The following is a 72,089-nucleotide window of genomic DNA, read 5'->3' as shown; positions in this document are numbered from 1 at the left end:
GAACTAAACCAAAAAGAACAATGCAAAATTGTTCAACAACACCACTAGACTAAATAAAAAAAACTAAAAGGAAATAACAAGAGTCATGAAATCATCAAAAGATATGACAAACTACAACACCAATTTCTTCCCCTCAGTGATCATAATCAAGGAACAGTTTTCTCGAAGTGAGGTTTGTTCTGCATAGAATGTCTTGGTTGAGTTTTAGACGAAACAAGAGACAACTGGAATTTCTCCCCATTAATATAAGACTCCCCTTGAATATCAGGATTTGTGAACCAGCTATGTCTCCTTGAGGACAAAGCTCCCCCTCAACCGCAGTCACTTCAGAGACTATAGGGCTCTGAGAAAATGTTAGCAATATAAGCTCGCCCTTAAGAAAGTGTTTGGCACAATAAAAATAGAATAGCTAGACATGGCCCTTAATACATCAAAAATTTCAATGAACACGACCAAAAACAAAACAACCACATATAAGATTGTTTTCAAAATTTAAAAGTGGTTCAAACAAACAAGCTTTTAAAAATACATGTAACCACAGACGACCAACAAGTGATATTTCCCACAAAAATGCACACTAACCTCATGAGCACAATAGAGAAAATGAACATGAAGCTCTGTTCAAAAATAAAATCTACATCCAAAAGATGTAAGAGTATATGTTGTGATTCATAAAATCTGAAAATAAACTCTTAAAGAGTGAAAGTTTTACAAACAAACATCGACCATTTTTTTCAACAAGAGTTTTGAGGCTAAATTTACCATATGTGTGTGCATGTGGCCTCATGTGAGCCAAAGTTAAGGCTCACTCACTCCTGATTTTTTTATTCAACCAAACCTTACTGAAATGATATATGATGTCTATATGTTTAGTTCTTGAGTGATGTACATGATTTTTGAAATGTTAAAGGCACTTATGCTGTTACAATATAGTGTTAAACACTCTTGTGGATAGCCATAATCAGTTAACATCTCATTTTGCAAAGGCCCAATCAAGTCAACATGAAGCAATTATTGGAAGATTTGTTTCCTGTCAGAATTGAACACCCGTTAGATGAAACTAAACATTGAGTTTTAGTAAAACTTACAGTGAAGCTAGCATCGCACAGTTGATTGAGACTCAAAATATTTTCCTTTAGACCTTTGACATACAAGGCACCCGTGAGGGGTGGGAGCCCTGCAAGAACTAGGTCGCCTTTGCCCAAAATAACACCATTATTACCATCGCCAAATGTAACAAGTCCTTCTTGAGACTCCTTGAAATTTAACAAGAGAGATTTGTTGCCAGTCATATGTTCAGAGTGACCATTGTCTAAATACCAATGGTCATTCTTGAATGTTGAGAACGAGGTATGAGCAACTAGAGCACAATTGTCATTGGGTTTAGATTTAGGCCTCCACTGACCATGAGCAGACATTGTAGAGTTTGTAGAAGGTTTAAATAGGTTGTCACCCCTTTCAATCATCACTTTTAAGTAGGACTGAAGTTTGTAAAACCTTGGTCGTATATGGCCGTGCCTGTGGCAAAAATGTCGGAACGAATCTCTTGCTTTGAGGTGGTGGAACTAATGTGGGAGTTTCTCAGAGAAAATAACTTTGGGTGAAATGGTGGCCTCTTTGGAGCTGTTGATGACAACTTCAGATGAGCCAAATCCATCAGTAATTTTTCTTACACCAATAGATACAAATGGCAACTTTGGTGCTAATGAAGATGATAATGGCTCCTCTATTGTTAGATTTTTTCTCTTTTTATACAGTAGCTTGTAACCAAGAGCAGTTCTGTCACCATAAGGTTTTTGAATCTGAAGAGATTAATTAAGTGTCGCTGTACGAGATGGAATGAACTCAAGAGCTTGTTTGGCACAAACTAGATCAGCTTCCAACTTGTATATCAATTCATCTTTTTCTTCAAGTTTTGTAGTGAGGTCTTTGATAGTGCCCTCCAGCTGTGCATTTGTGTCAATCAATGCCTTGAACTTCTTAGCCATAAATGACCATTGGTCAAACATCTGCTCATATGCAACTTGCCTATCCACACTATAAGAATCTGAGTTAATAGAATCTGCATCCTCCTCAAATGTGTCCGAGCGGGTAATTTTTGCAAGGAACGCCACCATTTGCTTTTCTTGATCAGAATAATCACTGATGTCGTCATCTTTGTCCTCATCAGTATCACTCCAAGTTACTGCAAGAGCCTTTTTCTTATTTAGTGTGTTAGCACATTCAGATTGTATATGGCCAAATCCATCACATTCACGACATTGAATGCCCCGAGTCTTTTTGTCCAGTGACAGTGGTTGCTTGTTAGTGACAGACGTGAACTTTTTGAAGTAATTGTCATTCCCTCCATAGTGTTTCTTGTTAAAATTCTTTTTCAAGAACTTGGCATAATTCTTGGTCAAGAGAGCACATGTATCATCTATTAGGCTGTCAAACAGATCTGCAACTTTAGTCTGCTCTTCTTTGTGAACAAAAGCAAGATTAATGCTGGGCTTTGCATTCTCTTTTTCTAGCTGCTTCTTGCGCTTACACCATCTTTCCAAAGTCAGCTCATAATTTTGTAAGGATCCAATTAATTCATCAAGATCCAGATCTTCAATTTCATTCCTTAATTGATGTGACTTTGGCCTTGAACCTTCTTGGAAGAACACCCAAGAACTTTGCGAACTAGCTTGGGATTAGAGTAAGTCTCACCGAGGGCATAAGACTCATTGGATATGTCACACAATTTTGCACGGAATTCAGCTATTGATTCGTCCTCTTCCATTGTGAGATTTTCTAAGGCCTTATTAAAAGAGTGAAGTCTAGACTTCTTGACAGCATCAGTACCCTCATTCTTGACTTTGAGTTTTTCTCAAGCTTCTTTGGCAATCTCACAATTTGCAACGACCTTGAGCTGATTTGTGGAAACTGCATTAAAGGCCTTTGTGTTGCAAGGCCTTTGTGTTGAAGTTTGCCTTCTCAATTTCAGTAGATGTCCAGTCTTTCATTGCGTTGGCTTTTCGACATTACCTTCTTTGACAGTGGGAGGATTCCATCCATCGGCAACAGCCATCCACACACGCTCATCTACTGCCCTGAGAAATGCTCTCATTTTTGTCTTCCAATAGGGGTAATTGGCTCCTTCTAGCATAGGAGGTCTTGTGGTAGATCCACCTTCCCTAAACAATTGATCAACACAAACAAAAAAAATACTCCCAGAGATGGATCTTGGAGCGGGTTAGATGAAACAAGAAAGCAAGAAACCAGAAAACAAACAGGTGGAAAGCAAGAAACCAGAACACAAACACATGGAGATCAAGAACAAATTCAATAGACAATCTAACGCAAGTAACTGCAGAAATACCCTACGGATCTACAATTTTATACCGTACGGTTCTGATACCAATTTGAAAAGTCACTTTTTGAATCTATGAATTAAAGACTTGATTCAATCAAAAGAATAAAGAACAAGTGATGGAAAGTAAAGAATACTAGCAGACTTTTACAAGGTTCACTGATAAAAATCAGCTACTCCTTGGGTCACAATGACTAGGGTAAATCACTTCACTATAGTAAACTTTTGTTCTTTACAAATTACAAAACCAAAATGTCAATTTATTAAAGAACAATCTAATACGCACAACAAGATTTACAATTTACCCTAAGTTGAATTTCCCACTCAACTTTCTATACTTCTAACTCCCTTAGAAGAATGCCTCCAGCACAAAAACTATGAAATCCCTTCAGAAACACTGAGAACAGATCCCTTTGTTCTTCTCCTTAAAGAATCTGGAAAACAAAGAACTTCTAACCAAGAAACCTGCAACCAAAAATGTTAGAGAGAAAAATAACAAGAAGGAAGAAACTCTATGCAACAATGGAATCGTTAACTCAGCTCACAAGACCCAGAACCGTCCAGTATTTATAAGCAGGTAAAGAATCTAACAGAAATCTCTAATAACAAACTAAACAGACTTAGTTAAGGCCAAACTGAAAAACTAATCCCACGTAGCAAATGAAACCACAAAGATCTCCATATGCAACCAATACACACCTAGATGCATCTGGGATCATGATTTGCCAAATAATAACACCTGCACTAAAACATGGTTATTAGAAAATATTATTTACAGATGCATTTGTAGTAATCAAGATCCCTCCATCCATGAGAGGGTGCCACCGTTCCTCCTTTGATGAGCAACTTCCCTTTGCTTAGAGGAATGACAGTAAGTGTGGACAATAATTGTAGAAAGTATTGGCATAGGGTGAAAGGTCTAAGTAACATGGGTTCCTTCTCAAAACCAATTAGTGATGAGTGGAGTAACTCATGCTCTTATATATTGTTAAATGTGCCCACACACTTTCCATGTGGGACACACTAACACTAGCGACCCCATTGGAATACTTACTATTAAATTTGCATCATCCTAACTAAAAAATTAACAAATAAAATCACATCCCACTCCCCTTAGTGCAGTCTAAGATCCACCACCCTTAGACCATCAGGGGCAAATAAGGTTTATCAAAGAACCTAACCCCTCTTGGCCTCAGATCCATTGATCTTCTACGATTCTATCATCTCCCCTGATCCAACACGCCATCAATAACGCCCTTTTAAAATTATAGCTGTTCCCCATAACAAGCTTCTCCCAATAAAAGGGTTGAGATCCAATTTTTGCACCAAAAACATCAGTATTGGGATAATAACAGGCTTTGAGGACCCTAGCTACCAAAGACCTGGGATTACTTAGCAATCTCCAATCTTGTTTTTCCAGCAAAGCTTGATTAAACAACTCAAGATCTCTATCTCCTTGGGACAACATAATGTTTGCCACTTGTACCAATGGATCTTTCTCTTCTTCTCATTTGATCCCTGCCAAAATCTAGCAGTAATACTCTGAATAAGCTCATAGGTAAACAACTTTTTTGAGACTAGCTCCGGCACTGCACTCAAGGATAACACCTCACTTATTATTCTTATTTGGGACTTGTGTGAAGTGTTGTGCCCAACAAAATTAGCTTAATAACAATTATATTAGCATTAGTTAGAAAATACCACAAGAAATCACTTTGAGGCTGCTTGTTCGAACATTTAAATGAAGTTTTTTTATTAGAATTTTGCTTTAATTTGTAGTGTTATGAAACTAGCCTTTTTGAACATTGATATTGACACACACACATATATATATAGTACTGATTATTCTCTGTTAGTACGTAGTTCATGATGATGATGATCAGGAAATGAACTTTAAATTGTGATGCATTTGTTAACCAGGCGATGGTGACCAGATATTCATCTATATCAACTAGAAAGCTGTCAAACGCCCTAAAAATGCTCACTTCCGACAAGTGTATGGTTGCCATGAGCGACTACAATGATTTTCATAAGACGGTAAAACGACACATACTTGGTAATGTTTTGGGAGCCAATGCTCAGGTTGGTGTTTGATTAAATATTGCTGAAATTTGATTAAGTATTTTGAGCTTTACTGCTTATACTATTTGTGCTCATAATTATATATTCACTATTCTGTATTACTGCACTCAGAAACGACACCGTTGTCATCGAGACACTCTGGGAGAAAATATTTCTAGAAGATTTCATGCTCATGTGGAAGACTTTCCTGATGAAGCTGTGAATTTTAGGGAGATATTTGAGTCCGAACTCTTTGGAATAGCTTTGAAAGAGGTGAGTTCCTCATTATTATTATTGTTGGTCCAAAACCAATCCTAAAAAATATTTATATACATATATTTTAATGTCACTTGGTTTGCAGGCCCTGGGAAAAGACATAGAACAATTATATGTGGAGGAATTAAGTGTCCATTTGTCAAGGGAAGAAATATTTAAAGTTCTAGTGATTGATCAAATGGAGGGAGCCATTGAGGTCGATTGGAGAGATTTCTTCCCCTATCTGAAATGGGTTCCTAATAAGAATGTCGAAAATAAAATTCAAAGAATGATTTTCCGAAGAAAAGCAGTGATGAATGCCCTTGTCCAGGATCAGAAAAAGCGAATTGCATCAGGAGAGGTTTGTTTTTATTTTATTATAATTAATTAGAACGTAGTACTATATATATATATACATGTAACTTGGTAATGATCTGAAACTACAGGAATTGAACTGTTACCTAGATTATTTGCTTTCTGAAGCAAAAACGCTGACGGGGGAGCAAATCAGTATGTTATTGTGGGAAGTGATCATAGAGACATCAGACACTGCTTTGGTCGCAGCAGAATGGGCCATGTATGAACTTGCTAAAGATCCAAAACGACAGGTCGTTTCACTACTCTCTAAAACTTGGTCGTTTCATTACTCATTCTTATCATCCAATAATACTATTTATATATGCTCCAAACAGGATCGTCTCTACAGGGAAATCGTAGAGCTTTGTGGATCAGAAAAGTTAACAGAGGATCGTTTGTCCCAGCTGCCATACCTAATGGCTATTTTCCATGAAACTTTGAGGAAGCATTCTCCAGTTCCAATCATACCTCTACGTTATGCACATGAAGATACTCAATTAGGAGGCTACCATATTCCTGCTGGTACTGAGGTTAGTACTGCTGCTATAGTGCGTGTGCGTATATACATGTATCATCAATTGGTATTTTGAATATGTTATTATATAATCTCTGATTAACGCAGATTGCGATTAACATATATGGGTGTAACATGGACAAGAACAAGTGGGAAAATCCTGAAGAGTGGAACCCTGAGAGATTTCTGAGCAAGAAATACGATCCAATGGATTTGTATAAAACGATGACGTTTGGAGCTGGGAAGAGGGTGTGTGCTGGTTCGCTTCAAGCTATGCTGATAGTTTGCACTACAATTGGTAGGTTGGTTCAGGAGTTTCACTGGCGACTGAAAGATGGGGAAGCAGAAGATGTGGCTACGGTTGGTCTCACCACTCATAAACTCCACCCCATGCATGCCATTATCAACCCAAGGCTTTAATAATTATGAGCTCTGTACTTTGACGCAGTACTAGGATTTCCTGGTTGTGTTTATTTTGAAAAATAAAATAAAAAGATCAGTAGTAAGAAATAAAGAAATAAAGAAAGTTAAACAAAATGTTGGTTAACCGAGAAATTGGCAAGGGATAACACCCATCTATATATAAATAATATAATCATGCAACCATTCGAATAAAACAAGTCAATTATTGCTCTATATATAATCTAGACTAGAGGAAAGAAACATTTCACTATAATAATAAATTGAAAGAAATAAAGGAGAAACATGACCCCTGCTCCAAAAGTCCCCTCCCTATTATTTATTCCTCTGCGCCATGTGAGAAAACGCTACCTCACTTAAAATAGGTGTTAGTTCTATGCTTGAAAATTATGGTACCCTTTAATTTGATTTTGATTGGAATAATGTATCTTTTCACTATTATTTTAATGGCCGTGTGCAGCAGAGTTATTCTTATTTACGGTCGAGGAAAATTTATGAATGTAATTGGATTTTGATGCGGAAGATTTTTGTGGTCTTTGGTTCGCATTGCTTTATCCACCCACGCAAAGAACGAAGGAAATTTTTAGCATTTAATATGAAACGATTTTTGGAAATGTACGTAGGTGGATAAGTTTTAAATTCAATCATTTATTTATTTATCTAAATTCAATCATTTTAAAAGCAATGCGATCCTACTTATTAAATTATATGTAGGATCTCATTTTAAATTCAATCATTTATCTTTTGGTAAAATTATTAACCATTTAACTTTTTATTTTTATTTTTTGAAGCTGAATTTTAGTGAGAAAATAATGTGAATTCCAAATGCTTTTATTTATTTATTTAAATTTAAAAAATTTAAAATATTAGTTTTTTTTAAAATTGATAATTAAATTTAGTATAATTTTATAAAATTTAAACATCATAGATACATTAAAAAAATTAAATATTTCAAATATTTGTTCACAAACAAAATTTTAAAGATATTATCAATTTTAATGATGTCATTTTGAACAATGGACTGCTCCATTTCGATTAGTCAAATTATCCATATAATGATGATATTGTCATCGCTATGAGATATATTAGATATATAAATTTTTTTTTGAAGAGATTACATATATAAAATTTAACTAAGACTAATTTTCAGGTGCCAATTTTTTTGGCAGGTAGTTCCCATCATTTTTTTCATACCTCTTCAATGATGATAATGCCCTCGTTATTGAGTAATAAAAATTATTTAAAAAATTTTAAATTAAACCTATAACAACGACTTAATTGTCGTTATAGGCACTTTTTCCCCTACAAATTTTCAGACTTTTACAATAATAACAAATTTGTCACTATAGACTATTAAAAATAATTCAAATAAAAATAAAAATACACTATAGCGACAACAAATTTATCGTTATACGACAAGATATATGTTGTGGGGAGCTCACAAAGCGCGAGAACGTTCCCGCCAATTTATGTGACTAAAATGACAGCTAGTTGTCGTTATAGGTATTTAATTAAATAAAATATATATATTATTGTTTGTAATTCGTGGTTTTAAGATGCGCGACGACAACAATGTCATTACTAAAAGTATCATAGTTTTCTGTGACTCAGTGTCGTTGACTAAAACAAGGGTCAACAATTATTTTAATAAAAATAAAACTATTAATTAATTACATGACAATAATACTATAGATTATTAAAACTCGATAAATTAAAATATCATATTACATATGCTAAAATAAATATTACATTACTAAAGAAAAAACATTACATTAAATTAAATCTAAAATATAACACACACTTGAAAAGATAAATGAAATTATATTAATTCTCCGAGTTAGTATATTCGTCCCACATGTGTTCAATTATCTTACTTTTTTCAGATTTATGTTATTGTTTTCAGTTTGATGTTTGGTGTGTTTGATTTTAACTTTTAATGTATGTTTAAGTTTCTAATGTTTTGTTGTAATGTTTTAAGTTTGTAATAATGTTTTATTGTATTTTGTTATATGTTTCTTCAATTAATTTCAGTGTTAATTTTCATTTTCTTATAAGTATAAATATTAACTAAAAAGTTAAAAAACAATACAAAAATTTAATTGTAATTCAATTAAATTGTAGTTAAGAAAAAACTAATAACACTTCTATACACAATTTAACATACACAAAATAAACCAATTTCTAAACTTTATTAACATAAATAATAATAATAATAATAATATATAAATATAATAATAATTTAAAAAAAACATATATGTAGTGGTACTGGCACTGTAGCTACCACTGCATATATGCCAACATAATGTTGCTAGGTTGGAGAGAAATTTGGACAGCATCACCATATTTGGCGATGCGTTGGAGAAGGCCTAAGTAGTCTCAATCACAATTGAATTTCATTTAATAAGAATTTAGTGTTAATCAAGAATAAAAATATTGGGAAAATATCGAAATTGATAGGAAATTTTTTTTGGGCGTCAATAGTTAAATAATTGATCGATCATACCTACTCGAAGTAGTGAAGTTGGTTGTAGATAAGGATACGAAAAAAAACAAATATTATCATAGACAACATTATTTATTTTCACATTAAACATTTTTATTTATTTAAACTCTCACTAACCATTAATTTTCATCTCTAAAGTTAGAGAATATATTATACTCAATGGAAATGGAAAACCAAAATACAACTCTATGCAAAAAATACAATAGACAAAGTAATATTAATTAAAGAAATATTACAACTCAATTGCACAAAATATAAGTAAATAGAAAGATGTAGAAGAAGAAGATTACAAACTCAAAACAATGATAATACAAGTAAAATAAGAACAACAAAATCAAAAGAATGACCTTTGCCCAAAAGTTAATTTCCCCTTATTCTCTAAGAACTAAGGGATCTCTCAAGGAAATAGCTCTCTGGAATTATCAAGTCTCTATGATGTATTTTCCAGCCAAGTACTTTGTGGATAGAAAATTATGTGTCTTACAAGTGAGCAATAGGCTCCTATTTATAGAGTTTTGAGACACCTTTTGAATTTTAAATTCCACCAACCCTCATGCATGATATCAATGATTAATTATATATTTATGGAATTAAAAATGAGATTTGAGAGTTATTTGAGCTATTAGAGTCGTTCAAGAAAAATTAGAAAACCTGAAAAATTAGCAGCCAACTCTCCTAGCCGCAGCAAGGGCATTTCTTGTCGCGGTCGTGGCCCTCTGTAAGTGTGGTCGCAGCCACCAATGCCCTTGCCACGGCCACAAGCATTTTTCAGCACACAATTTTTGTGCATTTTTTTCCAAACGGTTTCAAACAACTCTCAATTGATTTTGTAACCCCCAAACACATTATTGGGGTTAAAATCAAGTCTCTAACAACCATTTCACTTATGGCTTTGAGAAATTCAAATCAAAATTGTGTAACAACAAATCTACACAATAATAGACAATATTTTGGAGTTACAAATTTGTAACTCCAAAATATGTCACATTTTGGCACAAACATGTGTCTAATTTTGTGACTCTCAATAATATGTTACAAAGCATAACAAATCACATTTTGTCAAATTATTTAATCTGACATTATATTATTTAAAATAATATAACATTTTCCCACTTAGAATAAATAATCATTTTTTGTAACACTTATTTATTCAACCAACCATTTTATTCAAAAATAATATTTCCCTACTTGATTAAATAATCACTCTATATAGAAACATTTGCATCAGTGCATAAAGTAAAATATCTTTCGACTTGAATTTTACATTAGTGTAATTATCACAAAGTTTGTTGAAAGTTTGGTTGCCGAAGCATTGAACCACTATCCATTGATAACAAATCGGTGATAACACACACCCCTTTGCTATGTTCACTTGAGACCTCAATGTCTCGCTTTTGCACCTTTAATGGCCATGTGCACATTTCATTCATAGACTTTTCTTGAGAATGACTCTCAATTCTCATGAGGGGCTGCACCATCCCTAGGTCTATATAGGTAGAACTCTTACAGTATTTTGTTACCCTAAAATACTTATCTTTTCTAAACTGAGTTCTATTAAAAAAAACCTTTCGGTTTTAACCCTCATTTTGGTAACACACTAGTACTCATATCTCAGATGGAACAACATTTGAGTACTACTACTATTCACTTGATTGATTTGTTATTACCTACTAAACCTAATACTAGTTTGGTTACTAATATTAAGATATGTTACCATCAACCGTGAATCTAGGGAGTCTAAGCCCCACCCCTTGAGATATAGAAATGATTCCATTTGAGTCATTTCTTTTCTCATGTATGCATACTCAAACACTCTCATTATTTTATTCAAACTTTGTTGCTAGCTATAGTTTGATTAAAATAGTTGCACCATTAAAATAGTGAGTTTGACTATAGTCAACACGCCCACTATTTTATACTTCAATATTCAAGATAAACATTTTTCTTGAATATTAATTCTAGAAACATCTTTGTTTCTAAAATTATACTTTATGTTTTAAATTGATTCGTTCTTGAATTAAAATATTACAAACAATAACTTTAGACACCAAGCATGTATAGATTTATCCATTCTATACACATATAGCCAAAGTGATTTAGAATGTGGAAATCCAAATCACTAATTTGATAGTGTTTACCGAGTTTTTCAGAAACTATAAATATATTAAAAGATAAGAGCTAAAAAGAAAGGCTAAGGAATAAATAATATCACAATTTTTACGTGGTTGGGGCATTAATGAGCCTTAGTCCATTAGTCAATAGTATTAGGCTTTAGAGAGTTTTGACAATGGAGGTTTTCTGCAAGTTCAGTAGCATTTTGCTTACAAGAGAAAACCTGGGATCCCCTCTACAGTGCACAACCGACCCTATTTATAGGCAATCATGTCACTTGGGCCGGACTAATTTGGGCCCACTAGGGATATAATTACAATTGCTCGCTAATAGAACCATAATACATAATTAAGGGTTGTTAATCAAGGCCCATTGGGCCGGCTTAGGCGTGGTGAAGCCTTACAAATGTCCTTTGTACATTAACACAGACTAATCCCCGTGGGCTATCGAGGTGATCATGGGGACAAGGTTTATCAGAGTAGTGTCAGTACTGTTTCCTATGAACAATGTATGTTTAGGGCGTACCATATTCTGCAGGTTAGTTAGGGAGACCAACTTCCAGATTTCTTGGGGACATGTCAGCGTCAGGGAAGACTAGGCCTGTACTATTCGGACGAATGCTCTGGGTTCATTTACCAATGTTCGGGTTCGTTTTCCAGGACCTAGGTTCATTTGTCAGGTGGACATCTCGATGGTGGAGACCTAACTGGATTCTTGATAGGATTCGTCTCCTGGAAACAATTAGTCTGCCACCATAATTTGCATCCCAGAGGATGTAGGTTGGGTGTGATTGGGAAGGTAATTTGGGCCTACATCTCAGTTTCGGTCCCTTTATAATGCTCATGCCATTCCCCCGTCATTGGGCCCAGTATGGTCTGGACTGTCAGGGTTTCCTCATTCCTTGTTCACTCGGCCCGGGTTGGGCCCGGGCCTCTTCTGAGGGCCCATGGACCCATTCGGCCATGCCACATGTCAAAGGTGGAAAATATGGATAACATTTACCCCCCAAGTCTTCATCCGTGTTCGCGCAGTGGAGACTTGCCTTCTTCCTCCCAGATCAATTACATATATCCCAGTTCGTTTACTTTAGTCCCGGTTCGTTTAGTTGTAACGCCCTACTACCTTAGAGCCATTACTAAGTGAGTTTAAAATGTGCAACTAACTCGCTCAGCGGGGTTTTTAAAACAAAAGTGTGATTAAACAAAAAGTCAAGGCTGTAATCTTTAAAAAGTACTCTATTTCATTAAAAGTTCAAGAGTTTAACACTCGGGATCCCAAAACGAGGTTTGTAAAATATTTACAACTCAAAGCAAGTTTATAAGTAATTAACCATCAAAACGAGGGTTTGTACAGCCACTTCTCAAAAAATATCCCCAACCAAAGCAGTCGGGCAGGCCAAACATGTACGCGCCGTCCTTACGCTCTCCGTACTCATGGCTGGTTGACTTTCTCTTTGCCCTTACCTGCAACACAGAGCACCCGTGAGCCGAAGCCCAGCAAGAAAACTCATACAGCACATAACATATGCATATCATACAACCACTATAGCAGATAACCCATATCTAACCAGACAATACATAAGATTTAAACACATATACGGCCATGCCGTCCCAGAAGCGTTACCAAAGCCTGGGAACTCGGTCTACACCGAAGGATATCCCATGTATCCATTGGGGTCTCACCCTAACCACAAGCACTCCATGTGCTAAGTGGTATCCCCGGCCCCACTACCGTTCTCGGCCCTTCGCCGTTCCCGGCCCCTTTGTCGTTCACCCTGCTATTACCACATTTAGCATTCTCAAATAACATATCAAATATATAATCATTCATTTAATGCTACATCCTAGCAATAATACAATCTAGGGTCGCGCCCTGCAACAAAACTATGGGCCCAAGCCCTGCTCTACGGGTGCTACAGTTTTCTTACTTGTATCCCGAGCTTTTCGATGCACCAGGGCCGCGAGCATGGTCCTCTAACCCGAGCCTCTCCAAAGACCTAGTCACAACACATATAATGTTAGAGAATATATATTTATTGCTCAATGGAAAAGTGGAAAAACCAATAATACAACTCTATGCAAAAATACAATGGACAAGATAATATTGATTAAATAAGTATTACAACTCAATTGCTCAAAATACAAGTAAATAAAAAGATGTAGAAGAGGAAGATTACAAACTCAATACTATAACAATACAAGTAAATAAGAAGAACAAGAAGAACAAAAGAATGAAAACACAAACAAACTCTCACACAACCAAAGTGTAGAGTATTGGGGATCACCAACTTGAACAATGTTCAAGACCTTTGTCCAAAAGCTTATTTCCCCCTATTCTCTAAGCACTAAGGGATCTCTCTAGGAAATAGCTCTCTGGAATTATCAAGCCTTTTGGTGTATTTTTCAGCCAAGTGCTTTGTGGATGAAAAATGGTGTGTCTTACAAGTGAGCATTAGGCTCCTATTTATAGAGTTTTGAGGCACCCTTTGAATTTCAAATTCCACCAACCCCCATGGCTGTTACCAATGATTAATTGGATGTTTTATGGAATTAAAATAGAGATTTTGGAGTTAATTGGCTGTTGGAAACGTTCAAAATTGGATAAAAACCAAAGTTGGAAAATGTTGTCAGCCGTTCAAGCCGCGGCCTGAAAAACACGAGCCGCGGCCTATGGTGTGTTTTAGCCTATTTTTGCCTCTTAGGTCGTGGCCTGAAAAACATAGGCTGTGGCCTAAGTCGTTTTTTCAGCAACCAATTTTCCAAATTTGCCAAAACGTTCCAAATTCATTCCCACTTGATTTTGTAACTTCCATACACATTATGGGAGTTAAAATCACATCTCTAACAGCCATATTTCACATATATATTTAAGAAATTCAAATCAAAATGTGTAATATCAAATCTACACATTATTGGGTAATATTTGGGAGTTACAAGTTTGTAACTCCAAAATATATCACATTTGGGCACATACATGTGTCCAATTTTGTGACTCTCAATAATATGTTACAAGGTGTGACAAATCACATTTGTGTGACAAATCACATTATGTCACATTATTTAATCTAACATTATATTATTTAAAATAATATAACATTCCCCCACTTAGATTAAATAATCACTTTTTGTAACACTTATTTAATCAATCAAAACATTATATTAAAATATAATATTCCCCCACTTGATTAAATAATGACTCTCTATAGAAACCTTTGCATTGGTGCATAAAATAAAATGTCTTTCGACTTGAATTTTACCTTAGTGTAATTATCACAAAGTTTGTTGAAATTTTGGTTGCCGAAGCATTGAACCACTATCCCTTGATAACAAGCCGGTGATAACACACACACCTTTGCTATGTTCACTTGAGACCTCAATGTCTCGCTTTTGCACTGTTAATGGCCATGTGCACATTCCATTCATAGACTTTTCTTGAGAATGATTCCCAATTCTCATGAGGGGCGGCACCACCCCTAGGTCTATATAGGTAGAACTCTTACAGTATTTTGTTACCTTAAAATACTTGTCTTTTCAAGACTGAGTTCTATTGAAAAACTTTTCGGTTTTAACCCTCATTTTGGTAACACACTAGTACTCATATCTCAGATGGGACAAAATTTGAGTACTACTATCTATTCACTTGATTGACTTGTTATTACCTATTGAACCTAATACTAGTTTGGTGACTAGTATTAAGATAGGTTACCATCAACCGTGAATCTCTTTAGGGAGTCTAAGTCCCACCTCTTGAGATGTAGAAATGATTCTATTTGAATCATTTCTTTTCTCATGTATGCATACTTAGACACTCTCATTATTTTATTCAAACTTTGTTGCTAGCCATAGTTTGATTTAAAATAGTTACCCCTTTAAAATGGTGATTTTGACCATAGTCAACACCCCCACTATTTTTATAGTTTTATATCCAAGATAAACATTTTCCTTGAATATTAATTCTAGAAACCTCTTTGTTTCTAAAATTCTCCTTTATGTTTAAATTGATTCCTTCTTGAATCAAAATATTACAAACAATGACTTTAGACACCAAACATGTCTAGATTTGTTCATTCTATACACATATAGCCAATGTGATTTAGAATGTGGAATTCCAAATCACCTATTTGATAGGATGACCAAATTAATCAATTGATTATCAACAAAATAAATTGATTAACTTTGGAGCATCACCCCCACATTTCTCACATAGTGATAATCAAATATCACTTTAAAATAGAAATCTCTTCATTTTTAATAAGTCATTTATCCTTCAAGATAAATCTATGCCTATGATTCTCAAAGTTTATTATGAGTCCTCTATGCCACATGATAAACTCGCAAGATAAAACCTCAATGTTTATCTTGATTTATTTACTTGCTAAAACAAGGCACACTTCTTTCAAAGCAACTTTTACTTTTAGTTGTCTAAATAATCTCAAAATCACTTAAACAACTTTTGTGTATTTTCTAAGAGTCTCTTTGAGATTCTTTTGAAAACATCAATTTGACATCCATTGATTTTCTCATCAAAATGAAAATGAAAATGTTAATTTTTAAACACTTTTAATCAAAGAAAATAAACCCTCATTGATTTATTTAAACACTTTGATTTCTTATGTTTTGTTTAAAATTATCTCCTCATTGAGATTAATTTAAACATATCACCATCTTTAACCAAAATGAATAAAGTTCTCTTTTATTCACCATTGGTGTAAATATTCAAAATTGCTTCTCCAATTTTGAAAATGTCTCCTCATTGAGATATTCAATATTTAAGAATTATTATCACTAAATAATTATCAAATATTTTCTCTATTCTTTAGACTATAAGTCTATTGAGTCAATATGTCATCCCATAATTTTTTTTTTTAATCCACTTTGATCCATTTTCTTGCAATGGCAAGACACGACCATTAAAAGATGTAACCCCCCTTGGTTTCATCTTTTCTTATCTCATAAAGTGAGATGGTAAACACTTAAATGAGAAATTTAATTTATCAAATAATTATCTTTATTTACCAAATAAATGGTAACTCATCATATTGCAATAAAATATGATAAAACATATTTATATTATTATCACCTTAATAATCATATTATATGGCACACCATAATAATCATGATAATTCTCATGTATATATCAATATACTTTTATATATTAACATAATTATGTCTCAAAGAAATTTCACATAATTTTTCAACATACATCCATCATATTAGCATGCATTTTGAATCTCATAATTATATTGTAAGTATATCACAAATATCATACAATAATTCACATATCCACATATTGATATATTCTATTGATTCACAAAATCAATATAAAGGCATGTCAAAAACTACCTAATTATCATGATTTATAAAATCTCAAAAAATAATTTTCATGTCAAATGTATGTCTTACTATCTCACATATAACATACACATAAGATTAAAAATCACTAGATTATGTAGAGCTTCTCAAAAGTTCACTTCTAAAGATTTAACTTTCACAAATAGATGTGTAACATATGTTACAATGTATCTCATAATAAGACAATTCTATAACATGCTTATCATATTACCCAATAATCTACTAGATTATTTACATATTAATCATATATAACAAAAAATCAAGATACTATATTATCTTCTAATCTAACCACTAAAAAACAAAGGAGATTAGAAAACAATGAATCTCATTTATAAACTTTTATTCTTCTCATTTCTATCACTATATGAAAACTATTAGATCTTCTAAGAAAACAAAGAAGAACATTACCTTATCTTACCATCTTTTCAAAGTTGGATCCTCATATGATCTCCATGGTTTCTCCTTCCATTGAAAAGGAAATTAAGCTTTTGATTGTTAGAGAATATATATTTATTGCTCAATGGAAAAGTGGAAAAACCAATAATACAACTCTATGCAAAAATACAATGGACAAGATAATATTGATTAAATAAGTATTACAACTCAATTGCTCAAAATACAAGTAAATAAAAAGATGTAGAAGAGGAAGATTGCAAACTCAATACTATAACAATACAAGTAAATAAGAAGAACAAGAAGAACAAAAGAATGAAAACACAAACAAACTCTCACACAATCAAAGTGTAGAGTATTGGGGATCACCAACTTGAACAAGGTTCAAGACCTTTGTCCAAAAGCTTATTTCCCCCTATTCTCTAAGCACTAAGGGATCTCTCTAGGAAATAGCTCTCTGGAATTATCAAGCCTTTTGGTGTATTTTTCAGCCAAGTGCTTTGTGGATGAAAAATGGTGTGTCTTACAAGTGAGCATTAGGCTCCTATTTATAGAGTTTTGAGACACCCTTTGAATTTCAAATTCCACCAACCACCATGGCTGTTACCAATGATTAATTGGATGTTTTATGGAATTAAAATAGAGATTTGGGAGTTACTTGGCTGTTGGAAACGTTCAAAATTGGATAAAAATCGAAGTTGGAAAATGTTGTCAGCCGTTCAGGCCGCGGCCTGAAAAACACGAGCCGCGGCCTATGGTGTGTTTTAGCCTATTTTTGCCTCTTAGGCCGCGGCCTGAAAAACATAGGCAGCGGCCTAAGTCGTTTTTTCAGCAACCAATTTTCCAAATTTGCCAAAACGTTCCAAATTCATTCCCACTTGATTTTGTAACTTCCATACACATTATGGGAGTTAAAATCACATCTCTAACAGCCATATTTCACATATATATTTAAGAAATTCAAATCAAAATGTGTAATATCAAATCTACACATTATTAGGTAATATTTGGGAGTTACAAGTTTGTAACTCCAAAATATGTCACATTTGGGCACATACATGTGTCCAATTTTGTGACTCTCAATAATATGTTACAAGGTGTGACAAATCACATTTGTGTGACAAATCACATTATGTCACATTATTTAATCTAACATTATATTATTTAAAATAATATAACATATAAAACACCCTTTAATGCTAACCAATCCAAAAGCACTTTCCAGGGCCAATCCCACACTCTCGGAATCCCCAAATTCCTCAAACAATACATCGGAAACATCTCCCGAACCCCCCGAGCAAAAGCTCAAAATTGCAAAATTTCCAAATTTTGAAAATAGCCTAGCGCCACGGCGCTGCCCTAGAGGGCCGCGGTGCCCAGCAAGTCAGAGAGCATTCCCCTGCCCAGAAGCAGCCTCGCGCCGCGGCGCCAAAGAACAGGGCCGCGACGCTCCTTCGTGAACCCAGAAATTTGGGTTTTCCCCGAGCCAAAACACTCCCAATTCACTCCCAACACATACCCAAACCCCAAAGTCAGTTTAAAACCCCAAACAAACCATTTAACAAACTATAAACCTCAACAACAAGCTCAATTACTCACTTACACTCAAAATCCATACTTGAGTTTAAGATTTCAGAAATTTAACATTAGCTCTCCAAACTCAAACCAGAATTTGAGTAGGATGTAAATCAGACCTCCAAATTCCTAAACCTTATTAGATATGAAAATTCAAACATATTTAAAATCCTTACCTCAATCAAGAGTTCAACTTTGAGCTGCTCTTACCAATCAAGTCCCAAGCTCAAACCACAACCTCTTGCTGAACCTAACCTCAACTTATCCCAAAAGTTCCAAGCAAAGCACATAACTCAGTTCCAATTCCATGATACTCTTAGCTAAATCCCACAACACATACACAGAATTTTACTTACCTCAATTCACTGAGTAATCCTCCAAGTTCCCTTAGCTTAAGTTCTCTTCTTGATCCCAAGAGGTTTGCCCTTAGTTTTCCCTTTCCTCCTCTAGGTTTCCTTTCAATTTCAGCAAGAACAAGATAATGGCTAAGTGTAAAACGTGGATGACCCTTTTCCCTCAGCTGAAGGTTCTTTACCTTGCCAAATTACTATCCTATCCTCCCATAGTTATCATCTCCTAACTAAACCTCAAGGGCACTCTTGTCCTTTCCCCTATATTACAATTCTACCATCTCTTCCACCTAAACTTGTTACTCCCAGCAGTTACCAATGGTTACCCAGGTTACTCAATCACCAATAACCATTAACCACAAATCCTCAACTCAACTCAAAAAATTCCCCAAAGTACCCCTAGACTCCTCCCGAGCCGAGTATAAAATCCCGTTGTGACTTTTGAGTTATCTAGCTCTCTATGACCGTCTCAGCACGTGCATCACATTAATAACACCACACTCACGTGGTACAAATCACATAATACCATTAACACATTTACGCCCTTAGCGGGCTAAGATTACCAATTTACTCCTAACATACAAACGTGGTCCACATGCATATTTATACCACCTAAACATGCATTCTAATCACATACTCATTCAAATTCATATGTGCTCAAGAACTTAGATTTCCTAACCAAAATAAGAATGAGGTTAGAAGACTGAGAAGAAGGCTATGAGAAAGAAAATAACATAAAACCAATGAACTAGAGTTTTGGGTTACCTTAAAGACTTGTAAGACCAATCTACACCACAAACCGAAATACTATAGAACCTTACTTCCCAAAGTGTTTGATAAGCTTATGATTTCCCCAAACCAGGTGTTTACACTCTCACACTCACTTAGCACTTGCAGCCTCTGAACTTAGAGCAAAAGATGAATAATGGCTGGGTACTAGATCCTATTTATAGAGTTTAGGAATGAAAGGATCTTAATTTCACTTGAATAAAAATAATAGCTTTTTAGGTGAAAATAATTTGAATAATCGTTCAGCAGAGGCTGAAGACTCGTTCAAAAAGATGCTGGACTTATCAAGAGGTTGAATGGCTGAATGGAAAAAGAATTCAAAAACTTTCAAAACATACTGAAGGAGGCGATATATCGCCCCCTGTAAGCGATATATCACCTGGGCCAGTATGCCCGAGGCTGTCGTGCATCGTCTCGTGTTTTCCGTATCTACGTGCTGCGATATATCGCCCCCTATAGCTGCGATATATCGGCACACGCTGATTAATTAAACACGAAATTACACATTTTTAGCTAAGTTTGAATGGAGTAAACAACCTTGACTAAGCCCTCAACGTATTCAAAGCTGCTGACTGACCCTATAGCATTCAAACTTTACTCCTTATTAAATTAAATCCTCAAAATACTTAATCCTTAATCACCCATTCATAACATGTGCTTAAAATCCTATTGATCCTTATCTAAACCTTATAGTATAATAAATATTATCCTTAATATCAGTCATATAATCAAACCTTAGGTTAACATTAATATTCTTAAACTATAGGTTAAACTTAGAAAATCTATAAGTACTACTATGAGTGTCCAAATAATTCCCGGTCTGAACCAAAAATCCACAGTTACAAAGATAATACTATACATACTATAATACTACTAAATAATTAGCTAAGTAAAGTTCTTGGACTCTACAAAAGGATTCAATCATCCTGGAGGAAAGGATGAAGATGGTGACCTACGCTTGGGACGAGGGGCGCGAGAAACAAGATGAGGTAGCCCAGGCCTTGTTCCTCCGCCGGAAGGTGGATTTTTCTGAACGCCCGGAGGCCTTCAATGCCCCTCAGTAGATTGTGGGTCAGCTGGAAGCCGAGATGGGTTTTCAGCCTAAGTTGGGGCAAGACACGACCCCGCTTGCTACGAACCTGCTGGCCCAGGTAGGGACTACAATGCCCACCCTTTAGCTTAAGCGATATGCCACTTTTGCGAGCAAAGAATTGATCTTCGTCTCCCAGGCCATCCGCGATCAAGTCACTGAGGTAAGCCATTTATCTGTTTTGTTTCTTTTATATTGTTGTCCTTTTTGTGTGTTTCTGACTTTGCTTTGTTCAAGGATGCCCTGCTGGCTCACAAGAATGCATAAAAAATGGAGTTGGAGGGGGCTGACAATCAACACGAAGCTACCAAGGAAGCCCCGCCAATGAGGCTGCTCGGGTTCAATCTGAGTATGAGGAAGCTCTATTCCGGGTTCGGGCTGAGCATAAGGAAGCTCTGTCCCGGAGAGATTCTGAACACAAGAAACTGGTCGAGAATCTGGAGGCAGAACTATCCCGTGTTCGTAGCTCATAAACTTCTACCAAGGCACTCTTGGAGGCAGCCGAGGCCCAACTTCACCAGGAGCGGGAAAACAAAATGTCTCTCGGGGCACAAAACCAAGCTTTGGAGGCCATGGCCCAACTAGAGATGAAGTAGAGCGAGGAGTTCTGTTCTGTCTAGCCGCTTTAGGGGATATGTTCCCATACACACTTCGTTTTGGATCTTGTAGGGTCCTTCCCAATTTGGTCCCAGAACCCCCACTCCTGGATCTTGAGATGCAAGGAAGACTCTTCATAGGACTAGGTCACCGATTCCAAACCTACGGCTCTTAACTTTCGAGTTAAAATGCCTTGTGATCTTTCACTAATACATCTTCAAATTCACTTGTAATTCTTCCCAAATCTCTTCTATGAGATCCAGGGATTCCTAGAGTAAGGCGTGGTTCTGGACGGGATTATACGTATCTCGTCTGTGAGATGAGACAAACATTTCTACTAGGATGACTGCTTTGCATCCGTACACCATTGAATAGGGAGTATGTCCGGTAGATGTTCTTTCTGTGGTCTGGTACGTCCATAGGACGTGGCGCAACTCTTCCGGTCACTTGCTCTTACAGGCTTGTAGTTTTTTCTTTAATGTCCCCTTCAAAATCTTGTTCATGGCCTCTGTTTGCCTGTTTGCTTGCGGCTGCGGAGAAGCTTTTTATGATGTCATGTCTTTCATAGAAGTCAATGAAGTGGACGCTATCAAATTGCTTCCTTTTATCGGACACGATTTTGTGAGGGAGGCCGTATCGGCACACAATGTTGTTGATGACGAAGTCTAGGGCATTTTTGGAGGTGATGGTGTTCATGTTAGGATTAATGCCCTAAAATCATGTAAATACATTTTATTGATTTTAAATAAAAGTACAATTTTATTATATTTGAATGTTAGAATTATTGTTTGAATTAATTATATAATAATATCAAGAAATTCCCTATTCATTCATGATAATATGATCTTGTATTAATACGAGAGAATTAAGATCATATATAATGAATAAAATAGACAGGAACATATTAAAGTAAGGAATCTTTAATGAATGGTTACTAGTACGGTTTGTTAAGCATGTGAGATGCAAGTTATCTATATTCGGATTATTGATGTGGATAGACATCTTAGTAAAGGTGTTGAATATAATAGAGATTTAATTCTTATCATAATTTTTTACCCAAAAAAATATTTGCTTGATGACGTGGCATGATCGAGACGCATATGGATAGCACGTGACTGTTCAGTGATGACAGTCTGGTATACCAATGACCAATAAACAGTAAGCTGCTCGATGGGCACAAAAAATATGTTGAACATTAAGGAAGAAGATGTGCTGACATATGCCACTAGGTTTGATCGTAGGAATGAAGCCAGAATTCAAACACAGTTATAAGTCGGATACTTCAAAGATATTTGACCCTCTTATGTGTAACGATTATTATTTCTGTTATTATTCAAATAGGCTTGTAACAAAGATTGAACACGGCCCATCGACCCATATGAACATCCTTGAGCCTATAAATAGGACTCATGAGATTCATTTAAGAAGGGAGATAATTTATATTCAAAGAGAACAAGTGATTTTATACACGAATTTTGTATTCCACTTTGGAGCTTGTGAAACTTAGTGAACCCTAGTTTGCTGATCGCAAGTTTCAAAGCTTACATCAATAAATCACTAAGTGGACGTAGGTTATTACCAATCTCTGGGGCCGAACCACTATAAAATATTTGTGTCATTTAATTCTTGGATTCAGCTTATTGATGCTTATCGTTTTTAGTGACTCCGTGTCGTTGGTTAAATCACTAGTCAACAATAATAGATGATCATTTGTAGACCAGTCTAAATCCCGAGTATTCATGAACTTCTATTTATGTTTATTGGATCTTTTGATTCACTCGTTAAGGTCTCTTAGAATAATGAGGCTAATGACTTTTGTTTTGGAGATTCAATATCATGGATGGCTGGAAACATGTATTACAATATCAGAATCCATGCTTTCCTAATGGATTGAATATTGGTTCCCTTAAGGGTTGATTTTGGAACTGAATAGTTATTGAACTCAAATCTATAATTAGATAATAGATTAATTATTCGCTAGTGAATTAATGGTACTTAAAGATCAAGAAGTAATTAGAAGGGTAAAACGGTAATTTTTACCAGCTCTAATTAACGAACCAATAATGGAGGACAGAACTACATATATTGATTATATCAATGGACTACTAGAGAAAACTCTGTAAATATAATTATATAAATACTTAGAGTGCAATTTCATATTTATAGTGGAGTAATCATGGAATTAATAAATAATATTATTAGATTAAAGAGGTGAATTAATAATCTGGTTTATTGGAGCTTCGTATTATAGGTCCATGCTCCCCCGATTACATCTGTCCTACATTGTCAAGAGTAAGGATGTCAAAAGAAAGATTTGTTAAGAGAAAATACTATATTGCAAAGAAATTAATTTTTCAAGGCAAGGAAATAATTATGGGTGATTGATTAATTGTGAATTAATTAATTATTTAACGACAGAGATTTTATTTTGAAAAACTATAGGTTAAAATTAATATTAACCTTGTTTGGATTAATATAAAGAGAGAAAATAATAAATATCCTATTTATAATATGATATTTATTTTTTAATTTAAAACTGATAGATAAAATTAATTTTGAATTAACTGATATTTATGTTGAAATAAATATATTGTCTTAAAAGTTCATTAAATAAACAAATGAGAAAATTAGGGTAATCCAAATAGGGTTGGGCGACATACGCTGTACAGTACAGTGTATGACACCTAGCATAAGGTTTTTTATCCCTGAGATTTGAATTTTGAATTTTAAATAAATTTGTTTAATCAATTATTTAATTATTCTTTTTAAATATGATTTAAATAGATAATTAAATGAAAATATCTAATCAATTTTAATTTGAGTTAAATAAAGATTATTTTAATTAGATTAAATATCTTTATAAATCTTATATACGTGATATTCAGAAGAATGATGGATAATCAGACTCTCTCTCAAAATAAGTAATAGTTTTCTCTAAACCTGAAAACTATTTTATACCTTCTCCCTGTCAAAACTCTCTAAATCTCATGTGTTGAATACATCTAGGGAGTCACATAAATCAACATTTTGAATCCTACGTGCCCACACACGTCCTTGTGTGTTTGAGGATTGGTCTAGAAGATCAGGGTGTGAGATCTCAGAACACTGGATAAGAAGATCGTTAATTTATACAAAAAGACTCAAGGACACTTGATAAGCTACAAGAGGTAATCTCTTATCTATTTGTATGTGATTTAATATTTATATATGTGTATGATCATAGCTGGTATTAATATTTATTAAAATGAATCCATATATTTCGATGTGTACCTTTGATTTGATAATTTAATACCAACAGTTCATTGGTTCCGCCTCGACCCATTTGGTGTAATAGTCGACGACTACAATTATTATAAAAAAAAATAAAAATAAACAAATTGATTAACTTTGGAGCATCACCCCCACATTTCTCTCATAGTTATAATAAAATATCACTTTAAAATATAAATCTTTTCATTTCTATTAAGTCTCTTATCTTCCAAGATAATCTAGACTTATAATTCTCAAAGTTCATCACGAGTCCTCAAGTCACATGATAAGCTTACTATAGATCAAAATAAACAAAACATCAATGTTAGTTTATTTTGACTCATTTACTTGCAAATGCAAGACACGCTTCTTTGAAAGTAACTTTCACTCTTGGTTGCTTTCTTTTATATATTTCACAAAATCAAACATGTGAACACAAATGTAATGTGAAAATTTTTCAAACAAATAATCATTAATTTTCACTTTTAGTTGTCTAAATAATCTCAAAATCACTTAAACAACTTTTGTGTATTTCTTAAGAGTCTCTTTGAGATTCTTTTGAAAATACCAATTTTACATCCATTGATTTTCTTATCAAAATTAATTTGAAGATGTCAATTTTTGAACACTTTAAATCAAAGAAAATAAATCCTCATTGATTTATTTAAATACTTTAATTGCTTATGTTTTAGTTTAAAATTATCTCCTCATTGAGATTAATTTAAACATACCACCATTGTAATGCCCCAAATTTCCTAATAAGGTTTAGGACCTTGATTAGGAGGCCGGGAGGGCCATAATTGATTTATTATGATATCTAATGCTTATATGCATGTTTATATGAATTATATTATTATATGATGGTGAATGCATGCATATGGGCTTATATTTTAAATGCAAGGGCATTTTGGTAATTTGGCCACTGTGAGCGTAATTGTATATCTTGGGTGCATGGTTGAGATTAATTAATATAGCCACATTATAGGGTGGATTGCTTCGAGCTTTTCGACATGAGACAATCATGAGATGTAAGTGTTCGGTCTAGTCATAACGGGTTTAAATTCGGGGCTCGGGGTGAGTCTCGGGGTGAATTTAATGATTAGAGAATTACCGGGAATTAAATGGTAATGTGATATGATTTATTGGTATTTGAGAATGTGGAGATTAGTGGGTATTGGGAAGCGTTAATTATGATTAACGGGATAGGCGGAAAGTACCAATTTTACCCTTGAAATGGTTTAGAGGCTTTTGTTGGCTTAAGGGTATTTTGGTCATTTTGGGTTTTGGATATATATAACATAGGAGGGCTGTAGAAGGACAGAGCAAAAACAGAGGTTTGTTTTTTCCTTTCCCGTACATCACCTTCTTCACTTCTCCTTTGAGGGTTTTGAGTTCTTGGTGGAGTTTCAAGCTAGGGAAACTTAAAGGCTGGGTTGGAGACTGGGTTTAGCTTGTAAGGGAGGTTCAAGACCAGTTTCAAGGTGAGTTTTAGCCTTTTGTTTCAGGTGTTGCTCTGTTTTTGTTTTAGTTTTTAATTCATGGTTTTTTATGTGGGAAGTGTGAATCAAAGGGGGGTTTTGTGATGTTTTGATTGGGGTTTGATGAGGGTGAGTTAAGGATGTTATTTGGGGGTTTAATTATATGTTTGGAGGAGGTTTAGAGATGGTTTAAGGGACTGGTTCTAAGGGAAAGTGCAGGGGAGAATTCTGGTGTGCGAGTTGTCATTTTGGCTGAACTGGGGTTGCGCCGCGGCATGGCCAAGGAGAGCCGCGACCCTTGGTGTAAACTGGGTTTGGGCGCCTCTGTCTGGGGGGCGGGCCGCGGCATGGGCAAGGAGGGCCGCGGCCCTTAAGGTCATTTTTTCCATAATGGGGTTTTTAGCTTGGGGATTCAAGCTTTAGGCCTCGGGGTTGAACCTACTACCCGGTTGAGTAGTATTTGAGGTCCCGGAGGTTAGGTTTTGGTTTGGGGACATTTTATTGTTCATTTTATTAATGGTATCCCATATGTTTGGTTATGACTAGGTGACCGCTAAAGGATTAAAAGCTGATCGTTCTCAAAGGTCGTTTATTTTATTAATTCTCGCTCGAACCCGAGGTAAGAAAACTGCACCCCGTATGTGACATGCATGGCTATGATTGATGCATGTTGGATGTTTAAATGTAAACATTGATAGCATAATGAATGCTTGGCGATCTTGCCCATTTGCATATGATTATTAATGAAGCATGCTGGGTGATTAAGTGTGGTGCATGTGATGCATGAGAAACATGTGATTAGGGCATGCCATGAATGATGAATATGAGATTGGCCAGAGCTTGAGTCTCTGAGTTTGTGCATGATCATGATTATGCTAGCAACTGTTTAGTAAGCATGCTAAATGCCCTATTCTTGGATAATTGGCATATGATACATATTGATAGCATTGCTTACTTGTGCATGGCACTGACTAATTAGTCAGGTTTGGCAAAGGTGCTAGTATCAACTGTGAAGTCGTGACTCACTAGTCAGGTTCGGCAGTGGTACTAGGCACTCGTCACGTTGCACTGAATCGTCAGACAGAATTGACAAAGGTGTTAGTATCAGCTGTGAAGCTGTGACTGAATAGTCAAGTTCGGCAGTGATACTGGACACTGGTCACCCAGAATTGGCAAAGGTGTTAGTACCAGCTGTGAAGCTGTGACTGATTAGTCAAGTTCGGCAGTTATACTGGACACTGGTCACTGGTCACATAGCGCTGACTGATTAGTCAGAATGGTCTTAGCGTGGTTCACGCAAGCCAACGGAGATTAGATCTAATCGACTGCTAGCATTGAATGACTCTAGGAGCATTAATGCCTGACTGACCCTGAGGGTCGATGAATGAAAACAGAGCTTGGAGGCTAGTGGCTTACCTAACAGCCACTTTCCCGCTAGAAAACAGAGCTTGGAGGCTAGTGGCTTACCTAACAGCCACTCTCCCGCTAGAAAAGAGAGCTTTGAGGCTAGTGGCTTACTTAACAGCCACTCTCCCGCTAGAATTATGTGATGTTTACTCATTGGTTTGGAAGCTTTATGCTCCGTTTGATTATAACGATAATCATTTAATAATGCTTATGTATAGTGTTATGTTTTCTTGCTGAGCCTCGGCTCACGGGTGCTATGTGGTGCAGGTAAAGGCAAGAGGAAGCTGGACCATCCTTGAGTTGGAGAGCTTAGGTGATGACGTGTACATATGCAGCTGCTCGACCGCCACGGCCGAGGTTTAAAGTGGAACTAGGGTTGAACCCTGTTTTGCCGCTTAGAACGGCCTGTTGTAAATATTTTCTGTAATAAACTCTGAAATTTATATTTTCGGGATCCCAATGTATATATTAAACGTTCTAATGAAACGTTACATCTTAACCAAAATGTTTAATCCCTAAACCGCTAATCATACTTAGATCACGATTTTGGCCAAATGACTCGATTAGCGAGTTTAGCACTGTTTACAAGGCACACCGTAACGGTCTCAGGAGTTGGGGCGTTACAACCATCTTTAACTAAAATGAGTAAAGTTCACTTTAATCTATTCACTATTGGTGTAAAGAATCAAAATTGCTTATCCAATTTTGAAATGTCTCATCATTGAGACATTGAATATTTAAGAATTATTGTCACTAAATAATTCGCAAATGTATTTCATTTGACCACACTCTAGGCTCCAAGTCTATTGGACAATATGCTATCTCAAATTTTGGATCCACCTTGATCCATTTTTCTTGCAATAGCAAGACACAACCATTAAAAAATGTAACCCCTTTAGGTTCATCCTTTCTTATCTCATAAAATGAGATGCTCATCTTTTAAATGAGAAAATTTTTAAATTCTCAAATAATTCTTTGTTATATTATTTTATAATATAATGTTTTAGATTAAATAAATGTGACATAGAGTGTCACATATTGTAACATATAATAGAGAGTTACATTATTTGGATATATGTGAAATATCCAAACATGTAACATATTTGGTGTTACAAATTCATCACAAATTTGTAACTCCTAAATATCACTCATTATTGTGTAACTCCTAAATATCACCCATTATTATGAATTTCTTAAAGCCATATGAGAAATGGCTGATAGAGATGTGATTTTAACTCCCATATTGTGTATGGAAGTTACAAAATCAAGTGGGAATAAATTGGAACGTTTTGGGAAAAACTGAAAAAATAGGTGCTGAAACTGACTGAGGGTCGCGGCGCTTGGTAGCAAGCGCCGCGGCCCTAGTGCCTGACAGCCTCTTCCAACTTTGGTTTTTGTCCAATTTTGAACGTTTCCAAAAGCCAAGTAACTCACAAATCTCGATTTTAATTCCATAAAATATCCAATTAATCATTGGTAACAGCCAAGGGGGTTAGTGGAATTTGAAATTCAAAGGGTGTCTCTAAACTCTATAAATAGGAGCCTAATGCTCACTTGTAAGACACACCATTTTCTATCCACTAGAGCACTTGGCTAAAAACACCTTGAGGCTTGATAATTCCATAAAGCTTTTCCAATATCTGAGAGAGATCCCTTAATGCTTGAGTTAGGGGAAAATAAGCTTTTGGACAAAGGTTTTATACCTTGTTCAAGTTGGTGATCCCCAATCCTCTTCACTTAGGTTGTGTAAGTGAGAGTTTGATTGTGTTTCTGTTCTTCTTTTCATTCTATTGCTTTTCTTCTTATTCTCTTGTTCTATTTACTTATATATTTTGTTTAAGAGTTGTAATCTTTTCATTTGGTCTAAACACTTTATTTTACTTGTAATCTTTTGCTTAGAATTGTATTCTCACTATTCTCTTCTTCATCATCATCTTCTTCCTTTCTTTGGTTTATTTGTATTTTCAGTTATAGAGTTGTAACCTTATTTAATCAATCTATATTTACTTGTAATATTATTGCATAGAGTTGTAATATTATAATCATTTCCATTGAGGCAAAACAATATTTTCCTAACATTCTTTTATTCACAAATCACATACTAAAATAATATAGGATAAAACCTATTAGCATCTCACAATTGTTTGTATGATTATATTTCAATATAATTTCACATAAGTGTCAACACGTATGACTTATATTATACTAACATAACTCTTTATTAATATATAAACATAAATTACAAATATCATACAAATATGATTTCACATTTCTATTGATTCACAAAATAATATATTTATACATGTCATATAAAACTCATAAAATTGTCAATCTAACAATTTCTCATTATCACAAAATAAGAAAATTATATAACATGCTAGCATACTACCCAATAATCTACTAGATTATTTACACAATATGTTAATTAATCACATATAGAAAAAAACTCAAGATGTTGAATTATTTTCTAATCTAACCACTATATTTGTAAAAGCAAAGAGATTAGAAAACAATGAATCTCATTTATATAATTTTCTTCTTTCTCATTTCTATCACTATATGAAAGTCATTAAATCTTCTAAGAAAACCAAAGAAGAACATTACATTATCTTACCATCTTTTCAAAGTTGGACCCTCACAAGATCTCTATGGTTTTTCCTTCCAATGAAAATGAAATTTAAGCTTTTGATTGTTAGAGAATATATTATACTCAATGGAAATGGAAAACCAAAATACAACTCTATGCAAAAAATATAATAGACAAGGTAATATTAATTAAAGAAATGTTACAACTCAATTACACAAAATACAATAAAATAGAAAAATGTAGAAGAAGAAGATTATAGACTCAAAACAATGACAATACAAGTAAATTAAGAACAACAAAATCAAAAGAATGAAAATAACAAGAATAAGAACACAAACTCTCCCACAACCAAAGTGTAGAGTAGTGGGGATTACCAACTTGAACAAGATTGAAAACCTTTGTCTAAAAGCTTATTTCCCCTATTGTCTAAGCACTAAGAAATCTCTCAAGGAAATAGCTCTCTGGAATTATCAAGTCTCTATGGTGTATTTTCCAGCCAAGTGTTTTGTGGATAGAAAATAGTGTGTTTTACAAGTGAGCAATAGATTCCTATTTATAGAGTTTTGAGACATCATTTGAATTTTAAATTCCACTAACCTCATGACTGTTACCAATGATTAATTATATGTTTATGAAATTAAGAAAGAGATTTGAGAGTTATTTGAGCTGTTAGAGTCGTTCAAGAAAAATTGGAAAAACTGAAAAAATGGCAGGCAACTCTCCTAGTCGCGACAAGGGCAAATCTTGTCGCGGTCGTGGCCTTCTGTTAGTGTGGCCACGACCACCAATGCCCTTGCCGCGGCAACAAGCCTTTTTCATCACACAATTTTTGTGCATTTTTTTCCAAACAGTTTCAAACAACTCCCAATTGATTTTGTAACCCCAAAACACATTATTGAGGTTAAAACCAAGTCTCAAACAGTCATTTCACTTATAACTTTGAGAAATTCAAATCAAAATTGTGTAACAACAAATCTACACAATAATAGACAATATTTTGGAGTTACAAATTTGTAACTCCAAAATATGTTACATTTGGGCACACACATGTATCTAATTTTGTGACTCTCAATAATATATTACAAATCATGACAAATTACATTTTGTCACATTATTTAATATGACATTATATTATTTAAAATAATATAACATCTTCCCACTTAGAATAAATAAATACTTTTTGTAACACTTATTTAATCAATCGACCATTATATTAAAATATAATATCTAATTACATTCTGTTAGCTAAACTAATACACAAAGTCTTTGGAAAAAAAATGTGAGTACCGAATAAGAGGACTAGCTTTTGGTAGCCAAAGCATTTTCCTTGGTCAAGAAACACCCATTATATGGTGGTACCTTTATACATGATATGCGTGGAACCATTTGATTTGAGAGCTGAATTCTATAACAAATAAATTAGTGTTTATGCTTTTTTTTTTTTTTTTGTCCAATTATTTGTTTGGACTCTATGTTTTAACAAATTACTTTTTGGACCTTATGTTTTGTAAAATGATTAAAATAGAACCCTAAACTTAATTTTGATGAAGAAAAAATTGAATATAACAACATAGTTTTTAAGCAGAATGATTTTATTTTTGTTTTGAATTGTTAGTTTGGTTAATTATTTGTGATTTTAGTTGAGAAAACATTGACCAAAATCGGATTTAGGGTTCTATTTTAACCATTTTACAAAACATAAGGTCTAAAAAATAATTTGTCAAAACAAAGAGTCCAAACAGGTAATGAGACAAAACACAGAGCCTAAAAAAGTATAAATCCAATAAATTATTATTGTTATTATTTTTACTTATGTCTATTCCATGGTAAGAATTATAGTTTTACCGAATTATGTGGTGCATCCATAATGTAAAATTTTATAAATACAATTTTTATTACAAGTTTGAATTTTTTTTAACTAGTTTAATTTATTTTATCCAATAAAAATAATTAAAAAATTAATCAAGCTGCACAACATATTTTACAATAAAAATTGGTCTTGCCATTTAAAATGACAAATGAAAATTGTGTGGTTTGATAACATAATAAAAAAGATACTCAAATAGTAGAGCCATGCACCAAGTACTTTTCAAGTCCTAGATCTTAGCGTGCATATACCACCGAATGAAAAATTAAAATTAAAATTAAATGTACACATGTACAATTGTTACGGGTATTTCTACATATGTGGATTGTAAATTCATCAAGGGGGAAGACTACTCATGAATTTAGTTTAGTTAGAAGGAAGGAACAATTGGTATAGTTTTATAACTACATAATTTGATTTGTTGGGACTCTTAGTTTGTCCCGGAACCAGAACTACAAGAAAAGACCACCGTCTTTCAAATCAGTATTCCACTATAGATTTATTGCATGGAATTATTTAAAATCACAAACTAATTAGCCAAATTGGGAGATGTGGGTAGGTAGGTAGGTAGGTACAGAATCAAGATGAAAAAGAAGATATTAGGAAGGAAGGAAGGAAGGACGGTGGGTCCAGGCCTTGGAAGAAAAAAAAAATGAAAAACAAAACAAAACAAGTATGATAGTGGAGTAGTGACTAGTCGGTCACTGAGGGCGTGGCGTCAAGGGACGGTCAAAAACCCAACAATAAACAAAAACCATTTTTGCAATGCCTGAATTTGAAAACCGTGACGCGTCCTTTGCTGCGCCAAAACCACGCTTTCACTTCTTCTGTTGATAGTGACAGCCAAGAGAGAATCCCGGACCAACAGCCTTACTTCCTTCCTATCTTTCTTGTGGCTGGGCTGGGCTGGGCTGTGCTGGGCCGGGCCGGGACACCTTGGGTTGGGCTTTCCGAGGTGCAGTCAGTGCAGATTATCAAGACTCAAAACAAACTCTCCACAAATTCTCACTGGTCAAACATAAGAATCTGAAACCTTTTGTCCTATATCTGCACTCCACCGCCACTCAGTGCCAGTGCAGTGTAGGTCTAATGTAATCAAAACCTAAATATTGCAGCCTTTTCTTTGCTACGAAAGACGTTTCTTCTTACTAAATAAATAGTTTGTTTTTTTTTTTTATTCTGAACCATTAAAAATAGTAACACTTCCCACCTCATTGAGAGTAAAATTGTGGGGGTGAAACAGATCCAGAGATTGAACCAAATCAAAGTGCAGAGATCACGGGGACCGAGAAATCCGCCACAGGCCTAGCGGACGACAAAAGGTTGAATTGGGATAGTTTATAGTTTATTTTTGTTTGTTAAGAATAAGTGAGATAACATTTTCAGTATATAATATAGTTTTGTTAGCAAATATTAACTTAAAAAATAACTTAACAGTAAGTTAGTTAATTAATATATATATATTTTAATGAAGTGGGAAAAAGATATGGGAAAAAACAGAGTGAGTGAGAGGAGAGTAGTTGGGCCAGTGATACAGCGGCACATATCAGCAGGGAAACCCAATAATTGCTTCCCACGCTGACCGACACGCATGATTTTGTCGGTTCTCTACTAATCCGAAATTATTCCTTTTCTCCACCTTTGGCGGTTACTCACTCTCGAATTCCCTCTTCTTCTGTTCCAATTTATTTCGACCCCAAAAAATTAGAACGTACTAACTTTAACTAAGAAATTATAATAATAACAATAAAGAAGAAATAGCAACCATGTATTGGTTGGTTGGTTGGTAGGTACAGTCTTAATTCCAGACTTGGGTAGCACGTAATTACAGGATTGGAATTAAACTAACCAGTAAGTATTAGTACAACCTTGCCTAGTTACCTCACCATTATTGGCCTCTTACCGTAAATTCCCTTTGAAAATGAGTATGGGTAATATTGTCTGATAACCCATTACATTACATAGTTACGAAGGAACACATACTGAGACGCACACAATCATAACTATTAAAGATCAAATTTTTATATGATATCGAAAGTGTATAAATAAATATACACGAATGTAATCAGACGATCCTCAAATCACGCCTCGATAGGAAAACGTGGTGAATTATTATTGGTGAATCGAAAAGACTATCATTGCTGTTTATCTGTCTCGAATATGGTCACCATCAGCTTTGGACAAATTCATATCCGCCACGTAAAGGGGTGCAGATAGGGTAATTAGCAGACGATCACAGCAGATCGACACTGTCTGTCAAGCTAGACACTGTAAGGACCGCACGCGACTGCCACGCGCTCCAACCAACGTACGGAATCAAAATTTTGTTTTTGGATGGAGGAGACTGTGACTCCCTTGGTCCTTTTATATTACTATTTTTTTTTAAAATATCACACTCCAGTCTTTCTTTCTTTTATACGCACGTAGTTCGTTCTTTACTAAACCCATTCATATTTCATCCTCACCAATTCCAAAACTTCTCTCCCTCGAAACCCCTCTCTCTTCTCTTTCCTCAAACCCCAAATCCCAAAGAAAAAGCAAACAGTAAGACGACCAAGCCGTGACCCAGAATCCATTACCGAGAATGCCCTCGGAATCAGGAGATGGAAATCAGGTGGCAAGAGGCCAACCAACCATGGGACACCTTCCGCCGGCCCAGTCCGAGCCGCTGCCGTGCCCAAGGTGTGATTCGATCAACACCAAGTTCTGCTACTACAACAACTATAATCTCTCTCAGCCACGCCACTTCTGTAAGGCCTGCCGTCGCTACTGGACCCAGGGTGGGACACTCCGAGACGTCCCAGTCGGCGGAGGATCCCGTAAGCACTCTAAGCGCTCTCGCTCTTCTAACTCCTCCTCTTCATCATCTTCCTCTTCCTCTTCCATGACCCACGACCCGCTTATGCCATCTAAACCCGTGTCGGACTTTCCCGTAATGACGACTCAACCCGGCTCTGCTTCTGCGGAGCACGCCAATCTGAACGACGGTAGTGGAGTCGGAGGCGTTGGATTCACCTCGTTGCTAAGCTGCCAGGCACTTGGTGGGTTTCTGGCGCTTGGAGGGTTCGGACTTGGAGTCGGGAATGGGTTCGATGAGATCGGGTATGGGTACGGTAGAGGGGTCTGGCCTTTTCCGGAGGTCGGCGAGTTTGTGAATGGAGGTAGTAGCGGTGGTTCGGGTGCTACGTCGGCTTGCAACACGTTGCAGCAGATGAGTGGTTCGGATCCTGGGTTAGTGGACGGTGATTGCTTTAACTGGCCAGACCTTGCGATTTCCATGCCAGGAAAGGGTTTGAAGTAGCACTGCTAACGTGGTATTTGGAATAAATTATTTGTCTTTCGGGGTGGTGGTGTTGTTTTTTTTCTGAGTATTCTATGTCGGTTCAAAAACAGTGATTTTAGAATGCTCCGAGTTTGGGTTGTCGTTTTTTCAAAAACTTTTATGGGTCGGTTTGTTGTGACTGGTGGATATAGTAAGAATCTATATAGGATAGGAGAGAACGAATATAAAAAAGAAGGTAGCTTGGTTCTATATTTAAGTCTCTTTTTTAGAGTTATGTTTTTGATGGCTTTCTGTAAATCTTTGGGTCCATCTGTTTTTAACAGAAAAAATGGACAAAAAAGAAGCTGCTTATGGATACTTACGAAAAAGAAACGCATTATCTTCTACCAAGAGTGTTTGTTTGTTTGTTTGTTTGTTTTTTTTTTTTTTTTTGCATGCATGTGATTTTAATCTTTCTTGTTGGGGTATCGAAGCATTTTGTGGGGATTAATCAAATTTGATATATTAATTTTAAAAAAATGGATACCATCCAAAACTATTTCGTCTGTTCCATGGTGCTTGCTTGATGTCGTATTTTCACCCGCATACTTTCACCATATAGTAACTTGTTAAAATTGATTTTCTTATGCCGAATTGGTTTTCTATATACACTGAATTTCGGTATAAAAGTTCTCTATGTGCACATTTAAGTCGTGTTTATGTCATTAATTGATGAGTAATGATATCATGTTTACTATTTAACAGTATGCTATGTTTGGTTTGGAGGATACATGGGAGTGGGAGAAATTCTCCCTTCAAATATATAAAATTTGTAACACCGAAAAATGCGAGCACTCACTTAAAATAGCGAGTAATGAATCATACTTGTTCAGCAACAATAATTTGCCCACGTCCACTTTGTTTGTCTTTCTCCTTCTCATTTTCCAATTTCACTAGAGAACTTTCAACTTGCTTGTGCGACTCTACTCTTCCATTAAAATCTGCCAGTTCTCAGGCAACTTTGCTTGCAAGGCCTTCCAAAAGTTTGTCCCTAGATAGGCTCTTGTGATCGTCCTTCTGCACTTTCGAGACTTTGGCGTTGAACCTTTTAAAATAAGATTACAACGACTCCCCTTCATTTTAGTGAATGTTTGGGAGCGTTGTGACTGGTGGGGCATACTTCATGGTTGCTCGAAGTATGCCCGAAATTGAGTGAGAAACATATCTACAAATGTTTCCCATGTAGAAATCTACAAATGTTTCCCATGTAGAAATTGACGCTGGAGGGAGTTGTGTGAACCACCGATGAACATTTCCAGTCAATGTGGTTGCAAGAGGCCTAGATTTTGCGAGTTCAATGACTTGATCCACCTCCATCATAGTGTTAAAACGATTCAAATGCTCGATGGGTTTAGCCACTCCATTGTATTTCCATGAATTGGTCATGCGAAAACCTTTGGGTAGCTTCTTCTGTCTAACCTCGTCTGTAAAGGATGAAACATCTTTTGCTTTAAACACTGGTTGCTTTTGCTCCTCGATCATGCAGAGTGCCCTTCGTAGGTTTTCATAATCAATATCCTGTCCAACCGCCTGTTGCATTGCGTTTGGCCCCGCAGGCTGTCCTATGTTGGGTTGCCTCGCATTTCCCCTATAGGCTGGGTTGCAGGTGGTTGCCCTGCATTCCTATTGGCAACCCTTGACACATGTTACACAGATTTTGGTGATCCTCTATTTCTTATATTCAAGTGATCCCTGAGGTTTTCATGGTCTTGTGGCCTCTTCCCCAATCTATTAAACACATTGTTGCTAGTTTTGCTGTCATCACCATGATTACTTCGAGGTGATCTTTCGTGGCTACTTGAATAACTAAATGACCTAGAACAAGATTTTGCAGGCGGTATGTTCCCTGAGTTACGCGGTCTTTGCCCCTCTCTAGTAGGCGAGTCGAGTGCATTGTCATACGATTGTCCTCTATCTTAGTTTCCCTGGTTTCAGCTATTATTTATTTTATTTTTAGTTGAGATGCTGGCCACGCCACCTGGATTCTGGCCATCTCTGGCCGCTTTCTCCCTGATGGTGATCATTTGCCCATCATTGCCTTGCGCCCCTGTCCCATTCCGTGGTCGTTGTTGTCTCCCAGCATCCTTGCCATGATGCCTTCCCTGTGTCGTCCTTGTCGACCTCCTCCCTCGACTCGACTCTCTCCTTGACACTCGTCGTTATCGTTGTTGTTGTTGTTCGTGGCTCTACGAACATTCTCTCTCCAGGTCCTACAGTGGAACCTTTCAGGCGTCTAGAACGATCCATGGTGGTGGCAGGGCTTGACTGCAAGCCATTTGCTTTATCACTGCCCTCATTGCCAGCATGGCCTCTTGCATGGCCATGAGTTGTTCAACCGACATTTGCACAACCATTACAACAGGTTGAGCAGCAGGTACGATGGCTTACCCAGGAGTTGCCTACGTTGCAGCAGCAGGCAGAGAAGTTTCCCCTTAAAATTTGGGATAATATTTTGAGGGAGGATTCCCAGAGGATGTGTAGTTATGCATGTTCCTCCTGTTACTCCACCATTGACAGATGTAGGGGTGGTTGCACCATTGTTGATAGTTTGACCGTCTGGGTTCATTGTGATTCTCCTCCAAAAATCATGAAAAATGCTCGAACAATCTTCCTTCTAACGCCAAAATGTTGTTGGAGGAATTTCGTAACAACACCAGAAAATGTGAGCACTCACTTAGTATAGAAAGTACTCAAATAAAAGTATGGGAGTACGTAAAAATAATAGAACACAAAGAATTAATTATAGTTGTTTAGCAACAATGATTTACATACGTCCACTTTGTTTGAATTGCGATTAGTCCTTAAACCTTTGATCATGTAATGCCCCAAATTTCCTAATAAAGTTTAAGACCTTGATTAGGAGGTCGGGATGGCCATAATTATTTTATTATGTTATTAAATGATAATATGCATATTTAGGTGTATTAAATATGCATGTGAACCCATTTCTGAGTAATTGGGTGATTTTCATATTTTGGCCATTTCGGACATATTTGGCATATATGTGATATGTGTATGTGGTGCTTCATTATTGTTTGGTTATGCTAGGGTTACTCGGCACAAGACGATCCTAGGAGGTAAGCTAGTGGGAAAGTCACAACGGGATTTATTCTTGACTCGGAGTAAGTCAATGGGTATTTAGAGCATTACCGGGTTATTGGGTAATGGGAATTAATATTTGGTGATAAATTGGGAGTTAGTAAGATCAGGGGGAAATTCTGGAGATTTTGACTATTTTGCCCCGGGGGATGTTTTCGGGACCCCGAGTGTTAGGATTTGTTTGAGGCTACTTAAGCTTGAAGTAACATTTTAAAAGAATAAAAGAACGTTATGTACGTTCCCTCTCCCTCAAAGTTCCATTTTCATTCCCCAATCGCATTTTCAAAGATAACTTGAGTTTTAGGACTCGGAATCAAGCAAGGATCGAGGCATAGCAATCCTAGGAAAGATTAGAAGCTTATTAGCTGAAGGATTTAGTTGGGAAACAATTCAATCGGAGGTAATTCAAGTTTTAAGTTCTAAGTTTTTTAAAGTTGTTAAGCTTGAATTGGATTTTATGTTTTGATATGTTTTTGGGTGATTTGAGACTTGGGTTTTGTTGGGTTTGGACCATGGGGATGTTTGTGAACTTTGATTTTTTGAGTTTGGAGATGTTTGGATATGTTTTTGAAAGGTTTTTAGATGAAGAAATTGAGGTTTTGTGGCTGGGTTCGAGGTTGAGCCGCGACTCTGTTCTTGGGCGCTGCAGCTCAAGCTTGAAGAAGCTGGTGGTTTGGTGCTGATGGCCTATTTGAGCTGCGGCTCTATTGGGTAGAGCTGAGGCTCTAATTGTTGTCAGAGAGGATTTTTGGGCCTGACTTGAGTGGGGCTGCGGCTCTAATGGTTGGGACCGCGGCTCAAAAGAGGAAAAGTGACCAAAATGAGTTTTTAGTCATGGGAACTCAAACCTTAGGCCTCGGGATCATTCCTACTACCCGGATTGGTGGGGTTTGATGTCTCGGAGGCTAGGTCTTGGTTCCGGGATTGGTTTTAGAACTTGAACTCATTGGATCACCGTTTGTGGTTGTGACTAGGTTATCACTAGAGGCTTGGAATCAGGATCGTGCTTGTGGCTCGTTTATTGGTAACCTGTGCTTGGACCAAAGGTAAAAGAACTGCACCCCATATGTGACATGCATGGTTATTCTTGATGCATGTTGGATGTTTAAATATGATGCATGTGATGCACGAGAAACATGTGATTAGGGCATGCCATGAATATTGAATATGAGATTGTTGAGAGCTTGAGCCTCTGTGTGTATGCATGATCTTAATTGTGCTAGTAATTGTTAAGTAAGCATGCTGAATGCTTTGTATTTGGATATTAGACATATGATATATGTTTGGTAGCATTGCTTACTTGTGCATGACTCTTATCACTTAGATTTGGCATTGGTCGTGTGTTACCGACCTGGGAGCCAGTAATGGCATAAGCGTCATGAATGCAGGGCCGATAAAAGATTAGATCTAATCGACATTCTGCATTAGATGACTCAACAAGAGCATTAATACCGGATCGACCTCAAGTTCGATGAAAATTAAAAGCGCTTGTATGACTTACCCATCAGTCACTCATCTGTTAAGTTAGAGACTTACCCATCAATCTCTCATCTGTTTAAGCTAGTGACTTAACCATCAGTCACTTATCTGTTAAACTAGTGACTACCCATCAATCACTCATCTGTTTAAGCTAGTGACTATCCATCAGTCACTCATCTCGTTAGAGCCATTGCAGGAAAGCCCAGGTAACGATTTCGTTACATGGCTATGGGCACCGAACCCCATAGTGACTTGTTTGACAGTCACTCATTATGGTTTAACAGAACCTCAAAGTGATATTCACTCGTCTGCTCAGGGTTATAAGCTCTATATGATCATTTTGATCATCATATGCATGGCTTTGGCTGCTGAGCCCGGTAGTGACTTGCTTGTTGATTACTCAGTATGGTTTACCAGAACCTCAAGTGTCGAAACACTCATCTGATTAGGAAGTCATCCAATCAGAAGGGCGAGATTTCTTATCCTGGATACCCCAACATTGTTTGAATTCATTTGCATGCTTGAATAAAGTTATGTTTGCTAGGCATGCCAGATATGATTTGATATCATGATATGACTGTTCATGAGCATGTTGAGTTTTCTTGCTGGGCTTCGGCTCACAGGTGCTATGTGGTGCAGGTAAAGGCAAAAGAAAACTGGACCATCCTTGAGTTGGAGAGCTTATGTAACGCCCTGGATAGCCAAGACCGTTACACTGTGTGTCTATAAAGTGCTAGACTTGCTAATCTTGCCGTTTAATTAAAAACGTGCTATTGATACTATAAAGGAACTAAGGTTAAAATGTTTTGGTCTCAAAAGTCACATTTTTCATAAAGAGACGTTTCCTGTTTACACGGGATCCCAAAAATATAAAGATTAAAGACTGTTTACAAAAGACATAACGTTTAAATACAATATCAAGCCATATTAAGGCCAAACAGACAGTTAGGCAATCCCTGTCCTGATCCACTCCTCGACCACGGCGATCGAACAGCTGGCTATGTACATTCAACCCCGCAGCTCTCCATCTCAAGATTGGTCCAACTTGCCTTTGCCTTTACCTGCACCACGTAGCACCCGTGAGCTAAGGCCCAAGAAGAAAACACAACAACAGAGCATAAGCAATCAACAGACAAATCAATATCTCATGTTGCATCACATATTCTTAATCATATCAACACTCAGAATAGTCATTCAACATACTAAACATATCAATTCATATCATACACCAAATCACATATGATAACTAGGGTTAGCGCCCTCAGGCCGCACCCTCCGTTATCCCACTGACTCTGGCCCGCTTAAATCGAGCTCAGTGAATATTAAGCTGTCCTCGGCTACCAGTGGCCAAGCAGCGCCCTGTGCGCAAATATTGTGTACGGCACCCTTAGGCTGCTATCACATGTCCCATGGCATAATACCATCATTGACATAATACAAATATCGAGAGCACTTAGTCCCATCACAAACATATAACCGGGTGCAATTTTCTTACCTTCCGATTCACTAGCTTTGATCACTTGACTCCTTGAGCACGATCCCTCTCGAGCCCTAGCGCTCACCTAAACACAACCACAGGTCAAAGTCATTACCAAACCTCAAGTCCAAAACCTAGTCTCGAGACCAACCCCGAGCCCCCGGGAAGTCCTAGTTCCACCAAACAAGGTGGTGGAACCAAACCCCAAACCCTTGGTCAGAAACCCTTGAACATAACCCTAAAATCTCTTTCTGAAGACAGGGTAGCGCTACAGCGCTCATTGGAGGGCGCTACAGCGCTACAAGTAGAACCAAATTCCCCCAGAAAGCTTGGCCTAGCGCTACAGCGCCCAAAGGCTAGCGTTGTAGCGCTAGTCACAGACAAGCACCACCTTAGTTTTCCTTACTGCGATTTCCTCGAACCAAACCCAACCAAAACTTCTCCAAACCTTCACCAAACTCAAAAACAACCTTATTACCACACTCCACACATCCCAAGCACCCCAAATACCCAAAACTCAAGAACATGCATCCCTAATCTCAAAATTCACCATAGCCACTTCTAGACATCAAAGCTCAGCAGAAACCAGTCAAAACATCAAAGTTAAAAGCTTATAATTTCATACCTTTAATGGGAATTCGATTTCAAGACAACCTCTACACCTCCTTAGCTTGCTCTTCCTCAACCTTTGGCCTGAATTCCCTAAAGTTCCCATCAAGTCCAGCTTATACACCATAGGTCAAAAACCAAAACGAGAAACTGAAGAAGCTACAAAGTCTTACCTCAAGTGATGGTGTGTTCTTGCTAAACCCCTGCCAGTTCTTCAAGCCTAGCTTAGGATCCTTGATGCTCAGCCTAACCTAGCTCTCCTATGAGCTTTGCTCCAAGAAAACCCAAGAAAAGTGATGAGAGAATCACAAACCGACCCTAGAAGAAACAACTCTGTTTTTCCTTCCTTTTCTTTTTCCCTTCTTTTCTTTCCTTAGCCTTCTACCCTTTTCTACAATTCCCACTAAGTATAAAGCCTCAGAATACTTAATCCTGCAAGCCAAATGACCATTATGCCCTCCCTTTTAATTCTAACATTTTAGTCCACTTAGGGGCATTTTAGTCATTTGGGATAATATTTTAAGGGAGGATTCCCTGAGGATGTGTAGTTATGAATGTTCCTCCTGTTACTCCACCATTGACAGATGTAGGGGTGGTTGCACCATTGTTGATAGTTTGACTGTTTGGGTTCGTCGTGATTCTCCTCCAAAAATCATGAAAAGTGCTCGAACAATCCTCCTTCTAGCGCCAAAATGTTGTTGGAGCAATTTCGTAACAACACCAGAAAATGTGAGCACTCACTATGTATAGCAAGTACTCAGATATAAGTATGGGAGTATGTAAAAATAATAGAACACGGAGAATTAATTATAGTTGTTTAGCAACAATGATTTACATACGTCCACTTTGTTTGAATTGCGATTAGTCATTTCTTAAACCTCGGATCACCTATTTATAAGCAAATTAGGTATCACTTACAATCATCAGGTCATCATGTGACAGTTTACAATTAGTGACATTAAACACAACAATTACAATAAATGCTATATACATAAGAAGTCATTTTTCCATATTCGAAATGTCTACATTAATCACCTTCAATGATGGTCGAGTGTTTCTTTAATGAACGCCTTGCTTTGTGGAGTCGTTGATGGACTTCGTATAAACGTTGCGAGCCTTCAGAAAAGCACTCACACCTATGGGTGGGAGCCATGTCGCATGTATGATGGCTTTAGCCTTCATACAAATGGAGCAGGGTGCCATAATGATTTTGCGCATCGTAATATAGGATCGCATGATCATTTTCGCAGAGAGTAGCGTGACACAATCATCTGTGAGCAGTCTCAGACCTAACTCGCCCCTATAGAAATACATGGAATCTACTCGCATAAAAATATAAAGCGAGGTCGTACTCACACTGAGGTTAAAAATACCCTATAACACAATGCAATTCCAAAATATTATCATTTTAGCAATTAATTTTTTCTTTAACTTTTTGTTCTTAATTCCAAATTATATAAAAGAGAATTGCTATGTTCTTTATCTATCATATTCTCTATTCTTAAGTTATTAATTTTAGTCTCCTTAACAAACATAGCCAAAGAATCACTAGTGGAATGTAAGGAGAACGAGAATTATATTTATTTAGTTTATTTAGTTGTTTGAAGTTAGAGAATCATTGACATAGTTAAATTGGTTCATTTTTTCATATATAATTAAGAGAAATAATTTATAAGGTTAATGGCGTGACTATATACGCATTTAAGTGAAATGTGGCAGATGTTATGTCAACGGGCGTGCCGCCATGGTGGAATCTCAAGTCTACCCAACTTAAGATCATGTAGTGTCTGTCGTAGCATAGTCAACAATTTTCTAGTTAAATTTAATAATCTGTGGACGACATCACATTCCTCTAGATTTTTAATACATACTTCGAGATTCGAATAATTTAATTATTTTCTTAAATTAATTTATAAGCTATTAGTAATGGAACCAATTATTGCCCACCTTCTCCGAATTCTTCAAAGTACCCCAAGAAATGTTAAAAACAAATTAAGAGGGGACCTCTTCACCAATAGATCATATGATATAATTAATCTTTATAGTTATGGCACATGGACCGGTTAATTTGCCCCCATGTCTTTTTTTTTTTTTTCTTTTCTAAATGCTTTAAAAAAAAACTTGAAAGCAGATAGCGCCAAAGTAGCTTGGATCAATCCGCAAAACGTGTTCTTTACATTTAATATGCAGTGAGGTGGAGAGGTTCTTACTTCCTCGTCCGTTATTTCATAAAAGAACAAGTTGTGGGAACTATTTTTAGGGAAAATAGTATGAACGATTATTAGTAGGGTACGAACGATTGGTAGTAGGATCGTGCAAGAACTTATTCATGGCTCATACTCAAAAAAAAAAAAAAAAAAAAAAAGAATTGTCATTAGAATTGTACTACTGATTTAGTAGCTTTTATTTTTATCTAAAAATGAAAATGAGAGTTGTTGTTGTGAGATCAGGTGGAATCAATGATTGGTGCAAGGATTTTTGTCGTGGGCAATCGGAGTCCCACCCACCCAGCACCGAAACCCGGATTTTTAATTAAAGAAAACAAAAGCCACCAAAAGCGCAAGGCATGGAGATAATCACATCGGCTTTCCAGGAAGCATCCATCATGATTTTTACAAACAAAGCCCCCACTCCCACCTTATTTGCTATTATCATAATTCTCACTTCACATATCTTACTCTGGACACCATTTTGACTACTTGTCTTTATTTGCCATTATTATGTTTGTCCCCTCCTTACCCCCCTTAATCCTATGTCCTCATTCCATGTTTTGTTTCTTCTATTATTCCATTCCTGTATTTTGTATTTTAATCATGAACCAGTAAAGGGACATTTTATTTTAATATCTCTTCTCCACTCCTTTTGTTCTTTGTTGTCAACTTTAATCTATTCTTTTAAGTTGACGTAATTTTATATTTATTTAATTATTTTAATTCCTGCTAGTGTTTACACTAATCCAATTTGAAATTATTGTTTAATGCTGCTGTATTAAGAAGAAGAAAAAAAATGCATATTATATACAATTTATATTCTCACCTATAGTTTTGCATGTTTGTCAAAGGATTGGTTGGGTCAAATCAATAGACTCAGCTACATAGAATAGTGATACAATAATTCATGTAAAGTAAAAAAAAAAAAACTTGGTAAACCATGCAAAATTGTTGGGCAATAACTACCTGGTAATTGACAAACTAACAGTGATACTTGTCTTTCTTCATTTAAGGGAGAGAGAGAGAGAGAGGAAGTGATATTACAGAGGCAGTACAGGATTGAATTTACTATCACAACATTCAACATATGTGCCATGTATGGAACATATTAATTTATATATAATGAGGTACACGCCGTATTAAATTTGCAGCAAAATTGAATACATATTGTTTAGTTCCTATAACAACACTTGGCACCATTCAGCTCACCTGCCCTCCTAGACATTTTAACTGGGTTTGAAGAATTTCAACTTGAGTCCACTGTTCACCATACTCCATACACCTCCAATGGAAAATGCTAAGCTGAATGCGATCCCCAACCAACCAAGAATCCAATTAAAATACCAGTTGAAGCTGTACTTTGTAGGCTTTTTTATCAGAACCCACATGAAGCAAGGGTATGCAAATGTGACTGGAAGTGTTAGTCCTCCCAGAAGACCAGCCAAGCTGGAGAGGAATGGGAGTGCCACCCCTATGAAGAAGGAGACAAAACCATAAAAGACTCGGAAACCAGACCGAACCCATATCGAGCAGGGGCGGTTGGTGCGGCTGGTGTAGCCAGCTTCAAAGCTGTCAAAGACAGGCATGGAGTATATTTGAAAACTGCTCAAGCAATTGAACACGACTAATAGAAATGTCATTGCCAGAAGCCCTCTCGCGATGTCATGGCTGTGGAAACCATACAAGGCATTGAGAATTCCACCAGAAGGCATCTGTTGAAAAACAATAACGAATCTCGTAAGTTTAAAAAAATAAGGAGAGAGACAAGTATCGTTGCCTCTTATTTTCAGGCTGACCAACTGTACACTATTTATATTTAGGGTGCTACGTTCAGTTTTCAATGTCCAACTGAATCCTCCCACAACCTGTATACTCGAGTGTAGTTCTAGTTTCCTAACTTCGTCTTAATAAGTCAATTATGCGAGAACTTATAAAAAAAAAAATGCAGTTGAATAATGAACTTACAAGGTTCCCATAGGCCCAGAAGCCTCCAATGGCAACAGGGAACAAGCACAAGGCAATGAAGAAATAAGCAACTTTGGCTCCTCTCCACATAGGTACATGAGCTGGATGCTTAAATGTAGATGGCATTGTTGCCTGCAAGAACATAGAATAAATTTTTAAATGATAACAACCCAACGAAGAGCAAGTACGAATATTTTTTTAAAAATAAGAGAGTACATACCTGAATCTCCAAAGCCAGATTGTGCCCTCTGAATGCAAAGGCAACAATTCCAAGAGCGTTTAAAACCGAAAATACTGAAGCAGAGAACGATGGCATTGACAAAGGTTCGTAAGAGAGTCTTGGTGGCCTTTGTTGGCTCACAGAGAGCACCCAAACCATTGTAGAGTAAGTTATGGCTGTAACAGCCCCGACAAGTGACAGCCCTGCAATTGAGTTAAGGTTTGGGAGCTGAGACAGGACAATGCACAGAGAAGTGAACACCAGATACCACTCCACTGTGGTTAAGGGATTCGATGTACAGAGCGGCCCACAAACTATCTGGAAAAATAGTTTCATGGTCTCTCCTCCGATGAGAATCAAAGCCGTTGCAGTACCAGCTGATAAGTAAACAGTGGGGAAAAGAGCCAGCCAAACGCCTAATCTTTCCCCTGCAAAAGGAAACACAAGGTGAAATGTGGAAACAGTAGAGTACTACTTCAAATTTACAAAATGCAATTAAGTTTTTCATGCTTAAGGAAGGCATCAACAAATTGTTTGTTGGACTCGATTCACAGGTTTAGAAAGTTGAACAAGACAAAAAAAAAAGTGAGTATTGCCAAGAAAAGATATCTCTGTGTCACATATATCATGTTACGAACCTCCATTATACAGTATATATTACAACAGTAAAACAAAGAACCTGAAAATTTCCTAAAACCCTTTTCACACGACAACAGTTTTCTTCTCAACCTTTCTTATAATATGTATATCTCGGGTCAACATATGAGTTTACAGATAAGTGGGGTTTTAGGTGATGGTTCTTGGTAATGAAAAGGAATAATGGAATGAAATGTCTTAAGTTTTCTATTGAAAAAACCATTAAACCATATGATAGAATTGCTGTTACATTTAAATTGGGTGGAAAAACAATTCTATTTCACCACAAATTTTCTTTTTCCCCAAATGCTCCTTTTTTTTTATTTCCTCAATATAAATAATTGGTATATATTATATATATTTTTAAACTAAACAAAAATCATTTTGGAAAATTTTTAAAATAGAATTCATGATGGTCCAAAAAAGAATTAATTAAAATTTTAAAATAAAAATTATTTTTTTGTTATTTTGTACTAAAAGTAGTTTTTATATAAGATTTTTCTTTACAAAATATTGATTTTATAATAAATTAATTATTTGTTTAGTCCATAATAAGAGGTAATTTGGTCACAAAAATATATTTTAAAATAAAAATAGTAATTTAGTATATTAAAACTAACATTAAAAAATAATGATAATTTGATAAAAACAAATATTTATAAAAGTAGAGTAAAAGTAATTGGTCAAAGTAATATTAATTTCATTCCATTCCAAACATAATAATGTTTATTAAGTTACTGATGCCGAAATCTACCAAAGGAATCAAAATTTCATTTCTATTACTATTAGGAGGTGTTTGGTGTAAGGTTTTTCTTTGGTGGGGTTTAGTTGAAAGGAGTATTTTAAGGAAATACTCCAACATAAACCATTCCCTAAAATTCAAACCAAACATATGTTTGGTTTCACATTCATATTCCCAAAATAATATATGTTATCAATGTCATAACAATTTTATTCTTTCTTATCTAAATTGCTAACTTTTTTCCTTTTAATCTTGGTTATTCCTCTGCAAGTAGGTCTATAAAACAGTCTCTAGGAGGTTTTTTCGTGTAATTAAAGTGTATACATTGGTAAACCCTCCTTACCAAATGCAGCTTGTGCCAGTTCCACATATCTGTTGTACCTCTTTCCTGGAACTGCTTCATGTAGCTGAACCAAAACCCACAACGTGTAAAGTTGCCAACAGTAGGCTATGGTCAAAGAAAGTATTCCCCAACTCCTGTGCACATAATCATTCATACACACCAAACAAAGCTTATATCATACATAGTTGTTCCCACTCACTATATGTCATAATAATCTACTTAAGGTAAAGCTATAACATCTTTAATTCTTTATACAACAAACAGCTATCTTGTTGACCCCCTGAGCCTTATTATTTATTTATTTTTCCTTTCCAACCCGTTTCTGCACCTCCAAGAACAGGATTTTGACCACATACAAACTCCCAAACTTTAATCATAATCTCTAATTAGCAATTAGATATTCAAAAGAAATGTTTCTTTGATTACAATACCACTTACTTATGATCATTTCAGTTATTGGGATGATGTAAGCAGGGGTTGTCTAGTAAATTAAATACATTTCATTGTTTGGTCCAAAAAATTTGAAAGAGAACAGATAGATTGTTGTTTTTCATTGCTACGGTAGAAAATAAAAATCATATGAAATGAATTAATGGACCCAAATAATAATTAAAAGAATGATATTATATCATGAAAGGCTGCACAATGTAGTAAAAGAAAATTTGCTAAAGGTTGAAAAAACAAAAAACAAAAAAGCTAAATATGTTATGCTAATTAAAGTATAAAAGGCCCTCTGTCTTAATATCATAAAAGAATGACACAACACAATTATCTGTGGCCCCCAGTACTATTCATGATAGTTTCTGGAATTATTGCACTTAAGAAAAATGCAAAAAGTAAAGGACGAAAGCCCTTGTCTATAATGTCTACCCTCCTCCATTCATGTTTAAATCAAATCCACAAACTTTAATAATAAAAAGAGAAACTGAAGAAAAAAACTTGTCAATGAGCCCAGCAAGTCCATAATCAATTTGAACTATGGATATTCAATATTATTTCTCTTTTTCACCTTTTCGCAAATTAGGACCAAGTTAATAATAGAAATAATAAAAATAATAATAATAATAATAATTATATGTTTATTATTTCATTAAGGGAGTAAAGTAAAAATATGAAAAAGAGAATTATTTTGGAACCTGGAAATTTAAGAGAACAAAACAGTAATAAAGTTTTAAACTTAAAAACGGAAACTGGGTATCTAACTATCCATAAATACATCTTCAGTATGCTATATGAGAAAAGTTAGATCAAGGCTTCGATAACTGAGAATGTAACTTGGAAAGAAAAAAAAACCCTTAAATCTGACCCCTGCAATGCATTTAGACCCATAATATTTAAACTGAAGTGAAAAATCAACAACAACTTATAGCTAATCTATGAAGAAAAACGTAAGGTTAAAAATTGATTAGATATAGTTTAAAGAGTGCAAACCAGCCAAGAAAAGCAAAGGCAACGGGAAGAAGTAGAGCCTGGAAACCAACACCAGCATTGAGGTTGTGAAACGCAGCGTAGTGAGCATTCCCATTTCTGGACTCCGTTATGGGAAGCCAAGCGTCCTGAGGATTGAGTTTCGTGAGGTGGCCAACCTCCTCCAAGTAACCCTTCATGTTTATCAGAACCCTCTTCATGGGAGTCCCTATTGGGCTAAGAAACCGCGGCGATATGAACGACGTCGGTGTCCACGCCGTCGACGACTTCGCCTCCTTCGAAGCCGGCCTCGGCGACCTCTGCCCAGTTGGAGTCTGAATCTCCGGCGTCGACACTCCACGCGGTGTCGCCGGAATGGATATCAGCTCAGTCTCAGGTCTCTCCTCCATTGAAAATCTCTGCTAACCCAAAATCTTCTCTTTGGTTCTTCGAAACAGCGATATCTCTCAGCTCAGCTCAGCTCACTCTGCTCTCAAACTCTTCCTCTGAGGATGGTGCCTTGAAATAGAATTTATTTTTGGCTACGAGAATAGAAACAAGTAATAATAACAACAACAACAACAATGGAGTGTTATTATCATTACTATTATTTACTTTTTAATATTAATTATATATTTTTAATATTTTGTCTCTTTTTGGTTTCAGTGTGCAGAAGAGGTAGCCATTAATAGAAGAGCGTGTGAGTCTTTGATGATCAGAGTGTTAGTCTGACTACATAGTCACCAAGTGAAACGGTTCATATGCAGAAAAGGAATCAAAGCCGATACTTTTGTAGCGTGAAAGTTTGTACAATTGAAATCTCAACCGTTGATTTAACGAAACATGTGGGCCAACCTCAATATCAACGGTCCTGATGCCTTGTCATACAGACTTCGACGTGATTTTGATTGATAAGAGAATTTGAGAACGATTTTGTAAGGGAGGGCGTACGAGAGGTTACGGTGTGGAACAGGACTTAGGTAGGTTGTAGATATTATTGGATAGGAGTAGGTAAACTTAGTAAGAAGCAACATTGAACAGTGACGTATTACGTGGCGTGGGTCAAACTTTCAACTCATTATCATTAGACTGCTAGCGAATTATCATTTCAGTGGGTCCCCACTTTTTCATTTATTTGTTTATTTTTGGTTCTGAAGGGCAAATATGAGGGGTGTGGCGCGTAGCAAAGCTTTTATTACACGTGGACAGCTTTTATTTGTCCAACGCTGATTTTTTTTTTTAAACTATTTTCCGGGTAAAATTTATCGATCTTTTCACATTTTGTGAACTCCTCCTCCTCTAGAACTGAAATTCTAAAAATAAGGCTATATATGTTTTGATATTTCTACTCAAGAGATTTGTAAGTTAATTATATAGAGTGAGAGTAATAGTAAATAAAAAATAAATAAACATCAAATAGGAAGAAATGGAGATTGCCCTTCTTAAAATTGTAATAAATTTATAAACTAAAAGGATATTATTATTACTACTCTTCTTTTCTGCTTTCTGATGTTCATCTATAAACTCTAATATTTACTATCCTCTTTTCATACCGAACCTGGTTTGAGAAATTTTATATTAAAATTTGTCAAAAAAAATTCAAAGGAAGTAGAATAAAGTGTGATACTTTTGACATAAGATCATAGTTAGGTGGATACGATAATCTTTACTTTATCTGACCGTTGAATTCTACCCACATATCTTACACATGTAAGCTTCTAAATTTAGCCTTTACTAGAAAGTGAGCTAAATGATAATGATCCCATTTATTTATTTAGTGCAGGAAAATATATATATAGAGGCACACGTAATTCTCCTCTCCTCTAGTAGTTTCACTTTAAGTTTTATTGTTAAGATTTTTAATATTTATAACTTGTGAATAGTTTTTGGCGATTTTTTTTTATGACCATGTATATTATAATTATTTAGAACATTCATAAAATTCCAAATAGTTTATCATACCAAAAATTAGATTCAAATATATTGTTACACGCGTCACTAATTTTTTTTTTATGCACGTAGAAAATAACATATTCGAACCTAATTATCGGTAACGTAAATTATTATAAATTTTAAAATGAAACATTGTCTTATATATATATATAAATCACAAGCACAACAATTATAATATTTTAATTAAATTGGAAGAATTGTTTTGAAAACCAGTAAAATTGGAGGCGCGTGGGGCTCAAATACTTGATATTTGTAACGAGAGACTGGGAATCAGGGCACGTATTTGGAATGGTCCCGCAGGAGGGGTAACCCATCAATAATATCTGAGTGGCGGTAACTTTGAACAAAGTGAAAACACAAAGAAACTAGTCAGAATTCCCCGACACAATCACGTGCTTTCCTCTCGCGTGTGCTGTCTTGGCCACGTCACCTATTCCTGGTAACACTTCTGTTGTGCCTACGTGTCTAATTTGTGTTCGTTCGATTCGATTACATCAGCTAATAAAAATCCAACCTTAGCCCTCTACATTATAAATAATTACTGTGTGATTTATAGATTTGTAGAACGGCCTGCATACCTGTAAGCACGCGCCATTAACCAAATCATAATAATTAAAGAAGAATAAGAAAAACATAATAATCATAATAATTCTAATACAATATATTTCTATTAATTGGGTGCGCCAAGATATTTGGATTCTAAAATATATATATATATAAAAATTTGCGTAGTAGTAATGATTAACTTACATTTATTATGTTTTGTTTGGTTAGTCATGCGAAATAAATATGAAGCAAAGAGAACCGAAAGTGATATCGGCGCGGTGATCAGGCGTGAGTGTTATTAAGGCTAATAAGAATCTGTACTTGAAATGAAGTGGGGGCTCTATTGTTAATTGTTTACACTATACTATACGATAAGATACTATAGCTAGCTCTTTAAATGCTTCATAAGTATAAGTAATATCCCTTTTACAGACAATAGTCTCCTTTATCGAAACAAAATAATTATTTATTTTGTACTAGCTGTCATCCATGTACCTCGGTTATATGAATCTTTTATTGGGTGTTACAGTTTAATTCTTTAAAATATACATGGATTTTGATTTGCTTTGATCATCTCATTCTATGGATAAGTAGTGTGCGGCCCATATCATAAACAAGTTCCCATTCATTTCCGATATTGGGAACAATAATGGAAATTAATTTTAAGGGTAACTTTAGAAAAGCTTTTAAAAATATGATATTTTAGTTTGTTAAGTTCTTTATTTATTTATTTATATGAGAGTATGGCGTTGCACAATTTCCCCAAGGGCTGAGGGGATGCATTTTCTCTCTCCGTCTGGGCCTCTTTGCCAGACTTGAACATAGGGCTCAAAACTCGGACCAATTTGAGACTTGTGCCCGAGGCGAAATCCGCCCAATCCGTGACATTCAAGACAAGACCCGGCCCGATTCAAATATATTTAGGATAAGATGTATATGAGAATTTAGAGGATTTCGAGTGAAATTCTCTAATTTTAAAAAATAAAAATAATAAAAACCCACTTATTTTTATAGCACTTTCAATTAATGTTCTACTCTATCATTTAAAATACCTTCTCAAAACACACATTTTTCCATTTTACTTTTAAATTTTATATTATACCATACATTAGATTTTCTATATATTTATCTACATCATTTAAATATTATATCTTTAAACATATTTTATTAATTAAAGTCAAATAAAATAATTGAAAAAGAAAAAAAATAATAAATATATATACTAAATGGGAGAGAGAAAGCTTATAAAGAAAAATAATAATATTAAAATATTATATAAAGGATATGTAAATGTAGATATGGATTAATTGGAGTTTGTGCATAGCTATTTGTTTACCGAGATTTTCGGTAACTATACTAATGAATATTAGCTAAGAATAATGATATGAAATGTAGAAGATTAACACAGGATTTTTACGTGGTTGGGGCGTTAATAAGCCTTAGTCCACGAGTCAGTTGTATTAGAGCTTGGAAAGTCTTTTACAATGGAATTTCTCTCTATTTTTTGACAGAGTAACTGTATACCAGTCGAAGAGATATCCTTTTTTCAGTGCTCTATTGCCTGTATTTATAGGCTTATAGGAACACTGGATCTGGGCCGGGCATGACCCGGGCCCATCAAAGATGTGGATACTCTTGGCTTCTCTGGCGGAAGCCCAATATAAAAGATACAATATACATAGGTTCAAAACTAATTAAGGCCCACTAGGGCGGCCCAAGAACTATATTTCGCCCGACAAAACGGTGCTTTTGGTCTGTGCACTTCAAGTTACGAGGCAGATTCAGGGGACAAAATCAATCAGAGTACTTGGTAGTATAGGTCTGAAACAGCGGTGTGCAATCCCGAGGTGGCCTTTTCCGCAGGTGAAAAGTGGGGACAACCCCCACGCGTCGTGGGGCGGCTTCAGGGTCATGGATGCTTTTCTTTGCCAAACCGGGAGGACCTGATCCGGGTTTGTTTACCTTTGTCCCTCTTCGTTTACCACAGGCCCGGACCGTTTACCAGGCTCCGGGATTGTTCACGTATACTTCAACTATAATCCGATCTGTCAGTACGTCTCCCGGACAACTGTCCTAGATCACCATCCTGGACACCATCCGGGTCCAGAATCGCACTTGGGCCATAGCCCTTGGTTATTCCTGTACCGAGCGGGCTTGGGCTGGGCTCACATCCGAACGCCCAGCCCATGGGCCTGGACCACCGTCCCGGGCCCACGACAGGAAATGGGGATAACATTTACCCCCCAAGCCTTCACCTGGGGCCGCCAGGTGGAGGCTTGCCTTGTTCCCGGACAATCCACGATTGCCTTCCCAGTTCTTGCTTGGAATCGTGGGTCCATGACAAAGGGTCGTGGCGCTGGCCGTATGCTGGGCCCGGACCATTTACCACTGTCCGGGTACGTTTACCTAAGTCCCGCTTCGTGGCAGGGGTACACATGTCGCCAAGCAACTGCTGGATGGATGGATCTTGACCTTGAAAGGTCACCTAGCCACCTCAAGGGTCGCTAGGCCTAGGCTAGTGCGTCAGCACAGATCCCGAAGCGTCCCATCCGCACGGGGGTCCTTCATTAATACTTCTGGGTTGATGTGGATCGTAGGATGGGGCGACCTTTGGCATCCGCCCCTCCTAGGCCGTTAGATCTGAGATGGCGAGGATTCAACCTGAGAGGGCTCATAAATGCCCCTGCACGATTCTGGACCGTTCAATGGGGAGATACATATTCGTTGGATCGGAGGCCATGATTTGGGACTTTATAAATACCCCACAGACACTCATTTGACATTTTTACACTCTCGAGCCATTTCAAGAACTGATAAGCTTTGCCTAAGCTTTGCATGTCCGATTTCGCCGACGACATCCATCATCGTCTGCTAACTCTACGCCGTCGTCTGTTTCTGATAGTCCCAGCATCTGCCCATCCGCCTGAGAGCAAGTCCTGGGTCTGCCCTATCGACGAGTTGCTGAACCGGCTTCACCATTTCAAGAACGAAGTTTTGCCGTTCTTACCTGTTATCCCCAAAAATTGGAGATCGATGTGATAAAATTTTGACTGGCTTGAGAAATGTCATGACCAACCAGGCATGACCTTGTCCTACCAGTCATGACCTTGCTGCCCAGGAATGACCTTGCATCTGACCAGTCATGACCTTGCTGCCTAGGAATGACCTTGCATCCGACCAATCATGGCCTTGCTGCCCAGGAATGACCTTGCATCTGACCAGTCATGGCCTTGCTGCTCAGGAATGAACTTGGCCGATCGGTCATGCACATGTCCGACCAGCTAGGTGCATGTCCGACCAGCTAAGTACATGTTCGACCAGCTAAGTGCATGACTGCCCAGTCAAGTGCATGACTGCTCAGGCAAGAGCGTGTCTACCCAGTGAAGGTGTGTTCGACCAGATTGAAGGTGATATGGATCAACTAGATAGAGCATGACTACGTCAAGATTCCCAGAAACAGCTTCAACAAGAATCGGTCTTAGCATATGCGGGAATCTCTCATTCTTCCCACAAATTTGGTATTCTGTTACATTTTGAATATTTTTGTAATTTAAATATAATAAGAATAATAAAATACCCCGATCCTAAGGGATATCAGATGTATGATCCTAAGCCTATAAATATATGGCTTATGGGATCAGAAAAGGACTTTTGGAATTCTGAACTTTGATCTGAATTTTCTAGAGAGAGAGAATACTTTTTCCTGAGAGAACTCTTGTATTCTAAGAATCTACACTGAAGAAACTCAGTTGACTCAGGCTCATCTGATCTTGAGTGTAGATAAATAATCATATCTCTAAGTGGATTAGGCTATTACCAACATATTGGAGCTGAACCACTATAAAAATTACGTGTGTTATTTACTTTCTGTTCAAAATTGTCTGTGTCGTATAATTTCTCTTGAAGGCTTTATCGTTTTTGACGTTCTCACGTCATTGGCCAAAAACGCGGTCAACATTACCGTCGAACAACCACCATCCTCTACGGCCAACAACTCACAGTAAGTCCTTCTGACCTTCTTGATGAATATACGAACTTAGGCTGTTCTTTTAATTCTTATGCTTAGGCTGCTAGAATCTGATTACACTTAGGAACTGTTAGGAAGGCCGCCTGGTTCGGGTTGCTCCGGGTCCAGAAGCTTCCTGGACAGATGGTGGAGCCTTAGTAGCCCTTTTTTCGTTCCCGATCTGGGTCTCGTGGTTCCTTGGTGATCTTGGACCCAATCCGGAGGGGACTCCAAGCAGTCCTTAGGAGACCCCCCGTACCTTAACCGACTTTCTTGGGTTTAGGTACTGACTGCTTGGCTTTCTTTCTTTCTTCCCAGATCATCAACTATGGCAACGGGCGTTACCCTTCACTCCGAGGAAGAAGTCAACAGGGCCCCTGTCGTCCTCTCTGGGTCCCGGACCCCCAAGGGCAACCGATGGGAGATGGACGTGGTGCCCAACCTGTTCCGGAACTATCGGATGATGTACCTCCTGGAGAAGCGCCTGGGCATAGAGTCCACTCCCGGACTCTTCCACAACCGCATGGCCAGGATCGAGGAGCGGGCGCACATGTCCGTAGAAAGGTTCGGGGCCTAGAGCGCCGACCACATCAGTGCGGGAGCCACACTCCCGCTCCATGATTACTTTGTGTGGTTCCTGACGTATGTGGGGATCGCGCCGTTCCAGCTCCTGCCGCAAGCGTACTGGCTACTCGCGGGATGGCGAGTGTTCTGCATCGCGAAGGAGATCGCGGAGCTGACCCCTGCGGAAATCTTGTATTTCTATAAGATGGAGCCGCAGGTCAATGCCAAGGACAAGACCTTGGACGGCTTCTACAGACTGAAGCCGCGAAGTAGCTATCCCGCTCCCACCAGCTCCTGGAAGCATCCCTCGGACGTCCGTCATTACTGGTTTATGACGTCCGGGTTTCTCGTGGAGAAGAACCCCACGCTGCTGCTGGATTTCCAGCGAGTGGGTAAGTGCTTCCCCAAACCTTGTCCCCTTTTTGTTTTATTTTTTCTTTCTTTTTCTTTGTTTCTCATTATCTTATTCTGGGTGGCAGGACCTTTCGCTCAAACTCCCCTCACCCCGTTCATCATGGAACGGAGGAAGTTCTACGCCGGGCTGAGCACGGAGGACCTGGACGTAGGAGGCTACGTCACCACGGACAACCTCCGACTGGTCGGGATGCTCGCGGTCACCCAAACCATTGTCATCCCAAACCTTCAGGGCATCCAGTGCGAGAAGAACGTCGCCATTCGGGAGCAACTAGCCTTGGACCACATTGCAGAAGTGGAGAAGGCGGCGCGAGCTGACGCGGCCAAGTGAAAGAAGAACCAGGCCCAGACGGAGGCGACCACTTCGGAGGAGTTGGAGGAGCTCTTCGAGGACGCCCTACCGAACACGGGGACTCCCGGGGCTAGCGTATCAGGGCGAGGTAACTCCCCATTAATCTTGACTTACGCTCCCCAAGTCGTGGACTTAGCTAAGGATAGGCTAGTACTCCGAGGCCCCGCGTTCGGGGATGACGGGGAGACGAGACCTTCGTCTCTCATCCCCGTAGGCTCGGAGGTTCTTATGTTCTTATCCAGGATCCTCCAGTACGGGAACTTCCTAAACCCAGACGATATGGGGGATCGAGTCCATTCCTTCGCTTTAGAGGAGTTGAGTCGCGCCCGGGGCATAGATGAGGGTTCGTCCTGGGTCATTATTAGTTTTGATGTTGATTCTTTTGGTTTGCCATACTAATTCTCTTTTCTGTGCTTTATCAGGAGACTCCGGCATGTCGACTCCCGCTAGCGAAATGAGGCAGCTCCTCAAGGACAGGGCGGCTAGGAAAGCTGCCAGAAAGGCAAACGAGGCAACGGGCCCGGACCCCAGCCTCAATAGGGGAGCATCCGGGACGGAACTTCGACCCGACGGGGGAGCCCTTGCCATGGTCCCCATTCAAGCCATGGACCCGACTGCAGTCTCCGGCTCCGCCCAACACCCGGTGATAGACTTGGAGACGGGTGCAGCGGCTTGGATGCTGGCACTGAGGAGGCCAACATTGGGAAGAGGCCCCGGACGAGGCGGGCTGGCTCGACCGACGAGTCGCACGGCGAGAGTCGGCTCGCCGTGAAAGAGATTCCCGCACCGCCGGTTCTCCCCATACGTCCGACACTACTCGAGGAGGGGGAGGCCGTTGTGCGGGATGAGCAGTCCCGGCTGATCAATCGGACCTGGGAGAATGGTCGGGCTGGAGGGACGAAACATACAAGGCCCTGACGATCCGCCTTCAGGTCGAATTCGTGAAGCGTCTGGCGGCATTCAGTGCCCCTCAGTCGATCGTGGATCGACCAGCCGCCGAGACAGGCTTCCACCCTAAGCTTAGGCATGACACGGCCCCCCCTGGCGGCGGACCTGTTGGACCAGGTGGGGAACACCATGTCCAACCTCCAACTCAAACGGTACGCCACCATAGCCAATCCGGACTTGCTGTTTATCTCTCAGGCGCTTCGCCACCAGGACATCGCGGTAAGTTTTACTTGTCTTGTTCTTCCCCCTTCTTACTTGTTAATAAGGATTTCTCCTAACTTTTCTTTGCTCCAGGTTGATCTGCTGTCCCATCGGAGTGCTGATCTGGTGGGCGAGCTGGCCATGAAGATGGAGACGGCCAAGCTGGAGCTAGAGGCGATCGTGAACCAGAGGGAGGCCGCCAAGGAGGCCCTTTCCAGGGGGACGGCCCAGGCCAGGGTGGATCGTGAGGAGTTCGACAGCGTCAAGGCCGAACTGGAAGAGGCTTTGTCCCATAAGGGGAATGAGGCCGACGAGAGGGCAACACTTCTGGAGGCGACCGCAGCTCAATCAGTAAGGGACAAGGAGGAGATCTAGACCTTGACAGCACGGGTCCGTGAACTGGACGATTCTCTCTGCGACACGAAGAATCCCGCTGCGAGAAGGAGGAGGCGGAAGGCATGCTGGAGGTCACCTTCGAGGAGGCCATTTACATGGCTTGGCGTAAGGACAAGAGTATGAACCTCCTAGCTTCCCCGATCCGGAATCGAAGAGAGCCGAGTTCGAGGCCAAGGAGAAGGAAGACGCGGAGCTCCTGGGGGATGAAGCCTAGGCCTGGATCCTCACCTTGTCTCTATCTCTTTTTTTGTAATTTTGTAACTTTTTCGGACGCGTACGCGTCCAAAACACTTTATGTTGCTTTCTCCGGTATCTATATATATACATTTTTTTTTTTTGTTATTCCCTGAGTAGAAATTTCATTTTATTTCCGTGCCTGATTGATTCTGAGGGCTTGGTCCCAGTTCCAACAGCCTGGACTAGACCAACTGACTAGCTTGTCGAGTTTTTAGACCTAACCGCCAAGTTTCTAATCCCGGCTCCAACGGCTAGGGCCAACGTGGTTGAGTTTATTTTTGGAACCTTGTTCTCCCTTTACCAGTTGTAGGCCATGGCTTTGCCCTGGGGCATACCAGATGCTTCTCTCTCCCAGACATCGCTCGTCCGGAGTGGGACCAGCCTTGGGCTCGGTCCTTTTGACTTATACTGTAACGCCCTGGATAGCCAAGACCGTTACACTGTGTGTTTATAAAGTGCTAGACTTGCTAATCAAGTCGTTTAATTAAAAACGTGCTATTGAAACTATATAGGAACTAGGGTTAAAAAATTTTGGTCTTAAAAGTCACATTTTTCATAAAGAGACGTTATCTGTTTACACGGGATCCCAAAAATAATAAGTTTGGAGACCGTTTATAAAAATCATAAGGTTTAAGTACAATATCAAGCCATATTAAGGTAAAACAGACAGTTAGGCAATCCCTGTCCTCATCCACTCCTTGACTATGGCGATCGAATAGCTGGCTATGTACATTCAACCCCGCAACTCTCCATCTCAGGATTGGTCCAGCTTATACACCATAGGTCAAAAACTAAAACCAGAAACTGAAGAAGCAACAAAGTCTTACCTCAAGTGATGGTGTGTTCTGGCTAAACCCCTGCCAATTCTTCAAGCCTAGCTTAGGATCCTTGATGCTCAGCCTAACCTAGCTCTCCTCTGAGCTTTGCTCTAAGAAAACCCAAGAAAAGTGGTGAGAGAACCACAAACCGACCCTAGAGAAAACCAACTCTGTTTTCCTCCCCTTTCTCTTTTCTTTCTTTTCCTTCTTTTCTTTCTTTCCTCAAACTTCTGTAGTATTCTATCACTTCCACTAACATAAAGCCCCAGTAATACCTATTCCCTTTTAATTATAAACCCTTTAATCCACTTAGGGCATTTTAGTCATTTCACTCCATTTCCCGCTAATTCCTCGAGTGTCTCCAATATTTACCGCTTAATTCCCGATTTCTAATTAATCACCAATAATATTTCTCGATGTCAAAATAGACTCCAATATACTCACTAAATTCCCATTTATACCCCTAAGCTCACCCCGAGCCGGGTATAAATCTCCGCCATGACTTTTTCGCTAATCCGCTCACTAGGATCGTCTCGAGTCACAGATCACACATATATCCACATAATAATGTGGTCTCAACATTTATCACATATATCAATACAGTTATGCCCATAATGGCCAAAATTACGATTACGCCCTTCTAACCTAATCAGGGCCTATATGCATACTAATACACATAGTCATGCATCTCGAATATTCAAATAGTCATATAACATGCTTTAAATCATAATCATGTAGTTTACTCATTAAAGTCACACGTAATTCCCATTATGCCCTCCAGGCACACTAATCAAGGCCCTTAAGCCTTATTAGCGAATTTGGGTCATTACAACTATCCCCTCCTAATGAGAATTTCGTCCTTGAAATTTACCTGAACAACTCGGGGTACTGATCCTGCATCGCTGTCTCAAGCTCCCAGGTCGCCTCCTCGACCTTACTATTCCTCCACAGTACTTGAACAAGAGGAATCGTCTTATTTCGTAATACTTTATCTTTTCGATCCAAAATCTGAACTGGTTGCTCGTCATAAGCCAAATCTGTCTGTAACTCCAAATCTTCATACCTCAACACATGAGTCGCATCTAAGACGTACTTTCGAAGCATGGAAACATGGAATACGTCATGAACTCCAGACAGTGATGGTGGCAAAGCTAATCTGTAAGCCACCTGACCAATCCTTTCCAGGATCTCGAATGGTCCAATGAATCTAGGGCTTAGCTTGCCCTTCTTTCCAAACCTCCTCACCCCTCGCAATGGTGAAACTCGAAGGAAGACGTGGTCCCCAACCTGGAACTCCACGTCCCTACGCTTAGGATCAGCGTAGCTTTTCTGTCTGCTCTGAGAAGCGAGCATTCTAGCCCGGATCTTCTCTATAGCTTCACTTGTCCTCTGAACCATATCCGGTCCCAAATATCTCCTCTCACCCATCTCATCCCAATGAATGGGTGATCTACACTTCCTCCCATACAACATCTCATAGGGAGCCACTCCAATCGTTGACTGATAACTATTGTTATACGAAAATTCAATCAACGGAAGATACTTACTCCATGAACCCTCAAAGTCAATCACACACGCTCTGAGCATATCCTCGAATACCTGGATCGTCCTCTCAGACTGTCCATCAGTATGAGGATGAAAGGTTGTACTGAACTTCAACTGAGTCCCCAAAGCCTTCTGCAAACCTCCCCAAAACTTGGAAGTGAAAATAGGATCCCGGTCTGACACTATAGACTTAGGAACCCCATGGAGATGTACGATCTCCCTCACATACAACTCCGCATACTGATCCACAATATATGTCGACCTCACTGGTAGAAAATGGGCTGACTTGGTATATCTATCCACTATCACCCACACTGAGTCATGAAGCCCCACTGTCCTGGGTAAACCTCCCACAAAATCCATAGTAATGTCCTCTCATTTCCATTTAGGAATACCCAAAGGCTGAAGCAACCCTGCTGGTCGCTGATGTTCAGCTTTCACCTGTTGACAGGTTAAGCATCTGGCAACGTACTCTACCACATCTTTCTTCATCCCGGTCCACCAATATAAAGTCCGTAGATCCTGATACATCTTTGTGGTGCCCGGATGAAGTGAGTACGGTGTCGTATGAGACTCATCCAGTATCTCTCGTCTGATCCCATCATCAGCTGGAACACATATCCGTCCCTGATACCGAAGTAATCCAACCTCAGAAACAGAATAGTCCATAGCTACTCCTGCTAAGACATCCTCCCTAACCTTCTGTAACTGAGTGTCTACCAACTTCCCCTCTCTGATCCGCTCTAGCAGGGTCGACTGCAGAGTAATATTGGCCAACCGGCCTACTACCAACTCTATCCCTACTCTGACCATCTCATCAGCTAACTCCCTTGAGATCTGGATAGAACTATACAACTGACCTGGACCTCTCCGGCTCAGTGCATCCGCCACCACATTGGCTTTCCCCGGATGGTAAAGAATATCACAATCATAATCCTTTACCAACTCCAGCCAACGCCTCTGTCTCATGTTTAGTTCCTTTTGTGTAAAGAAATACTTCAGACTCTTATGATCAGAGTATACCTCGAACTTCTCCCCATACAGGTAGTGTTGACAAATCTTCAGTGCAAAAACCACTGCTGCCAGCTCCAAATCATGAGTAGGATACCGCTGCTCATACTCCTTCAGCTGTCGTGATGCATAAGCTATAACTTTCTCATTCTGCATCAACACACAGCCTAAGCCCAACCTCGATGCATCGCAGTAAACAAAAAACTTCCCTTCCCCCGAAGGGAGACTCAACACTGGCGCTGTAATAAGTCGTCGCTTCAACTCCTGGAAACTGTCTTCACACTTGTCTGACCAGATAAACTTCAGATTCTTCCGTGTCAATTCTGTCATCGGTGCTGCTATCTTCGAGAAGCCCTCTACAAACCGTCTGTAGTAACCTGCCAAACCAAGAAAACTTCACACCTCCGAGGCGTTCCTTGGCCTCAGTCAATCCCTAACCGCCTCTATCTTAGATGGATCCACCTTAATCCCATCTCACTACAAGAAATCTGATCTTTACCTACCAATATTTTACCTACCAATATATATTGGTAGGTAAAGAGAACCTTTACCCACCAATATTTATTTGAAAGATTTATTGGTAGGTAAATATTGCCAATATTATAATATTTTTGAAGGATGATTATCTACTAATAATATGGGTAAGTAAAGAGTGTTACCCTACACATATACTGGAGGGAATTTTTTTTGCATTTGGCGCCAATATTTCCCTCTTATTATTTTAATTTTTAATAAAAATGATGTTGAGTTGTGTGATGATGTGTTAAAAATATCCTACATGTCATCTTATTTATTTTTAACATGTCATATTATTTTTAACAAAGGTTACAAATCTTAAAAACAAATAAACATTACAAAAACAAAAATTAAAATTAAATTAATTCTAACTATAGTAAAAACAAAATCATAATAATATATATTTTATCATTTAACGTTTCAGACATAAAAAAATACTCTGGTTGTCTGCCCTCTCTCCCTCTTAGAAAACTAGTCGAAGAAGAAGCGCCCATCCTCAGCGAGAGTACCCCGGAGGCCCCAACGCTGACCATCGCCTGAGAAGAAGCGCCCATCCTCAGCGAGAGTACCCCCGAGGCCCCGACGCTGACCATCGCCTGAGAAGAAGCGCCCATCCTCGCCTGAGAGAAGAACCCATACTCGCCGACCGCCACCTGAGAAGAAGAACCCAGATGTGCACGAGCGGGGTGCCCCTTCCGTCCTCCCCTGAAGCCCAGATTCTTCATAGCGTATCAGATTCTTCATGAATCGAAATCTCGATTCTCAAATCTTGTGGGAGTAAATCATGAACCTGAAAACTTGAGGTAACCCTCCAGCTATATACATATACTTAGATATTATGTGTGTCTTGAAATCTATAAATGGGGGATTTTGTGTTGTTCTTGATAGAGAACAACTTGTTGACATGCTTGGTAGCTGAGAAAATATGGGAAGAAGGAATCATTATATATCTGGATTGTGCGTCTTCAATTTTGTTTCCGGTGTCGGATGTTGGTTCTGTTTTGGTTATTCTTTCTCTAGCTTTATTTTAAATTTTTGGTCTATAGCTTTGTTTATTAATTTGATTACGATGAAATGAAATGTCCTGTTCTCCATTGTTGTTGCTTATTTCATTGGTTGATTTTGGTGTTTTGGTCATGGATACTTTTTGGACATTTTGATTAGTTAATTGTCGAGTTATTTTTCTGAAGTTTGGTTTCTGTTTGATGAAAGCCCAGGCAGACATGTTCATAGACTAGCTTTGCTCTTTTTCAGTGTAATGCACTGTATGACATTATTAATTTGCTATCATTCCTGACATGTGCACTCTACTCTCCCAGAATTTCTTCCGACTATCCCCAGGTTTTTGCTTTGCTGATGGGCTTGCATCACTTGCTCTTATGTGCCAAGGGATGAAAGATAAATCTAGTGATGCGACTTTTGATTGGAATGTCACTGGTGCCTCTATATGCTATCTTGGTGTTGAGGTTTATATCTTCTCAATTTTTTAATGAAATTGTTTTGGTTTTTTCTCCATTTATAATTTTTTTTTATATTAGAATGGAATACAATTATTCAGAAATATGATGCCAATGAGCAATAGCCTTTGGTTCATAAAGTTATATGTTTAGATGATCTTTTATATTTACATGGCAGCTGGTCAAATAATACCATTTGATTTAAACGTAATTTATACTTGTTTCATGTTGTTAATTGTAGATTATATGACACATGAGACGTGAGGATTTGCATCCTTCTGTCTCGGGTGAATGTGTTAAAATATTTATATTTAAGTTCAAGATGAGTATTTAATGGAGGAATCATAGTTTTGGTGCTTTGTTGGGATAATTTGGCTTGGATAAAAATTAATATTTTTGAGGGAATCAAAGAAGAATTGCTTTCTTTGTTAGATAAACTTCAGTATTGGGGGTCTATATGGAGTGCTTTGGTTAAAGAATTTAAATAGTATCTTTTTTATGTTGTTAGAAATTTGGGTACTATGTGGTAGTTGCTAAATCTTTGTTATTATGCTAATCTAACAGTGGACATCTACTCATTTATTTGCATTTTTTTCTATTTGTAATTTTGTAAATGTTTCTGGTTCTCCTATATAAAATGCTAGGTTGAGCCAAGTTTCTCTTTACAATGTAATGCTATGATCTAAGTTGGCCTTTTCACTTGTCACAGAGCATTTGTTACTTCCTCTTGACACTTGGGCTTGAAATCTTGCCTTCCTACAAGGAGTGGTGGAGTATTAAAAGTTTCCAACATGATGGTTCTTCTTATTCAGAACCTCTTCTGGGATCCTCTGCAGAAAAAGTTGCTCTTGACTTTGATGAAGACACAGATGTGGCAATGGAAAGAAACAGAGTACTTTCAGGTTCCATTGAGAATGCTATCATTTACTTGCGTAATCTTCGAAAGGTATGTCTTCATAATCTATGGATAGTTTTGATAGTTCTCAAAGTGAGTTTTTCATCCCCTGATCCCCCCTCTTATAGAAACAAAACTTTTAGTAAGAAAACAAACAAGAGTACAAGTAGGTAGAGAATTGGGTGTCCCTTTAACGAAGAAAGAAAAAACAGCATGAAACTCAGTTCTATTAATTCGAAGGCCTATGTAATCTGTTTCTGTAATCTTTATATATGCTGTAAACTTCAGGTGTATCCTGGAGGAAAAGTGGCAGTGCAGTCTCTGTCTTTCTCAGTTCAAGAGGGGGAATGTTTTGGCTTTTTAGGCACAAATGGAGCAGGAAAGACAACCACTCTGTCAATGCTTTCTGGTATGCATTAGTTTTGAACCAAGAGATTCATACATTTTTTTTTTGAAAGCCTGACCTGTGCAATCTAATTCTATTGCTTTGTCATTGTTGGTGATTCTCTCTGTTTGTGTGTTTCCAAGTATTAAAAGAGTACTGTAATGATTTCGTGGAGTTGATCTTTATTCGACCTTTAAATTTTTCTATATGTACTTCCAGCATATTTATATCTATAAGATTAAGAAAATGGGAAAGATTTCAAACGGTTTCCAGTATGAATGATTCCTGTATTGCACTACTTAATCAATCAGGGTTCTATTCTATGCTTAGTGTCTGAAACCATAGCCAATTTTACTGCAGGAGAGAATCTCCAACAGATGGATCAGCTTACATATTTGGGAAAAATATTCGCTCCAATCCAAAGGCAGCTCGTCAGCACGTATGTTGTGATTTTTATTTTAGGTACTCAAAATATTAGACTATTTCTCACAATCATACTGTTGAAAGCTGATTGTCTTTATTATCCATTTTCAGATTGGTTTTTGTCCACAGTTCGATGCTTTGCTAGAATTTTTAACTGTCCAAGAGCATCTTAAGATTTATGCAAAAATAAAAGGGGTGTCAGATTATCGGATAGATGATGTATGTTTTCATATCTTTACTTTCTAAATGGTTGTTTTCTATTTTTAATTCTTTGTACTCATACTTTTTTGTTGTCTTGCTTGTGATTGGACAGTATAAGATGGAAGACACTGCTTAGTTTTAATTGCCGAAATAGGCTTCTGCTTACTGGCACTCCAATCCAAATTAATATGGCAGAGTTGTGGGCCTTACTACATTTCATTATGCCAACCTTATTTGATAGTCACGAACAGTTTAATGAGTGGTTTTCTAAAGGGTATGCCTAATTTTCTAAGTTTTCTGACATAACTGACAAATAGTGAATATTCCTATGCGCTATGTATTCTTATTAACTATATTTTATCACATGCAGAATTGAGAGCCATGCAGAACATGGTGGTACTTTGAATGAGCACCAGCTTAACCGATTGGTAAGCATCTTTTATGCAACATTATTTTTATTTGAAACAAAACAGTACTACTGGTGTCTTTTTCATCAGGTCTTGTAAGTGCCATTGTGGTTTTGGACTGTCAAACAGTCAAAGAGTACTCTAAACTTAAAAGTTCATTCTTCTTACTGTTTTGGAAACTGCTGTTTTGTTTGTGCTTCTTTTTTAGTAGCATTGTTATTTTTCCTTGGTATATCTGCATTGTACAACAGGTGCTTCAATTTATTCTTGGCAGTTAACCACTTTCTTTCTTTTTTCCCATAAGTTTTTATCTATTTAATTTAATCTGAAAATCTCATAGATTATGTCCTCATCTTCTGGTACCCTTCTTCTTGCGGAAGTTCTTGGACGTCTTGCTTCAAAGCCACTAGGCAGTGCTATCATTCATAGCTTAATTGGATTCTTCACAGATAGGCTGGTGAGTTAGTGCTCTTTCCCCTATGCAATTTGTTTGTTTTAAGTCGGTTTGATGGTGAAGCACATTGTCACAAGAGCTAATTCTTTGATTAAACTCTTAGCTTTTGCTGTTAATGTATTATTTTGTAATGATATTAGGCAGATTGGAGAGCATTACGTGGGGCTCTTGTTGGGTGCTTAGCATTACTGAGGCGAAAAAGTGATGTTGGTGTAGTCTCTGCCACTGATGCAAAAGCAGTTGCTGAGGTGTACTTTAAGACCCTACAGGTGCAGTCTTTAGGTCAGCATGACAGGAAGGTAAGAATCCAAATGCATGAATTTTAATCAAGAAAAAAAAAAGAACTACTTGCCTTCATGTATAGCCACTACCCTTTTACAAAATTTAACGTCAAAGCATTGTTGCAGCTTTGTTTTCAGCTTCTGAAATTCGTCTTAGAATGCTATCCCAATGAGGTTGCTTCCTTGGTACTCTTTCCAAACTCACTCTCAAATTAGTTGCTGGATTTTTATTGTTCTATTTTCCATTTTATCACTTGTTCTCAACTGATTTGTAATTTGAATGTCATTGTTTATACCAATAGTTTAAAGTTGTAAAATTACAAATTGTTTTCATTCATTTCATATTTCAGCTAGATGCTTACATTCCTTCAACATAATGATTTTAGAGTTTATTCTTTGTGTTCTTTTTCTCTTTATAACTCTGGTCAAATAGATGTCAATAGAACAAAGAATTCCCTTATAATTCTTTTTCTCTTAACATATTCATCCTTTTTTCGTTATTTTTTTCCCATTTTCTATCTTAATTTTTTTTTTTGGGCGTTATTAAGGATGAACTCCTTCTATATGGAACCTGTGAAGATGTTGATGGAGAGAAGGATCCTCATTGCTTGTTGCTAGCATTTGACATCATTCGTGCACTGATTCGACTATTTCCAGATCCTAATGGGTCGCTAGAAAATTTTTCTGGAGAGCTTTTTGAAACTTTGAGCAGTTACTTTCCCATTCATTTTACTCATGTATGCAAACCTTACCCTCACTATACATGCGAATTTATTATTTATTTATTGAAAAAAAATTCTAAGCAAGCTTTTCCCTTTTGGTTTGCTTTTGTTTCTTGGGTTAGTATTCAGATCATGCGATGAATACTATCATTGATTATGATGTGCTATCCTTTTTGTTTTTGTACTTCTTTTCACATGTTTTTCTTCTTAACGTTATCCAGCCAAAAGGAGAGGACACTGATGTCAAAAGAGATGATCTTGCAAGGGCTCTAATGGTATGCAGTAATTGAATGTGATGCTCCATTGTTATAGTATTTGTAGGTGTTGAATTTATCTATGCTCTTTGTTATGATCTTCCAGTTTCCAAACTTTATCATTCTAACAATGGAGCACTTGTAATACCCATGGTAACAATGCTGTAATTGGGATAAAGCACTTGTAAATTTCATGGTCTAGTCTATCACATAAAATGGAAAATTATCTTTCTTTTTTTTTTTTGGCATTCTCTCATCTGCTTGAATTATAAATCATTCCTTAATATTTACACGTATAGTTCTATGGAATCTTTTTGCATGGCCAAATTATCTTTATTAAGTTATTCTAATTTGTTCTTGCTGTGATTTCCCCCTTTCATGTTTCCAATTAGGGGTTTTCTCTATCTGGATTCCTATTGCAATATTATTCCTTAGTTTAGCATATGGGTACTGCCTTAGGGAAGATAAAGTATATATGTGTATATATATATATTTATATTGGAATTGGTGAGCACAATAAGAAATTTAATAGAAGTAGAAAACTGTTACAAGATGCATAGGTATTTCTGGTGAAGATGACTTATGAGTGTTTTTAATCAATTAAGTAATTTCTCTTTGGTGCTTGAACCAAATTTATCATAATTTTTATTTTTTTATGATTTGAGCCTTGAGACAAGCTGGGAGGAGCACTTTTATACTTGCCATAAATTACAAGGGTTGTAAGAGCACGTTTATACAAATAACCAAATTCTACTATTTTTTTTGTTCTGTAGGTAGCTTTCTCATCAACACCTCTTCTTGAGCCATATGTCATTCCCTTGCTTCTTGAAAAACTCTCTTCTTCTCTGCCATCATCAAAGGTTGGTGCCGTCACAAAGAATTTATATGATTACATAGGCAACAAAATTAATTTTTTTGTTGTAGAAAGTATATTTGTATCAATTTTCATGCTGACTCTTTATGTTTGAAGGTTGATTCTTTAAAGTATCTGAGCTATTGCTCATTGAAGTATGGAGCAGACAGGATGGCCAAACATGCTGGAGCTATTTGGAGTTCAATTAAAAGTGAAATGAGTACTTCAGTAAAAGAGCCTACTGAAGCTGTTACATCAGAATCAATAAATGGTCTTGGGTTTCAGGAAAATGAAATTGCAGCAGAAGCTTTAGTGCTTATGGGAAAAGTTGTCTTGCAAAATAACGATTTATATTTAAGTTTGATTCTGGATGATGAAGACATTAGTAGCATTTTCAACATCATCACAAGTTATAGGAGTTACAATAATATCCCATTGGAAGGTAAAGAAAGGCTACATGTTGTTGGTCATATCCTATTTATTACCTCAAGAACTTCCATTGTTTCCTGTAATAGAGTGCTTGAAACTTTTTTTCCCCACTTGGTGGAGATTCTGGAAAGAAATTCATCTAGGGATCACTTCCTAAATTTTGGAGCTCTATATCTCTGTGTGGAACTCCTTGCTGCGTGTAGAGATTTGATTGTAGACTCTGGAGAACTTGCTTCTAACTCTATTTCAACTCACGAGGCATGCTGTTGCATCATTCGAAACTGTTTTGATTCACTAATTCATATTCTCTGCTCTACCCTTGTTGCAACTGCTAATGAAGCTGTTCATGATGTGGATATTTACATTATAAAGAATTTTAGCATTAAACATTTTATTATTGTATGGTTTTTTTCTAGTTTATTTCTAATATAGAACATTTATAATAACTAATATTATCTTTTACCTACATATAACCATTACATTTGACCAAAATATAAATTCTGTAATAGACCAATAAAATCATGCTATGTGGGCTAATAAAATGACTCCACATGGTCCAATAATATTGTGCCACGTAGACTAATAAAATGATGCCACGTGGTCTATATCAAATGATGACATATGTACTAATTATCAAACGACACGTGGACAAATTATTGTTTGACACGTGGATCAACCACAAAGATGCCAAGTGGCGATATTGATGTATGCCACGTAGGATGCCACATCATCAGACACATAAAACTATGGAAACCATGTCAGCAGACACGTAGGATGCCACGTCATCAGACACATAAAACTATGGAAACCATGTCAGCAGACACGTAGGATGCCACGTCGTCAAACACGTCATCTGCTGACTCATCAATTGATTTATAACTTAGTGGGGTCCACTGATTCTTTTACCTACCAGTATTAATAAGTGTAGGTAAAGACTCTTTCCCCACTAACCTTTACCTACCAATCTCTACCAATTCAATATTGGTAGGTAAACCACATTACCCACCATTAGGCTAGTTTTACCTACACTTACAATTGGTAGGTAAAGACCCCATTTTCTTGTAGTGTCTGCACCCACGATATTTTCAAGGAATGTCACTTATAGTAACCAAAATGCACACTTCTTAAACTTGGCGTACAACTGATGCTCCCTCAACCTCTGAAGAACCTATCGAAGATGAAGCTCGTGCTCTGCCTCTGAACTGGAATACACCAAGATGTCGTCGATGAAGACAATAACGAACTGATCGAGGAAATCCTTGAACACCCTGTTCATGTGACAGTCACAATCTCGTGATCCGTAAGGGGAAATACCGGGTAAGCTGTGCAATCCCACACCGCCTGGGGAAGGTCAAGTGTAATGATTCTAAGACTGTGTAGGTATGGGACTACATAGTTGAAGAGGGCTTAAATGGATTGATGGGTACTACCTATATCAGGAAGATGCATCTTCTTTTCGGTAGCCCATCACTTGAGAACTCCATGGTTAAGCGTGCTTGGCCTGGAGTAATCTAGGGATGGGTGACCTCCTGGGAAGTTTTCCCAGGAAGTGTGCGAGTGAGGAAAAAACACGCTGGAAAGGCTTGTCTTGGTTTGTAGGGCCAGTCATCATTCCAGAAAGCAGCCATAGTGATGTGGGGCGTCACATAATGGCATCAGAGCCTTGACCCAGCCGGAAGTGTGGCCGACGGGGATGTCGGGCCCGTAAGGGGGGGTGATTGTGACAGTCACAATCCCGTGATCTGTAAGGGGAAATACCGGGTAAGCTGTGCAATCCCACACCGCCTGGGGAAGGTCAAGTGTAATGATTCTAAGACTGTGTAGGTGTGGGACTACATAGTTGAAGAGGGCTTAAAAGGATTGATGGGTACTACCTATATCAGGAAGATGCATCTTCTTTTCGGTAGCCCATCACTTGAGAACTCCATGGTTGAGCGTGCTTGGCCTGGAGTAATCTAGGGATGGGTGACCTCCTAGGAAGTTTTCCCAGGAAGTGTGCGAGTGAGGAAAAAGCACGCTG

At 37.6% G+C, this 72,089-nt stretch overlaps 4 protein-coding genes across 5 annotated transcripts in view; 3 read left to right on the top strand and 1 right to left on the bottom strand.

Moving 5' to 3' along the window:
- Positions 1-7,105, top strand: part of LOC133804760 (ent-kaurene oxidase, chloroplastic-like) — a 9,563-nt gene extending 2,458 nt beyond the window's left edge. The window contains exons 3-8 of the mRNA XM_062242907.1: positions 5,258-5,419; positions 5,531-5,671; positions 5,760-6,014; positions 6,100-6,261; positions 6,346-6,540; positions 6,633-7,105. Of these exons, the coding sequence (XP_062098891.1) occupies positions 5,258-5,419; positions 5,531-5,671; positions 5,760-6,014; positions 6,100-6,261; positions 6,346-6,540; positions 6,633-6,944 (1,227 nt within the window). The 3' untranslated portion in view covers positions 6,945-7,105. The remainder of the gene's footprint in view (positions 1-5,257; positions 5,420-5,530; positions 5,672-5,759; positions 6,015-6,099; positions 6,262-6,345; positions 6,541-6,632) is intronic.
- A 27,580-nt stretch (positions 7,106-34,685) lies between these two features.
- LOC133804176 (dof zinc finger protein DOF3.4-like) lies at positions 34,686-35,965 on the top strand. The gene has a single exon (XM_062242344.1). It carries the CDS (start codon positions 34,877-34,879, stop codon positions 35,591-35,593), a length of 717 nt encoding a protein of 238 aa, XP_062098328.1. The 5' UTR covers positions 34,686-34,876; the 3' UTR covers positions 35,594-35,965.
- A 9,496-nt stretch (positions 35,966-45,461) lies between these two features.
- Positions 45,462-50,541, bottom strand: LOC133803313 (lysine histidine transporter-like 8). The gene is made up of 5 exons (XM_062241308.1): positions 49,826-50,541; positions 48,395-48,528; positions 46,674-47,101; positions 46,454-46,585; positions 45,462-46,200 (listed from the first exon to the last, which is right to left on the bottom strand). The coding sequence occupies exons 1-5, from the start codon at positions 50,209-50,211 to the stop codon at positions 45,715-45,717; spliced, it is 1,566 nt and encodes a 521-aa protein (XP_062097292.1). The 5' UTR covers positions 50,212-50,541; the 3' UTR covers positions 45,462-45,714.
- Positions 50,542-66,406: 15,865 nt separating this feature from the next.
- Positions 66,407-70,520, top strand: LOC133803849 (MMS19 nucleotide excision repair protein homolog). 2 transcript variants are annotated; one of them, XM_062241989.1, is made up of 11 exons: positions 66,407-66,484; positions 66,580-66,687; positions 66,782-66,943; positions 67,040-67,097; positions 67,417-67,533; positions 67,671-67,829; positions 67,938-67,985; positions 68,360-68,548; positions 68,755-68,808; positions 69,561-69,647; positions 69,758-70,520. In XM_062241989.1, the coding sequence occupies exons 2-11, from the start codon at positions 66,683-66,685 to the stop codon at positions 70,499-70,501; spliced, it is 1,623 nt and encodes a 540-aa protein (XP_062097973.1). In that variant the 5' UTR covers positions 66,407-66,484; positions 66,580-66,682; the 3' UTR covers positions 70,502-70,520. The 2 variants fall into 2 exon arrangements, with proteins under 2 accessions (XP_062097973.1, XP_062097972.1); XM_062241988.1 differs by having other exon boundaries at positions 67,938-67,997.
- Positions 70,521-72,089: the final 1,569 nt, after the last annotated feature.

This window comes from Humulus lupulus, chromosome X (assembly GCF_963169125.1).
Source record: "Humulus lupulus chromosome X, drHumLupu1.1, whole genome shotgun sequence".
In the NCBI taxonomy this organism is placed as follows: Eukaryota; Viridiplantae; Streptophyta; class Magnoliopsida; order Rosales; family Cannabaceae; genus Humulus; species Humulus lupulus.
This window is presented reverse-complemented; position numbering and strand designations above follow the sequence as displayed.

What these genes read in the sequence shown, in the direction of transcription:
- LOC133804176 (XM_062242344.1), top strand. Translation starts at nt 34,877, where the DNA reads ATGCCCTCGGAATCAGGAGATGGAAATCAGGTGGCAAGAGGCCAACCA.
- LOC133803313 (XM_062241308.1), bottom strand. Translation starts at nt 50,211, where the DNA reads ATGGAGGAGAGACCTGAGACTGAGCTGATATCCATTCCGGCGACACCG. An exon ending in GCCTTTGCTTTTCTTGGCTG is followed by an intron (nt 48,529 to 49,825) that starts GTTTGCACTCTT and finishes TTATGTGCACAG; the next exon opens with GAGTTGGGGAATACTTTCTT. An exon ending in ACTGGCACAAGCTGCATTTG is followed by an intron (nt 47,102 to 48,394) that starts GTAAGGAGGGTT and finishes TTCCTTTTGCAG; the next exon opens with GGGAAAGATTAGGCGTTTGG.
- LOC133803849 (XM_062241988.1), top strand. An exon ending in CCAATGAGGTTGCTTCCTTG is followed by an intron (nt 67,998 to 68,359) that starts GTACTCTTTCCA and finishes GGCGTTATTAAG; the next exon opens with GATGAACTCCTTCTATATGG. An exon ending in TTCCCATTCATTTTACTCAT is followed by an intron (nt 68,549 to 68,754) that starts GTATGCAAACCT and finishes AACGTTATCCAG; the next exon opens with CCAAAAGGAGAGGACACTGA.